Source organism: Armigeres subalbatus, chromosome 2, assembly GCF_024139115.2.
Source record: "Armigeres subalbatus isolate Guangzhou_Male chromosome 2, GZ_Asu_2, whole genome shotgun sequence".
In the NCBI taxonomy this organism is placed as follows: Eukaryota; Metazoa; Arthropoda; class Insecta; order Diptera; family Culicidae; genus Armigeres; species Armigeres subalbatus.
This window is the reverse complement of record NC_085140.1, coordinates 430,804,704-430,855,824: the sequence shown is the minus strand read 5'-3', so window position 1 is coordinate 430,855,824 and position 51,121 is coordinate 430,804,704. Positions and strand designations below refer to the sequence as shown.

The following is a 51,121-nucleotide window of genomic DNA, read 5'->3' as shown; positions in this document are numbered from 1 at the left end:
CCCACGAACTCCCTTGCAATTGGTGCTAGTCGACGGCATACAATTTGGGAGAGTACCTTGTATGCGGCGTTCAGCAATGTGATTGCGCGGTAGTTGCTACAATCCAGCTTATCGCCCTTTTTGTAGATGGGACACACGACACCTTCCATCCACTCCTGCGGCAAAACTTCCTCCTCCCAAATCTTGGTAATGACCCAGTGCAGCGCTCTAGCCAGTGCCTCACCACCGTGTTTAAATAGCTCTCCTGGTAGTTGGTCAACCGCAGGGGCTTTGTTGTTCTTCAGCCGGCCAATCTCCTCCTGGATTTCCTGGAGATCCGGAGCCGGTAGAATTATGTCCTGCGCGCGTTCTCCCAGGTCCATCACCATACCGCCATCTTCGTCTGCCACATCGCCATTCAGGTGTTCTTCGTAGTGCTGCCGCCACCTTTGGATCACCTCACGCTCGTTCGTAAGAAGGTTCCCGTTTATGTCCTTACACATATCGGGCTGTGGCACGTGGCCCTTACGTGAACGGTTTAACTTCTCATATAACTTTCGTGTGTTATTAGCGCGGTACAGTTGCTCCGTTTCTTCACGGTCTCGATCTTCCTGCTGGCGCTTTTTCCTCCGGAAAATCGAGTTTTGTCTGTTCCGAGCCTGTTTATATCGTGCCTCGTTCGCCCTCGTGCGGTGTTGCAGCAATCTCGCCCATGCTGCATTCTTCTCTTCCACTAACTGCTCACATTCGCCGTCATACCAGTCGTTTCTCGGATCCGGGGCACCGTGCCAAGTGCAGCGGTTGCGGTGCTACCAATGGCGGATCGAATATCTCTCCAGCCATCTTCAAGAGATGCTGCGCCTAGCTGCTCTTCCGTTGGAAGTGCCACTTCCAGCTGCTGCGCGTATTCTTCGGCTAGTCTACCGTCTTGTAGCCGCCCAATGTTAAGCCGCGGCGTCCGACTTCGACGCGTGTTGTACACCGTCGAGAGTTTTGAGCGCAGGCATACTGCAACGAGGTAGTGGTCGGATTCAATATTCGCACTGCGGTAAGTGCGGACGTTCGTGATGTCGGAGAAGAATTTACCGTCGGTTAGAACGTGGTCGATTTGGTTTTCCGTTTCTTGGTTAGGTGATCTCCATGTGGCCTTGTGGATATTTTTGCGGGGAAAGAAGGTGCTTCGGACTACCATTCCGCGGGAGGCTGCGAAGTTTATGCATCGTTGGCCGTTGTCATTCGATACGGTGTGCAGACTATCCGGTCCGATGACCGGTCTATACATTTCCTCCCTTCCTACCTGTGCGTTCATGTCACCGATGACGATTTTAACGTCCCGCAGTGGGCATCCATCGTATGTCTGCTCCAGCTGTGCGTAGAACGCTTCTTTCTCGTCGTCGGGTCTCCCTTCGTGTGGGCAGTGCACGTTGATGATGCTATAGTTGAAGAAACGGCCTTTAATCCTCAGCTTGCACATCCTTGCGTTGATTGGCTGCCACCCAATCACGCGTTGGCGCATCTTACCCAGCACTATGAAGCCGGTTCCCAGCTCGTTGGTGGTGCCACAGCTTTGGTAGAAGGTAGCCGCTCGATGCCCGCTTTTCCACACTTTCTGTCCTGTCCAGCAAATCTCCTGCAGCGCCACGACGTCGAAGTTGCGGGGATGTAATTCATCGTAGATCATCCTGTCGCAACCTGCGAAACCTAGCGACTTGCAATTCCATGTTCCAAGCTTCCAATCGTGATCCTGTATTCGTCGCCTAGGTCTTTGCCGATTATATCGAGTCGCATTATCTCTTATATTGTTCGTAATTATTAGTTTTCCAGGCGGCTTATTGGGCCTGCGCAAACCTCCTGTCTCGTCGGAGGGCCGTCGTGTCAGGGCTGTTTAGCGTCCCACCTAACACCAGGACTTGGGCTTGTGCGCTTTGAGCGGCACACGGTCGCTTTTGTGGAGCCTACTTGCGGATACATGCAGTTTTTTATAGAGGTTTAACAGGGCCCACTGTCAAACCCCACCACATCCTAGGCAAGCCCCACAACTCGCAGATGGCCTGGGGAGGGATCGTCAAGCCCTTGGACATAGTCCCTGCTGCCCGCGAAGAAGCAAAATATTCCACGTTAAAAAATATTTTCTGGGTTACTACGATGGTCCCTTCAAACAGCATCACAAAGTTTGTATATTCCACATCTCGATATTTCCTTGATTCGATGGTCCCTTCAATATCGACTCATGGAGGTATGTATACTGTCGCATATTATTGTATTGTATGTAACTAATCAATCTGTTTTAATTCTTTTCTAGTTAAAAAGTATAAAGAAATTTAAGTTCTCTTAAATTTTGTCAATCAGACGATACACGCGCAATTTGAATCTCTTAATAGCCTTATTTAATTAACCAGAACATTTGTAGTGTACAAGTGTCGTTGAACATACTTAGTTTTGATTAGTTTTATTAAATCCATTTTACCATTATTTTCAAAGAAAAAGAGTGTAAATTAAGTTTTGAAAATACTCCACAAATCACAGGGATAAAAATCAGTATTGTTCAATCTGGTATTAATTTTTTTTTCCGTTTAAATTAGGAGAAGTTTGCTTACAATCACGATTTATTTGTAAATCTTCTTAAAGAATTTTTAATAAAAGGCTCATTCAACAACTTTTGGTCAGTCGTTTAAGAGAAATCGCATTTGTGTAACAATAACACGCACTACAAAAATGATGATGTGTGACAGTACCATATTGATATATGAAGTCACCATCCTGGTATGGTCACGGTTGTGGTATTGGTAGTAGTTTGGCGATCTCGAAGTAGCGTCGTCGGGGGTGACAATGGGTCAAATAGGGATGAGAATGGGTCACTGTTTCAGCTACTTAGAATGCTTGTATAATATATTGAATGCATCTGAGGGCAAGAAGACCAAAATATGAGAGACCTTTTTGAACGATTTTGCTCTACTAGCTCCAGACTGCCGGTCCATTGTCTCCCCCGATGGCGGTATCACTTTGTTTTTTTATTGGTCCCAAAACAGGTACCCAGGGATATTTACCATTTGGTCATGGCATTTGCAGTGTGCCAAATTTTCAGAGATTTAATATAATAATTAGATTCTAAAATTAAAAAGATGTATTTATGTATCGATCAACCATTTTTGGTATCAAAACTGTATCAATCACAAACAGAGATCCTCTTGGGAACATCATGGTTGTCGTGATATGACCAATGTCTTTTAGTGAAGTGAATGGTTTGCAGATAAATCATCATCACCATGCCAATTTTGTTGCTATAGCAGACAGATAGAAATCTGTCACTATTACTCTATTCGAGAACCAAAATACTTGCCTTGCTTAATACCATCAATATTTGATTTTCGCACGACTGATATTACGAAAGACTATGGAGAATTGTGAGGATTTGAAGCTAGACAAATTCAACCTTTCATTAGACTTGGAAGAACCTAACCATGTTCAGTCTATAAAGGGATCAATTTCCCCCTATATGGGGATCAAGTCTCCCGCAAGTTTTGAAAATGCCAAATTTTCTATCTTTCGGCAAAATCGATTTTTTTTGTAACTTTCATTAACAAATAATTGCTTCCAATCACGTTTTTTGAACAGCTAATTAAATTCATTATCAAGTTCATCAAAAAGCGTGCGAATCTGTGTATGTTACATCGAGAAACATCCTAAACAAAAAGTGGGGATCATGTGTGTCCAGTTTCTCCTAGTCGGTAAAAACAAAGAATGATGCAGGATCGAGGCGCTATTTCTTCACAAGTACCGCTCATTTGCTCTGTGGGTCGAGGCCAATCAGCTTCCGCCAGGCGCAAAAGTCAGAACCTTAAAACCACTTGCTGTTGGAATCGAAGTATGGTCCGCTGCCCCATTTGGTAGCGTCATCTGCTGGGTTTAACTTTCGGTTGATGGACTCCAAAGCATTCCTAGAACGCGATCCGTCTTCCCACTGACGAAAAGATCTAGCTGCTTGTTTGCTTTGGCTTGTTTTCTTTTACACGGTTTGGTTTTGGTCGTATAAGACCTTCAGCGTCAATGAAGCGATGAGTTAACCCCACGAAAAAATTCACAAAAAATCTAAAGAAAATTCAGGGGGTATTTAAAAAACTGTGAAAGTTCAGGTTCGATCTGTTCGATCTCCAATTATGCAGTTTGAACCTTCCGTTGCCGTGTACTTGACGTACATCGCACGCCACTTTTGTTGCTTCTTCTGCGGAACTGAAATTCGCCAAATAGTCATCAACGTAATGGTCGTTTACAATTGTTTTCGCCGCTTCAGGGTACAGCTCGCGATGTTGTTCGGCATTTCGATTTTTTACAAATTGCGCCGAGACCGGTAAGCATGTGCTGCCGAATGTAGCGACGTCCATTGAATAGATGACAGGCCTCTTTGACGGGTGGTCACGCCACAGGAAGCGCTGAGCGTTTTACGTAGAACTACGTCTGTCTTTTCTATATAGGGTAGAATAATATCTCAGCCGTTTCTCGATGGATTTTCAATGTAGGTACTTGGACCATTCGATCGAAAAAGAGTCAACGCTTCATACCCGATGTACACTGAAGTCGTTTTTTACGCGTTGTTTTACACGAATCGCTTTTTATGCGACTTTTTTTCACTCGAATTTCGGAATTCCGCGGTTCATACAGACATATTTTGGGATTTACGCGGTTTTTACGTTGTTTTAATATACGCGGCCCATAACCTTCGCGTAAAATCAGACTCCAGTGTTTTACAATATTTATGTATGATAATATTTACTATTAAAAACATGATTTAGCAATCGGTTTCAGTGAATCAGTCAATCTCGTAAGAGCATTGCAAGCTTCTTCTTCCATAGCACTACATTCCAACTGGAACTTGGCATGCTTTGCAACTTAGTAATCTATAAACATTTCTTTAGTTAATAATTGAAAGCTTTCTATGCCCGCCATAGCATTAGTATGTTTCTTGTGTGACAAGTACAATGGATACATTATTCTCAAGGTGTCGAGAATGTTTCTCACCCGAAAGCATCCTAGATCGGATTGAGAATCGATCTCGCCATCTCCGGATTCTGCGTCTGCGTTTGTAAGGCTAATTGGAGACCTCAAGCCAGCATAGACGTCTTATTAACGCAACTTTCAGGGCTTTTAGCTGGTTAAGTTCGTTTTTGCTAACTTACACGCTCGTTTTCTTTCGAACAATTGGGGTCGTTTGACGGCAGCTTCTCGTTTACGTCTATTGATGCCAGTAAAGGGGCTCGGAATTTTCTTCGCTGCTACAGTGGATGCGTTTTGGAAAACTTTCTTCGGCTCGTTTTTGCTGATTCCTAGGTGTCAGCCGGAGTAAACGCAAAGTCCGACGCAATTCAAGTGAAAGAATAATATTTATTATCAATAAACTGTCAAACTTCTTTGTCGCGCCTACTCTGACTTCATCCATAGGATGACCACCAACCGCCGTTGACAGCCCAGCTTTCACAATGGGCTTTTATGTAATGAGCCACACTATAAGCCTGGATTATGCTGAATCATTATTAGGGTAAAAGACCCAATAGTGGAGGAACTAAGCCCGATCCACCACTATTCGTTCGTTTACACCACGCCTATACTTTATTTCGCTTACCTTAAGTACGCATTCAGAAGCTCATCAAATATATTTTAAACGAAGAGTTATCCGATCGCTGCATAATTTATCTTTCTTACCTAAAATGATACCTCCAATTATTGGTGCAGTGTTCCAATAGTTGCGGTATTTTTTAATTCGTGTTCCTATAGTTGCGAATCCCATTGTTTCCCTATAGGACTCGCAACTATAGGAACACTACCACAACTATTGGTGCAAAGCAGAGAGAAAGATAAGGTATTTTAATGATACTTTACCGATTTTGATGCAATTCTCAAACTGTTTTCTTCTACTTCGTGTAATGACAGATCAACAAATTGATAGAATGCATGGTTTGCTGCGTTTAATACATAGATTGGGTAAAAACAGCACTACCGCAACTATAGGAACACCCACGACTATCGGAACTATTACCCTATACAGTATTTATTGGAATTATCATTTGATAACTTCTCAGGTGCGAAATGTAGGCGAGTTGTAGTCGGCGATAACTATTCAAATTTTGGAAATTATTGATTATAAACACAAAATTATCATTTGAATGTAAACTTAACTTATATCAATTCAATGTTAACAAAGAAGTTCAATCGGATGTTTGGCGTTTGTAGAAAAATAAGTTCAAAAGTAGCATTCACCCATACTTCAAATCAAGATACAATTATCGAACGATTCACAGTATTAATTGATAAATTAAAAAAAACTCGCCAGAGAGTAAGAATTGTTCAATTTTACTCATTCACTGAGTAGGTGAAAGTTAGCGTGTATCTTTCAAATGGCGTAACAAGATTTTATCATAATAGGGTAACCGTACCCTTAGTGGAGGTAGCATCAGTAGTGGAGGTAGTGGGGTTTTAATGAGATTTATCATATTTAGATAGTTTACGATGGTTTCAGTTGATGCGTCGTGCTTTAAATATCCTGTTAAATGCAACTTATCTTAAAATTTCGCTTGAAAAACTATTGAAAACAATGATTTTCCTTAACAAAATTGACTTCCTTGCACCTATAGTGGTGCAACTGTACCAATAGTGGCGAGCCTCATAAGAAACCAATGCATAGCACCACTATAGGAACCAAAATTAATTTTTATCGCCACTAAAGGAACAGTGTACCCATAGTGGTGCAAGCAATATTTGATAATTGTTGATGTTAAATGACATCTATCTCATTTTTGTTAGCAAATTTATTAGTTTATCTATTGACTAAGATATTAAAGCAGTGCATTTCCCATAATTATCAATTTAAAAAAAATATTTTCTTTTGTGGATCTACTAATACCTCCACTATTGGTACCGTTACCCTATGATTTCAAAAATGCTTCACACCGAATTTCCCAAAAATAGTCAATAAAAAGAATATGTAGCAAGGCCTTCCAGCCATTACAATACACTGATATAACTTGAAAAGATTGCTTGATATGCAATCGGCAATCGTGTCCTTGAAAAAGAATCTTGTTCAAACTTTAAAAAAAAATCTTATTGTTGGTCACAATCTGAAGACCTATTACGACCTGTAAAAAATTCCAACTGCACAGTTAACAATATATTTTGTGTCTGATTCTGTTATAAACTTCTAACAAAATATGTTATTTTTGTGATAAAATTGTAACAAAATTTGAATGTTCAATCAAAGGTAATTGCCTATTTCCGGGGATTAAACCACCCGACTTGGACGTTAATTTACAATGTTATGAAAACTCATATGGGAATATGTACGTTATGTGGAAGATACTGATTTGGAAAATGTATTGGAGGTAACCACTTTCCCTTCGATGGGACTCGAACCCATGACCCTACAGTACGCTAGACTGGTGCTTTAACCAACTAAGCTACGAAGGACCTTCGTCGGCCTTCGTAACCTAGCGGCTACTGAAAGAGCTCGAGATTCCCAAATTGGCCGCATAGTCAAATTACTCGCAATCCATTTCTCAAGCCAATACTTCCACATGTGTATTGTACACGTCCACATTAGAGGAGCGTGAGTATTTATTTTTGAATGGTTTTTGTTTCAAGTAATGTAATTTTTGCCTTTCTCGTATACAAAGTATACGTATAGGCTATATGTATACGAACTTTTGATAGGAGTCCCGGAGACCCATAGTGTTATATACCGATCGACTCAGCTCGACGAATTGAGGTGATGTCTGTGTGTGTATGTGTGTGCGCAAAATAATCTCACTCATTTTTCAGGCACTTATCCTTTACCGATTTGCTCGCAACAAGTTCCATTCGAAGTAGAATCTTGTCCCATTGTTTCGTATTGAAAATTGGCCCAATCGGACTGTGGGCTTCGGAATTATGGCCAAAATATATTTATGTATAAAAAAAAATCTCACTCACTTTTTAGACACTTACTTTTAGCTGATTTACTCGCAACAAGTTTCATTCGACGTAGAATCTTGCCCAATTGTTTCGTATTGAAAATTGGCCCAATTGGACTATGGGTTTCGAAGTTATGGCCAAAATTCATTTTTTATATAAGAACACGTACAAAATTCTCACTCATTTTTCAGGTACTTATCTTTAACGGATTTTCTCGCAACAAGTTGCATTCGACGCGGAATCTTGTCCCATTGTTTCGTATTGAAAATTGGCGGCATCAGACCATGGGATTCGGAGTTATGACCAAAATATATGTTTATATAAGAAAAATTCTCACTCACTTTTTAGGCACTTACTCTTAGCTGATTTACTCGCAACAAGTTGCATTCGACGCGGAATCTTGTCTCATTGTTTCGTATTGAAAATTGGCGAAATCGGACTATGGAGTTAAGGCCAAAATACATTTTTCAAAATCTCACTCATTTTAGTCACATATGTACCCTCAGCCGATTTGCTCGCAAGAAGTTGCATTCGATGCAGAATCCGGTTCCATTGCACAATGGTCCCAGAGTCGAATCTAGCAAGACAAAAATGTTTGCGCCAAAACTATTAGTTGTAGATATATAGCGTCTTTGGGACAAAAATTTCATATTTATTGACGATTTTTTTCCATGTAGTGAAATTAGGGTGATACCTATATTTCAGAAGTTCATAATATCAACTTTTTAATTTTTCGGTAAAGACTTGTGCAATGTTCCACAAAGTTGTAGAGCAATTCATTTTGAGCAACTTTGCCGAAGAAACCATTTTTCTATCACTTATGGTTCACAAGTTATGAGATTTTTAATAAATACGTTAGGGCGGTCCCTAAAAATCGGTATTCTTCACATAACTTTTTATACATTCATTTCTCGCATAAGCTTTGTTCCGAGCACTTTTAGGACTTTTGAAGGCGCACATTTTTGTTAAAGAACCATGGATCTATCTCTTATAACAAAAAAGTTATTCGAGTTTTTGTATGAAAAACATGTTTTTTTCATATGCGTATATTTCAAAATGGAGCCAACCGATTTCCAATCTATTGGTTCTATTCGAAAGCTCACACTTTTCTGCGTTTATGGTGGGAAAACTGAAAGGGCGTTTTTTGTTTAAAGCATTTTATTTCATTTTGAAAAAAATATGTTTTTAATCGAAAAACGGCTATAACTTGATAAATAAACGAGATAGGTCCATGGGTCTTCAACAAAAAGATGTGTCTTTAGAAGTTCTAAATGTGGTCCATACAAAGTATCCCTCAAAAATCAATACATAAAAATATATTTAAAAAAACGGTTTTCGTAAGGAAATAAACGTTAGATCGATCAAAGTAGGCTGAACTAGAGAGCGCATTTTCTCGGTTCACCGGTTCATTCATACTGAATGTTTACATACGCGTTGAGACTGCCATGTCTTTTGTGTGCCATGCTAAACATCAAACAGAAAATCAGGCTACTATGCATATTAATGGTGGATATGTAGCGTTAAAAATACGTCACTTTTGAAGTATACCCTTTGTTACAAGCCTATCTTGTTTTGATTAGATTTTTTTCGGTATCGCCAGTGGGAGAAAGCGAAGATGACCAGTGGTTAGCTACTGAAATGTTTTTATTACTATTACGTTAAAATCAAATCTTCACATTTGGCCGCCACGTGGTGCATCCCAGCGGTGAATGCTTGGATAGCACGTGCTATTTGTACTGCGGAGAAATTTTTCACATCTATGAGAGCTTTGGAAAATTATCACGAAAGTTGTAATTTTTGTTGCAAGGCACAACAACGTCAAAAAAAAATCATACGCTCTGTCGACCAGCCTACTTTGATCTAACTAACGTTTATTTCCTTACGAAAACCGTTTTTTATAAATATATTTTTATGTATTGATTTTTGAGGGATACTTTGTATAGACCACATTTAGAACTTCTAAAGGCACATCTTTTTGTTGAAGACCCATATCTCGTTTATTTATCAAGTTATAGCCGTTTTTCGATTAAAAACATATTTTTTTTCAAAATGAAATAAAACGCTTTAAACAAAAACGCCCTCTCAGTTTTCCCACCATAAACGCAGAAAAGTGTGAGCTTTCGAATAGAACCAATAGATTGGAAATCGGTTGGCTCCATTTTGAAATATACGCATATGAAAAAAACATGTTTTTCATACAAAAACTCGAATAACTTTTTTGTTATAAGAGATAGATCCATGGTTCTTTAACAAAAATGTGCGTCTTCAAAAGTCCTAAAAGTGCTCGGAACAAAGTTTATGCGAGAAATAAATGTATAAAAAGTTATGTGAAGAATACCGATTTTTAGGGACCGCCCTAACGTATTTATTAAAAAGCTCATAACTTGCGAACCATAAGTGATAGAAAAATGGTTTCTTCGGCAAAGTTGCTCAAAATGAATTGCTCTACAACTTTGTGGAACATTGCACAAGTCTTTACCGAAAAATTAAAAAGTTGATATTATGAACTTCTGAAATATAGGTACCACCCTAATTTCACTACATGGAAAAAAATCGTCAAAAAATATGAAATTTTTTTCCCAAAGACACTATATATCTAAAACTAATAGTTTTGGCGCAAACATTTTTGTCTTGCTAGATTCGACTCTGGGACCATTGTGCATTGTTTCCTATTGAAAATTGGCCGGTTCGAACTATAGGCTCAGAAGTTATGGTCAAAATACTTTTTTTCATCAAAAGTGCGTAGAAATTACTCACTCGAAAGAAACGAGAAAGGCAATATCACCGCTAGGTGGATTAATCTGGTTTTTTATATAAATTTAGATAGTCTAGTCTAACTACATCCTGCATCAAGTTTCTAACAAATTTTGTTATAGAAATTTAGTATAAAATAATAACATATGTTGATATAATTTTGAGTTGGGGTGGCATTGCGCACCTCGACTCGAAACGAGCAAACCATGCAAACTGTCATACGAAAAGCTGTCGAAAGGAGATGCGCAGTGAGGCTTCTGTACAGTACATTACATACAGGAACGTACTTCAACGTCAACTTTGCGTACAACCTGATTGGGCTGCACCTTTGAGTTTTTTTTTCATTGAGAGAGGGTTTCTTTATCTCCAATAGATTATGGGACCAGTACGATTCCACTGCGAATCTTCCGTTTGTAGTGAGGTGTCGCACACTACCTGTTATCCCAACAGATAATGCGTTGTTTCAATGCAAACTCAGCAGCTGTCTAAATCCAATACATATATAAATAAATTCCAACAATACAAACAATCAAGCCGACTTCAACCGATAGCGAACACGTCGGGACAGTTAAAATGGCCTGGAAATGGAAACTCTATTCAGAACATGTGATCTACCCGATCAACCAAGTTCTGAACGATGTATTTGTGCATCGCTGAACATCCCAGCAGGTCCGTTGAGCCAATAGGATTGCACTCATTACTTTTACAAGCTACTATTGGCTCTTTATGGTTCTCCAAAACATCCTGGAGTTCAGAAAATGTGATCTACCTGATCAACCAAATCATGAACGATGTATCCGTGCATCGCTGAACATCCCGGCAGGTTCATTGTGCCGATAAGATTGCACTCATTACTGTTACAAGCAACTACTTCTATTCTTATACATATAAGCTATGAGACGAAAAACAGAAATAGTTACTCTACATAGAAACTTTAGAATTTCCCTTTGTACCGGTCGCCATGCCCTGCCATTATGTATGTAGCATCCATTTAACTTTTGTCAAGATAATGATATAGTTGTACCTACCTTCAGTGCAAACCAATTCATCATAGCTAAACAATACAAAGTGTCATCTAGATGAAATAGATCCATAAAATAGATGGTAGTTTATTTTCCGAATCTTGATGGGAAACTATCTTCCTACCTGCACTGGCTTACAAACTGAGGGCGGTGGTGCTTCCGGATAAGCTTCCATGCAGCATCCTTTCCAATTTTAGAGCTTTGTTTTTGTTGTGCTGTGTACATTGTGATAAATCTTCTCTAGGTGCTGCCCTGAATGAAAATTTACTGCTCGCCGAATAACGCTGCACGGGGCGCCAAAAAACGAGCCCCCCTGATTTCAAATTAATTTAACCCGTTTTTTTTTTTCCTGAACTCGGTACACGTGCAGCATCATCAGCAGCCAAAACGGGTAGGGTGTGGTTGAAAACATTCGAATTACTGACTAGTTGACTGCGAGTCATGTTTACTGATTCCAGTCTTCGTTGTGGTTCTTGCCCTTATTGCTGACCGAGTACGGTTGAACGGCCGGGAAAGCGCAACGATGCTTCTCAACGTCCTCAATCCCAACGTGGTCGGCTTCATTAAAGTCCATCTGTAGAGCAACAACATCCAGTCGTCGTCCCGCATGGAAGGGGGCGTGGGATGATCCATCGCGTATCGTTTCGTGAGAATGGGGTGGCGGCGATGCGGTGATTCCGAGGGTTGGAAAATTGTGTGCACAATTTCGGAATTGCCACGTCCCGCCCCGGGCAGTTGACAACGCGACGACAGTGCGGTTCCCGGACCAGTACGACGGCGAAAACCAGGTTCGGGTGGTTGTATCGTTGTTGGCAGCCGTCCAGGGCACGTATTTGTACACCCACGGGAAGTTGCACGAAAATGGTTGTTGACATCGGTCCAGGTTTTCCATCGGCAATGGGGAGGGTAGCACGGGATGACCAATGTTGACCGCACCACGGCAGATGGGAATTCCGAGGGTTGGTGGGTAGTTTGTAGCGATGGCGGTGATATGTACGTGTGTTTGGTGTGGGGTAGTGTAGAATGGAACAAAACAAAAGTATGTAGAACGATTTGAGAGTACGGGGTTGCTTTTTTGTATGGTTCGTGCAAACAGTGAGTATACAGAGATTATCATTATTGCCGCTGGGAGTTGGTTTTGCAACAGTGTTTTCTATTTGGATAACGTAGAAGGCACGGGAGGGATGAAAGCACATATACCTATATGCTGCGTCCGTACACCATAAATTCCTGATTGCCATAAATTCCGGCAGTTATTAAAGGCATTGTGGACTAGAATGTAGGTCACCTTATGAAAAGTTTATTTCAGAATTTTGGAAGAAAAATCTTTCATTTTCTTATTTAAGTAAAGTTTGGAAGTAAGGCTCAGTTTTTACTAATTAAATGAACCCTGATTATTCCACCTACTCACTTAATTTTTTTCACTAGGATCTCAGCAAAATGTTGAACTTTTACCGAGAATCGCACAGCCGTGCCCCAGCAAACATGTTTTTTGCCGAGATTTCTGTCAAAATTGCTGATAATCAGCAAATAATTTGCCGAAAATCAGCTAACAAACGCGATTCTTGCCGGAATATCAGTTATTTGTTTTACTGGCGCACGGCTGTGCGGATTTTTGCCGAGCTGAAATAAAAACTGAGTGTGTAGCGTTAATGGTGTCTTTCTCGTGCAATATAGAAATTGTAATACTTTGGTCATCATGTTCGAGTCTACAGTCCGATCTGGCCAAGTTTCAATGGGACAAGATTCCCAGTTGAATGCAATTTGTTGCGAGTAAATCGGTTAAGGGGAAGTACCAAAAATGAGTTAGTTATGTTAGACATACTGATACTGATGCTTTATTCCTATGCTTCGAGATGAGATGTAACAGTGAGATGGATTACGAATCGCTTCCCCTACGATCTTGTGTTTCTCTTCTCATATCATCGTCTACTAAGTATTCGTAAAAGCTCATTGATGGGCTAAGCCTAGGCGTGCGTTTGGAGTCAAGCAAAATAGATGAATGTCTTTAATTAGAAATTTTAATTCCGAGACAAAGTAGTCAGTACACTCAAATTCATTCGTTTAGAATACAGTCTACTACTTTTCCCGTTATGAGAAAACCAACTTTCGTACCAGAGTCAACCTAATGCAGACACTATCAAAGTGACATGACTATTTGCGTCACATATGATCAGCAGGAGAGTAAAAGAGACAATTAGTGGTACGAAGCGCTGATCTACGCCAGTTCAGTAAAATCTAACTCATTGCTTTACTGATACCCGGCTCACAGCAAAACCTGGTTTAAGAAAATCGTCAATCATAAATGGGAGATCTACCAGTAAATTGCTTCCAGTTCAACACTACTAAACTAAGTCCAGGATAAATCCTGGAACGATAAGCAATTGACAATTAACAGAGATGGGAAATGATCTCTGTAACGACCACACCCGCTTTTCACACAGCTTCAGCGGTGGTCAAATTCGGATCGATTGCGAAATCTGAGGGGTGTTGAACACGTCACCGGTCAGAAATGGCGTGGGTTCGAATCCCACCGCTGTCAAAGGTTGTTTTGATCACTTTTTCTAAATTACAAATAGAGATGATTTAATAATTACGCACACTCTTATAATAATAGTGTGTTAAAATAATATGAAGAAGTTTTTTTTTGTTTGAGCTTCAAGCTCTTTTTTACTACAACTATTTCACTTGTCATAAGACAAGTTAGTAGGATCCTATTTAATTCAATAATTTAAGTTACAAAGTAAGATATCCTGCTAAACAAATAGTTCGAAAAAATGATATCACAGTGCTCTGCAACTAATCATTCATTCATTTATTAAGTTTACATCTAAACAGATCCAGTATTATCAACAATTTGACGCCACAATACACGGTTCTAGGCTGCATCTCTCCATCCTCGAATGCGCCCTACGCTCGCCAAGTAGTTTTGTACCTGGTCACTGGTCAGCCACCCTCGTTCACTGCGCTCCACGCCGTCTCATACCTACCGGATCGGAAGCGAACACCATCTTTGCAGGGTTGCTGTCCGGCATTCTTGCAACATGTCCTGCTCATCGTACCCTTCCGGCTTTAGCTACCTTCTGGATACTGAGTTCGCCGTAGAGTTGGGCGAGCTCGTGATTCATTCTTTGCCGCCACACACTGTCTCTTGCACACCGCCAAAGTTGGTCCTAAGCACCCGTCTCTCGAATACTCCGAGTGCTTGCAAGTCCTCCTCGAGCATTGTTCATGTTTCATGTCCGAAGAGGACAACCGGTCTTATTAGCGTCTTGTACATGACACATTTGTTGTGGTGGCGAATCTTTTTTTTTCTTCTGGAGCCCGTAGTAGGCCGAATTCCACAGATGATGCGCCTTCGTACTTCACGACTAACATTGTTATCAGCCGTTAGCAAGGATCCAAGGTAGACGAATTCCTCGACCACCTCGAAGGTATCCCCGTCTATCGTAACACTGCTTCCCAGGCAGGCCCTGTCGTGCTCGGTTCCGCCCACAAGCATATACTTTGTTTTTGACGCATTCTCCACCAGTCCAACTTTTGTTGCTTCACGTTTCAGGCGGGTGTACAGTTCTGCCACCGTGGCAAATGTTCGGCCGACAACGTCTATGTCATCCGCAATACAAATAAATCGACTGGATCTGTAGAAAATCGTCACCGGCTGTTACACCCAGCTCTCCGCATAACACCTTCTAGCGCAATGTTGAACAACAGGCACGAAAGTCCATCACCTTGTCTTAGTCCCCGGCGCGATTCGAACGAACTAGAGTGTTCGCCCGAAATCTTCACACAGTTTTGCACACCATCCACCGTTGCTTTGATCAGTCTGGTAAGCTTCACAGGGAAGCTGTTCTCGTCCATAATTTTCCATAGCACTACGCGGTCTATACTGTCGTATGCCGCCTTGAAATCAACGAACAGATGATGCGTTGGGACCTGGTATTCACGGCATTTTTGAAGGATTTGCCGTACAGTAAAGATCTGGTCCGTTGTCGAGCGGCCGTCAACGAAGCCGGCTTGATAACTTCCCACGAATTAATTCACTAATGATGACAGACATCGGAAGTTGATCTGGGATATCACTTTGTAGGCAGCATTAAGGCTGGCGATCGCTCGAATGTTCTCACACTCCAGCCTTTCTTGTAGATGGGGCATATAACCCCTTCCTTCCACTTCTCCGGTAACTGTTAAATTTCCCAGATTCTGACCTTGTGCAGGCAAGAGGCCAGTTTTTCCGGGCCCATCTTGATGAGCTCAGCTCCGATACCATTCTTACCAGCTGCTTTATTGGTCTTTAGCTGTAGGATGGCATCCTTAACTTCCATCAAGGTGAGGACTGATTGGCTTCCATCGTCCCTTTCCCTTGCCATAAGACGAGTTTGTACAATCCCATTGAATTCCATCACTTAATTGTATCTTGAAAGATACGTATTTCGACCTCAACAGTAAGGCCGTCTTCAGTGTCTCGTACTTGACTCGACTTGAAGAAAATGATCGCAGCTTACACTATTTATACTATGTGTAGGTATAATAATTTATTTCCATCGTCCACTGAACTGGCGTAGTAATTTACTCCGCTGCCTTGGCTTTCACTGCCTGTACTCTCAGCGCCATTCAAATGTTCCTGCTTCCACCTTTCGATCACCACACGTTCGTCCGTCAAGATGTCCCATCCTTATCCCTGCACGTGCACATTTCGGCTCGCGGGACGAAGCCTTTGCAGGGTGCGTTAATTTTCTGATAGAACTTGCGTGTTTCTTGAGAACGGCACAGCTATTCCATCTCGTCGCACTCCGCTTCTTGCAGGCGGCGTTTCTTTTCCTGAAAAAGACGGGTCTGCTGTCATAGCTTCCTTGCTGCAGCGCGACCGCCCGCGCTGCATCATTCCCCCCCGGAATCTATCTGCACTCTTCGTCGAACCAATCGTCCCGTCGACTTCGTCCCACATACCCGACGTTGTTCTCTGCTGCGTCGTTAATGGCTGCTTTGACTGTATTCCAGCAGTCTTCAAGAGGGTCCGTCTATTTTATTTCTTCAGGTACCTACGCGAAGTACCAATGGTACGCTTTTCCTTACATTTGCATTTGCCGTGCCAGACTTTTCTTATGAAGACGATTTAAGATGGATTGTAATTTCAGTTCAATGGAAATCTCAATCTGTTTCGCATTTTTCAGATCGGATAATGCCCGATCCAACTCGGGCTTCTTCACTTAGTTCTATCAATTCGGCCAGTTGTCTCCGACGTTTTTGTGGGCAGATAGAACTAGATTTGTTTTTACAGCTGCATAATCCTAGCTACCGTATCTTTATGAAGTTGTACAATATCGGCATTATTACGGTAGCTGTTGTCAGTTTTGTGATGTTCAATAATCAAATTTTGGATGCTTATCGTAATTTAAACTTTTGTGGAATAACAAATAAGTACCTTCCAATTTTGAAAACAAAACTGAAATTTTGAGTACGAAAATTTTAAGAGCACGGAATGACTGCTAAACACAATGTTTACATTTAAGAAAGTTGAAGAATACACACTAAAACTCTGAAAAATTGTGAATTTTTATGGAAAATGATAGCAAAGAATGTTTAGAAGAGCAAAAAATATGAATATTTGTAATATATTCTCTCTCTCTCTATATCCTCTCGCTTTGATCAGTCCGTGTTCTGTTAGTGCTTCAGTTATTCGTGATGTAATGCTGGTTTTTTGATCGTTAATTCCAACTAACGTGTTTCGATTGTATTACGGGTACGGGTCTGTGTAACCAATTATGTGGATCAATTGCAAGCAGATTAATTAGCATCTAATGTTTTGATATTATCCTAATCAAAAACTCGTCGTTGCCGCCATTCTAATGATCACTGCTTGACGTTCGTTACACTATACCACAAAGCAACCGAACAGCCGAATCAGCCATCCGCATAGATTATACGCAAACTCTCACCTACTCTCTGAGACTCTGTAGCCGGTCAGCCGTTCTGTTTTTGCTATTGTCGGCGTAGCACCAACTTAGAATTCGGAAGTCCGGACTTCCGAATCGAACTTTCTTCCGAAGTTTTATCTGTCAAACTAATGGATGCGTTGTTTAGCGCATCTTTAGGGGAATCCAGCGCACTACTTCCGAAGTTGGGAAAGTTGCTTGTATCTGGAGAAAAATCCAACTTCGGTATAAAAAGCGGTATAAATTTATTCCGGATACACAATATTCTTCTTTCTACCACCGCACTACTGTTTAGATCGTTAGGTACATATTGAAGAATGATGGACCATTGCAGCTCATGCGATAAGGAATTTTGCGCAGAAGATATAGTTGTGTCTTGCGATGGTTTTTGTGAAGATCGTCATCAATTTCACGCAAAATGTGTAGGTTTGAGTTATGACGAAGGATGCGCTTGCTTACATTCCAACATTTTCTGGATGTGCGATAGCTGTAGGCACATAATTGATACCGGACGCTTTAGAAAGCCTTCAACAGGAACAGATTCTATCGATGAATCGACGATAAAGGATGATGTCGTTAATTTGAAGATGGAAGTAGAACGTATAAACAAGATAGTGACTACATTGGTTTCGAATGCTTCGTGTAATACTGTACCAAATCAAACAATGCCTAATCAACCTTTATCTTCAACAAGAATAATGGACATCGATCACTCTCATGATATCAACCAGACCATCCAACTCTTTATTTCAAACATAGCGAATGATGTGACTGAGAATGAAGTTAAGCACATGGTGTGCGAATCGATAGGAGCTGAACAAGTTTTTAACATCAAATGCCTAGTATCTCCTCGAAGAAACCTTTCATCTTTGGATTATGTGTCGTTCAGAATCGTAGTCGACGCACGTCATCGAGACTCGGCGCTGGACGCATCAAACTGGCCACCTGGTGTGCGTTGTCGTGAATTCGTACATTGTCCAAATCCCGTATGGAGACCAAGCAACCGCATAATTCATTCCTTACGATAATTTTAAATGATGATCTCACAATACTATGTATTTCTATTGTTTAATCGTTTGTAAGATGTATCGAGTATATCTGTCATAAAAGTTGTCCATGCATCTGGAAATAAGTTATATTTTAAGTAGTAGTCTGTGCGACCCAGTCGAAGGCGAAAAGAGTAAATAAATAAATAAATATTTGTGCAGTAATGAACTTAGCACAAACTTTATATAATTTAAAAAAAAACTGGAACTTATTTCCGTAGAAATTTTAGTTTTTCATTTTGGGAAAGTTTTTGCAGATGGACTCTAAACTGTTGAATCCATAACACCAACATTTTTAAAGTACGGCTAGATTCATAAGCTTTTGTTTAAGATAAGGATGAAGCTCAAATTTGTTGTACTGGGGCAATATTCAGGTGTACGGAATGGTCAGGTTCGGAATTGCAGACTTCCCGGACTATACGGAATAGATAGGTGAAGTTTGAAGTAGAATCGGTGAAGCACGTCATATCAGCTCTTCATATCATGCTGACGTTCCTAAAATTATTGAAATGACATGCTACTTGTTAGCGGCATAGATACGGCCTCGGATCAACCAGTAGAGAGGATGCAATGGATGTTGAACTTACTCATGCAAGAAGTATGCGTGGATCAGCTGCGGAGGTTTCTGTAAAATCGTAAGGAGGCTATTTCGGCTCAGGCACGGCGATTGTCGTCTAGGAGCTTCCCAATCCTTACACGATCTGAGATGTCTTATCAGGTGTCTGGTTGCAGATTTTAGTTTATCTTACTCCAAGGTACGATACACTGAAAACAACCCTGCTTTTAGAGAGTTACAGCTCCACTTGTTTTATAAAAACTAAAACATTCTTCCAAACAAGTTCGAAAATAAATCTATTACTTAGCTTAGCTCTATTACTTAGCTAATCAAAGTTACACAATTCATAGGTTATACGGCACTAGAATTGTTTTTTTTTCTCAGCACCCATGTACATGTGGCATTCATTAAGTGGGATCCAATTCCCACACACCCACTCTTGTGTTCTGAGTACCTTCTAGGGTACATAGGGCCAACGTTAAGGATCTCCATTCTTGGCTTGAGCCCAAGTCTGATTCCCATCAACTTTGTTTATTTCTCTGTTAGGGTTTTGTCGCCAGGTGATCCTGGGTCTGCCTCTGCTGTGATATCCTGCCGGATTCCAGCGCTTGCTTTCAGATTTCGCCTTTGCCCTTACGTTGTCTGTGGCCGGCCTACGTCCATTCACACAGTGGAGTTGCCGTTGATATTGGATCGTCGATGGAGTCAGTATTCGGTATCCAGTTTTGAGCCGCCTGGTGGGCGAGCAGTAAAACATAGACATCGGGTGATGAATACTTGCAAATATATGTGATCCCTGTCAATACGCACCAAGTCTCACCGGTGTAGAACATCGCAGATTTCATGTAAGAGTTGAGTGTTTGAGGTTTGGTGCATTGTCTGGACAGATTGGATCACCATGTTCTATGTTGATCTTGGTCCGCCGTCCGACGTTGGCTGGCTTTGGATTTGTCCTTCTCCAATGTTTGCCCGGCTACCGTGGAGTTCGAGTTTGTTGAGTGAGAGCATACGACCAGGTCATTCAGTTTACTTTACTTGGTAGGGCGTTGAGGCGTTAGAAGACCGGAGCTTATCACTTGTCACATACAGGTTTATGTGACTTATGATCAACCAAATCGAGTCACATTAGAGTTGCAGCAACTAAATCATAACTGTGCTACTAGCAGTATCATCATCTCGTTCGATTGCTCTATGGAGGTAGACTGCTGAAGAGATCCATGATTTCGTCGACTACAATGAGAAATAGCAACAGAGGTATAATACATGCACCCTTGCCTCACTCACGATTCCGTGATCATTCAATACCAAATGGAGGGACTCTTGAAATTAAATGACCTGCTCCAGCATGATGCAAGGCGGACAGAATGGTTCTCACATGATCGTCCTAGGCGGAATTCTGCCTGCTGCCGTCGGAGGATTATCAACCTTTCCCTATATAAGAATTAGGAGAGGTAATCAAAACTTGAAGAAGAAGTTGATCAGCTGGATCGATGAGTGACTGACATGTCGCGTCTTTATCTATCATCATCATATTTGTTCTTGCTCCATTCAGGCATCATGAAATATCGAAGAGGAATTGAATATCGTCGGAATTATCGTCGGCCGGGGAGTCCTCCTGCGCCCGCTTCTCATGTCTGCAGTCAGCAGCACTTGACTTACCTCCCAGACCCGCTTTTAGTTGGTAGGACAAGTATTTAGCTTCTCTGGAAATGTATTAGCTGAAAACGGAGACAATGCTTTCTTGAGACCGTAATAAACGCAGCGCTGACATCGCGTTTGACTATCATCTTCTAATTAGCGACAACGCATTGCTCGGATTCAGCGGTGTCATGAGAGGCTCGGGTGCCGAATCAAAATAGACCGTCGAGAAGAACCAGCTGTGAAGAAATCGTTCGTTGAAGTTCTTAGTACTCGGGTAGTTGATGTTCTGGAAGGTGGCAGCATAGAAGATAGTTGGGCAGTGCAGAATGCTTTTATCGAAATCTGCGAGAAAAACTTGGATGAGCTGCTTCAGCAAAATAATGGATTACAGATGTAACCCGACGGAAGATTGAGGAGCGTAGCGTAGGAGCAAACGGTGAGGGGAGTGAAGAATCAGAGAAATAAAGTAGAGTCCGCCAACGGTATGTATTCCTGTAAGTGGGAGTCGGGTGCTGCTGCAGACAGAACAGGAGAGCATGGGTGGACCTCCTGACCGATGAAGAAAGGATGGCTGCAGCAACCGGAGGTTATTGCCTCGTTTGCTCTTTGACTTGGACAGCTGAAGTGTTGGTTCGAGAACTTCGAACAGCGTCTTCAAGTCTCAGCCAGTGTTTTTCAAAAACCAGCCATCCGAGGCATACAATTTGAAGTATTGGCTAATGATCACGAAACGCTATATTAAAGCCTGTCCACGTTAAATTTCGGATTCTTATGTACTGTCCAATTGATTTGTCGCCATTTTTATTAATTTGGGCGTGTTCAAAATATCTGAAAGCAGCACATAAAGCAGTAAATTTCATCTAAATTGATCGTTTCAGTGGTTTGCGAAAATTTTCAAAAATTGCCTGATGTAATAGGTGTCTGGAATTTAACGTGGACAGGCTTTAGTACTGCGACGCTCATTTATGTTGAGTGAGCTCAAAGGGCTGACCGTTTGCTTTTTTTGTGGCGTCTCACCATCAAAGTCAGCAGGACCATGTGGTTGAGTGTCAATGGGAACAGCCCCCCAAACTTTGCATTAGCCGGATAATCTGAAGATTTAAACATCTTGACAATCTGATATCAGCAGATAGCGAAATCTGGATCGACACGAAATCAGCTGGGGATAACTTTGCGAGTTATCGACATATTTGGAAACCATACCGATCTTGAAACTTGTTGAGTATATAGGCAAAGATAACGCAGATGATGTTTAAAATTTTCAATTCGGACGACTATTCAGCTGGATAGCGTGTTCCGGGCAACATAAAAGCCATCAATACCGATAACAGTATGTAGAAGATGTTCGAGAACATTAGTGGAAATGGGTAGGCCACATATTGCAACGGAGCTTAGACGGTATCTGTAAGCAGGAGTCCCCGTAATATGCGTGATCTGATAGGATATAGAATATTTATACAGATAGATATGTATGCTGTTATTTTCATTTGAAATACTCTTGGTGACAAATGTATGGTCTATAAATGACTATTTTGTACCAAGATAAAAACAGTGATGCACATGTTCTAATTTAAAAAAAATCGACGATAAAAAATTTTTTTCGCCCCTCAATATTTTTGGAAAGTTGAAGGGGGGGGGGGGGTGACATAAAATACTAATATTTGTATCGGCCTTATTTGAGATTGCAAAATGTCTGAACGTTGATATAAGCTACTTTTTTCTACGTGATATAGCTCGAAGTATGAGCAACCCTACGTTGTTAACAAGCAACAAGTTTTTATTAATTTCAAAATTTTATAGTATTAATTAGTATGAAAAATAAACGAAACGTATTAATTGCTTTCCGACCGGTAACTAGTTTCGTTCATGAATGCATATTATGTATCTAATGTCCTACATCAGAGTTCTGTAATACCCACATTAAAAAACAAACTTTTAACTGCATACTTTTCTAAAAGCCATCCCAATCTTCGCAATGAACTTCTATATTAAGTAAAAGTTTGCCAAGAATGCTTCCCGCACAAGATTAAATAAAACAATTAGTCAGGCTCAAGGGAGGCTGCGTTAATTAAATGCGACGAACAGACGGCGATAGTGGATGTATAAATCCTAACACGTCCCGCTAGTTTATGGATCCCGGTTGGCATTAAACGGTTGACCAAGTAATGTGCAGCCTCAGACAGCTGAGCTAGGGCAGTCAGTGGCATTCCGACGGCCAGCCGCCAGTCTGTTGTCTGTGTGTACTAGGCATGTACCGCTGCTGGGTTGTCCCACAAATCTTCCCGGTAATCATGGCACGTTGCAAATATCCTCCGCCGGAGCTATGGCCCCTGTACTAAAAGAGGAATGTTTTATGCAACTGTGAACATTTAGGGAGCTGTTTTGTGTTGAAATATGTGACTACAACTGGAACGATTTGGTATACTGATTACAGCATCCCACTTTTGATATGGCGATGGGGTATTATTTGGGTACAGCTTTGGACTGTACAGAGAACTGGATAAATTTGGTAGGTTGGATTTAATTATTGGACGGGTATTTTGGAAGAGCTATTGAACTGGTGTTGAGAAAATCTTACAGAAAACGCATTTTTCCAAAACCTCGAACAATAAATTTATTTTTTGATTAAAATTGAATTCTTTTGGCGATAGCAGTATTTAGTATATTTTAGAACTTCAACACTCGATGACGCAGGTTGTTGTAGTTTGCACAGAACAGTCGAAAAAAAATTGGTGATTTGTGCCTACATATAATATATACGAAGAAGCATAATGAGTTTGAGACTCAGAATTGCGCGCGTGCTGAATGCTCAACTGCGCGTCGCTGCTTTTGATAATTGAACATAACAGATAGACATAATCCAATCCGTTATCTCATAGATCCCATATTGGGAAATGGAACAATTTATGTTATGGAAAAACTTTGAACGTTAGAAAAGTCTCTTGTCATATGGCAAGTTAGTACTCTCCCAAGCTTCGAAAGTCGAGTTTGATATGAGATAATAAAGACGACCTCATTGCTGAAGGTGTTATACGTAAATGTGAAGCTGTCACCAAGTAGTGGAGTTAAATCGAATAGTACTAACTCGCCCTATGACAAGTGAAGACATTCCAATAAAAAGCTCTCAATGAATTGCTGTTTAAAAGTGATAAATGATTTCTTACAACCACTAGGTAGACACAATGAATAAAAAGTTCACAACAAAATCTCAGACGTTGTCTGTATCGGTTGGTTTATAAGCAAGATTCCACTAGAAAAGAAACACATTTTTGTTTTTATTGCCACATGATTCGCCGATGCAGAATCGTTAGCAGATCACGTTTCTTACAAATTATATATGAATTGCTCAAATGGCAGTGCCATGGATCTAACAAAAACATAACATGTGGGCTGATAAGTGGCGTGTTGAGAGTAAAACAAATCGATTTCAGCACGCACCTGAGATGCAAAATGAGCGTTGTGTAGCAGAGAAAGAGATGTGTTGGATAACTTCCGCGATTAGTGGATCGTGTCTCAGCACTAGCTGATATAAAACGATACTGATCCTTCCGACTCCCATCCACCGTTCAGCCCGATCCAGTATGGCTAGTTGTAAGCTCGTCTCACTGGTTGTTCTGCTGGTTGTGATAGCGCACAGCTGTCTTGGAGAAGAGGAATCCTGTTTAGAGAACAAATTCTTTAAAGGCTGCATCGAGGACAAATTCAAGGCAACCTTCGAGGAAATTATTGACTTGAAGTTCAAATTCAACATACTGCTTATTGACGTTCGGCAACCGGAGGAGCTAAATTGCACTGGATGGATTCCCAACAGCATTAATATTCCTCGTGAGTTTTTAGCCAATGAGATTTGGTTAACTTTAACGATACTGTTTGTGTTTTCTTCCTTTCAGTTGCTTCGATTAGCTTTGATTTGCAGCTTACGGCTAACAAGTTTTTATGCATATATGGTCGGAAGAAACCCACTTTTGACGATTTGGTAATATTCTACTGTAATTCCGGGAATCGATCGGCGAAGGCTGCCCTTCTTGCCCTTCAATTAGGATTTAAGAAGTAAAATCTACCATCCCACGGAATGAACATGCAATTTATCGAAGTTTTGTTTTCAGTGTGAAAAATTATGTTGGATCTTGGATAGAATATGCGAAGCATTTTGGATTACCTTTGGGGTGCACTGGCTGGACACCCGCACCAGGTAAGATCCTCTTATAGCATTTTAAAGAAAAACTTTGTAAAAGGATATATGTTGATTATTCTAGCGGGGCTTGCAGTTACCTACAATTAATTTGGTTGGAAAATTTAAAATTCATAAAATCACAACTAATTGACCACGATGAAATAGCTTCTTCTTATTGGCTGTACATCCCCCACTGGGACATCGCCGCCTCGCTGCTTGGTGTTCATTCAGCCCTTCCACAGTTATTAACCGTGAGGTTTCTATGCCAAGCTACCATTTTTGCATTCGTATATCATGAGGCTAACACGGTGATACTTTTATACCCAGGGAAATCGAGACACTTTACAAACCTTAAATTTCCCAGACCGGCACCCGGAATCGAACCCAGCCACCATCAGCATGGTCTTGCTTTATAGCCGTGCATCTTACCGCTAGGCTAAGGAGGGCCCCTGATGAAATAGCGGGGCTGAATAATAATCCAGAAAATTTATTGCTATTTTTTTGGGTATCCAGAGAATTAACTTCGATGTAGTTTATCTGCCATAACTTTTAAACGTCTTGGCCAATTCAACCCATTCTCAATTTCAATCAAAGAGACCATCGAATGCAACCCGTTGCGAACAACTTTACATAGGTTTAGCATTAGCCTCTTAAAAGTGAGTTGACACTGACCTAGCCAATCTCGTTTTTTTAGCGAAAATTATGTAGAGCTTTTAAGTGGAATGTCATAAGACAAGTTGGTACTATCCTATTGAATTGCACCACTGGATAGATAAGTATCTCGAAATCAGCAGTAAGGCTGTTTTTAGTGTCTTGTACTTGTCTCGACTTAGTCTTTGGTTGTTTCTGACTAGACTAGAGGTTCTCAAACTTTTGGATATGCGACCCACCTAGCAGAATCCCATATTGCTTGCGACCCACCAGCACCAGGTACCAAATCCATTGATTTTGTGAAATTGAATAAAAATGAGTTCGCGTTAGATTGGACAAATTATAATAAATTGCTTTATATCCCATCATAGTATTTGTCAAAAATCCGCCAATTTTTTGGATTGGATGTAAATTGGATTTGAATAGAATTTAAATTGAATTTGGATTGGATTTGAAATTTATTCAAATTGAATTTGAATTGGATTTCGATTTGATGAGGATTGGATTTGAATTAGATTTGGATTGGATTTGAATTAGATTTGGATTGGATTTTAAATAGATTTGGATTTGATTTAGATCGGATTCGAATTGGATTAGGATTAGTTTTGGATTGGGTTCGGGGCTTATATTTGGATTGTATAAGACTTCTTTCTACTTGCCCAAATATCGTATAACAAAAAAAGGCCGTTGACCTCGTCAGGTTTGTTGTTCATCCAATCATTAGTTAGATCCTAATTCAAAATATGGAATAGATTTGTGGGACAAAATATTAACAAAATTATGATTTAAGATTTGTCTTTCGCGACCCACCACTGAACAGCCCATGACCCCCCTGGGGGTCGCGACCCACAGTTTGGGAACCTCTGAACTAGACTATGTTAATTGGTATTAACGTTTCAGTTAGTTTAAACTGAACCAAACGGTGTGTTCAACAACACATGTTTTATAAACAGTATTTTTCTTTTAGCAACAACAACTACCACTCAACGTGTAACTTCAACCACCACCTCACAAACGAATACTCCAAGGTCTTCGACTACAACTACTCATAGAACAACATCTACAACACCCTCTACATCTACATCTACGACAAGTTCTACAACTAGACCTGCCACAACTACTACCTCTAGAACAACATCCACAACCCCAACGACCACACCAGCAACTACCCATAGACACACGTCTACAACACCCGCAACGACCACACCAGCAACTACCCGCACAATAACATCAACACCTATACCTACGACTAGAACCACAAGTGGCCCACCACCTCGCCCACCGCCTCATGGAAAGCTCATCAAGCTTCCTTTCCTTAAAAAATTACCCCCATGTAAAATCCTTGAACTATTCAAATCGTTAGATATGAATTGAATAGCGAAATTTGTTACAAATAAATTATAATAAAAGCATCAGTTCTATATTACGTTTAGGGTTGTTCTCGAAGCTGCATCAAAGATTTTGTACGACACGGACGTGCTTTTTGCTCGCGCATTTTTTCAAGTGTTTTTTCTCGTTCGTTCGCTGTGTTCACGTTTTCGGTGGCCGATTCGGTCGCGGGGAAGGTGCCTAAGCGCACTGCTCTTGGGGGCGCGGGTAACCCCTCCATGTAGCTTTTGCAGAGCAACGTGTTCTCACCTTTGCCGCTTGATAACGCCGGCAATCCGCCGAAAAAAGAAATAAGCTGCAATCGCAGCTGCCGCAGGTGCAACCGAAGCGGAAGGAGAAGTGCTCGCCCGTATTTGTGAAGTGTGATCCGGCGGATTTGCGCACAAAAATTCACCAGCTGATCGCTAAGGGGCTGAAACGTACTTTTCGGCTCTGCAGCGAGGGCGTGAACCCAAGTAACATTTTTAATTTTATGATTTACTACAAGAGTATTTGAATCCTACAACAATAAAACCATAGCCAAGGCTTTTTCTTCTTCATCGCTTACATCAAAACCTTTTGAAGTGTAGTATCTGCCTAGTTGGCCCACTCTTGCAATGGTTTTGAAGGGCAAATGTAAGACGGACTCCAAGATCGAAATATAACAAACCATGAACATTAACTCGGCACCTAAAACCTTTCGAAACACATTTGTAAACCACTATAAAAGAAAGTTGGCATCATTTAAAACCTTTTCTAATCCACTTGATCTCGATGCCTGCGGAATTCTCTAGATCTAACTTTATTCAAGCAATCACATGAATTAATAAAATACGTACAGTCTCAACAAAATATTTTTTTTGTATGTGGAAACTTAAAATGCCATAAACAAACAATTCAAATGAAATATTTTTTATCATCGAATAAAATAATTAAAGCATAGTTGATGTATGGTGCATCATTTTATGATGCCGAATGAGATTTATTGTGTCATATGGTGCAAAACTCTGATAGAACTCATGGGCTCTCAGAAATCCACTTTTCAAAAATTATATAAAATTTTTTTTTCTGGGTTTGCATTTTTTTTTTGCTAAATTGTTATTATTTATTTTTTTAATTATTCGTAGCTGATTTTTTAAATATAATATCGTATATAAACATGAATGTTATGCAGTATAAATACATATTTCGATATAAAACCGCTGAAGTTGTATAGTGAAAAAAATATGGCGATGGCATCCGAGATGATTTTACGAAATTCTTTTGCTCAAATTGTTTTGCTTCAATAAAATCCGGTATAAAATGATTATCATGCTGAATTGCCTCTTTACCAGATCGACTGGCTGTCACAAATGCCGTTTGATCATTTTTCAACATATATGATGACCATAATAAAAGAATATTTGACAGTTCTAGTTTATCAAAAAAAAAACAAACGGCATGGATGGAAGTAAGAATTAAAACTTTGAATTGATCATTTGAAACACGTAAGTAAAAAATGAAGTACTCCACTAGTGATTGATTGTGACGGTACTAAATCAAATAAACAAAAATGCATATTTCCATGCCACCGTCAATGGAAAAGTGAAAAGTTTAAAGTGACTGGGGCGGGACTACGCCCCGTGTTATTTCTTCTATATTTTCTCTTTCCCTTTTATCACCTCGCGATTTCGGAAATGCATATTTCGTCTTCAAGATGATTGATGTAGCTGAAAATGTGTAAGCATACATATTGTGAGTAAGCAAGCAGCATGTTAATATTTCAAAGCTATGTATTTTGGTGGAACAAAGTTTTTAGCTCTTACTACTCGTCTGCACTTTCCAAATATTTGTTGTTTTTTTCCATACATACAATCAGAAATGCAGAGTTTGTGTTTTATAAGACTCTTTATGTAGCAATCACAAATGCCAATTGATCTCATGTGAATCCGAAGTAACTTTTATAGCTACAAAACGATTTTAACAAGTATTTTATCATGTCAAACGAAACAAGCATCGAAGAGCTTTAATGTTATCTTCCATATGGGTTCAACCAAGGCATGAACTGCCATAATAAATTAATATTTAAAATTTTGTATTATTCGGAATTATCACCTTCTTTAAAAGGTTTTGACAACAGCCAGAAGATTGATCATAATTTAAGTGTGATAAATGCTTTTCGTAAGCTGAAGAGCATGACCATTGTCGCAATAAAACCACAATAAATAACATCGAATGCCAAAGAGCTGTTTGAATGTTACTTGTCACTTAAGTGATTCCGGCAAACAAGGACCATCATCAATCCACCGTGGAGTTCCTCGAGGTTTACCAGAATGAGTACTATACTCATCACCATCCCGGCATGAAGCCGCTCAAGATTCAAGTTCTAATTCCGGAACTCAAGATCTGCGGCCTGAAGTCTGTGGCCGTGCACAAGATCGCTCGTTATGACAAGACGAGGAGATATCTCGACTAGCTTTACCTGGTCTATCTGGAGCACGGCTCCACCACGTGGAAGGACTTGAAGCGGGTTGGCGTTATAAATTACACCGCCGTGTCGGCCATATACCGCAACGTCACTGCTTCAACTTCGGGAACGGCACCAGGAACTGCCGCATAAAGCCGCGCTGCAACAAATGTGGCGAACCCCATCCCATCGAAAAGTATGACAAGGAGGTGGCTGATCCTAAATGCGCCAACTGCGGCGACAAACATCGAGCTACAACCGCAACCGGACTGTCCAAAGCGGGCGGCATTTTTGGAAATTCGGTAGAAGGCCTTCACCAGGACCCTGCTGAAGAAGAACCGTGTTCCTGCTCTCAACGAGGTGAACTTTCCAGGCATCCCGGCTCCCGTCGTGCGATTCCAATCCTCCCACCTTTGCAACCTCACAAACGGCTGGCAACCGCTGCACCATCGATTTAAGCTCCAACACCACACGCTCCATCCACCAGCGAATGCCCCCCACTTCCTCCCACTGGATTCCGTCGTCAGGACAATGAGCCCCTTCCGGCTGAGGGCGAGCCACCGCTCTACACATCTAGTTCAAATTTTCATTCAACTGGCAGCGCGACTACGCGGGTGCAAAACACGCTTCGATCAGATCTACAGCCTGGGCATGTTCGTCATTGAAAATGACTGCTAGGGTGGGTCTGGTCAATTAGAACGCTGACAAGTCAGACAAAAATGGTTGCAGCAACTTGATTGTGACTAAATCTGGTCACATATTGGTTGCAGTAACCTATGTGGTACATGTGTGCTGCTAGGGGGTTGGTATCCTCGACGAGAGAGAGATCGACGTGGCCTTCATCACGGAAACGTACCTGAAGCCTCATCGATGCCATTGGGGTAGAAGTTACTACTTCCGACAGCGTAATCATCTCATCGTGGCATACTGACCAAAGCAAGCGAAGGAGATCGATGGGACATCGGCCGCCCTTCATAGAGACATCGTGGAGCTTACACGGCGCCAAGGACAATACATAATTCCCGGCGATCCGAATGCAAGACATCAAGCCAGGGGAAACTCAAAAAGCAATCATAACGGCACAATATAGAAGAAAGCCATTACACCATCCTGAGCTCGAATTCACCCACCCGCCTGACCAGAGCCGGGGTTCATTCGACGTTCGACCTGTTCATCACGAACATAGACAACCACTTATCGCAGCCGATCGTCTATCAGGAGCTCAACCCGGATCACTATCCGGTGGTAGCCAAAATCGGTTCGTCGATCAACCGTCACCAACTCTCCAGAAGGAAATACCATCGAGTGAACTGGCAACGGTTCCAGCAGTGCGTTGACACAATCCTCAACTACGAGGTGCGTCCGGAGACGCCAAAAAGTATCGACCGCCAGCTGTGTGTCATCGAAGAGGCAATCTCGGTTGCCAGGGAGCAGCATGTTCCAACGGATCGTCAGGTAAACAACACCCTAACCATTGACACCCTCATCAAAGATCTCATTCGTCTTTGCAACATGGGTCGAGTACCAACGTACTGGGCTGCCTACACTCAAAACCCGTTGCAATCGCTTGACAAAAGTAATCCAGGCCAGAATGGTTGACCTCAGAAATAATGATTTTCCCAATAAGATCCGCGCTCAACCAGAATGTGCTAAGCCGTTCTGGAAGTTGACCAAGAATCTTAAATCCAAGCCTCGACGCATTTCATCTTCGATGCCATTGGACAGCAATGATTCTAAGGATCGCTTGATAACTCCTGCAGAGAAGGTCGTCACTTTGTCAGGTCATCACTTTGTCAGCTCGCACAATCTTGGACAGAAAAACATCTGCCCATACGAAGCAGCCGTTAACGAGCATGCTAACAACATCCATCTTATTTACAACGACTTTCCGGAGGAGTTGGAGATTTCAGCTGGCGAATTGATGGCCTATATCAATCATCGAGAAACATAAAGGCCCCAGGCTGCAACAGCGTCCTGAATCTCGAACTCAAACACATGATTGCTCCATTTTCCGAGCACTTTCCTCTTTAATCAGTGTCTCCGTCTCTGCTATTTTCCATCGTCCTGGAAGTCAGTCAAAGTCATCTCCATCCGGAAACCTGGGAAGGATCTTTCTCTCTGAAAAGTTATTGCCCCATCAGTATTCTCTCAAGGTTATCCAAGCTGTTTGAAAAGGCGTTTCACAGCCGGTTACTTGAGTCTGCCGAACACCATAACATCTTGCTCGAGGAACAGTTTGGTTTCCGATGCGGTCGATCAACCGTACACCAACTTACCCGAGTTACCAACGTCCTCAGATGGAACAAGTTTGTCTCACAAACATTCGACAATGTATGGTATGATGGCCTGGTGTTCAAACTACATCGCTACAATCTTCCCAGTTATAGGGTGCAGCAGAAAATAATGCGAAAATATTAAAACTTGAATATTGGGTTATTTCGAGTAGCTAGTTACTAATTTCTGTTGAAAGTATATTTGTTTATGTCTACTTTCAAATGCTGCACCAAGAGATTGTAATTGTTTTATTGTAAATTTCTAAAAATGTATGCAAAAGAAGTGGTTACTAGTTTGTTGCTCGCCCAGAGGACGCCGAATGAGATTACTATGGTGGAAGTATGTCTTTTGGCCTCAATTTATCGCCTTAAAACGTCTCTGCAGGATGCGTCTAAGCAGCGGAAGCCGGGAAGTGGACATCCATGCTTTGCACATATGCCAAATGTGATCAAATCGGCTCGTAGATTGCTCGCAACCTGGTACGTTCCATAAACAAATGCCAAAGAAGTCAAAATATCTGAGAAATACATGCGAGATCCATCAAAATAGACTTGCATGTACGTTCCAGAGCTTGAGTGAAACGCCACTTGATTACGGACGGAAACTATGAGTATAGGAAACTACGAGTGACTCGTTCAAAAAAATTGCTTTCTTTTTGAAGAAGGAAAAAATATAATTCTGTCCTCGCTTTTCAGCATCGATGCTGACACCAACGACTGAACGGACCGATTCATTCCACCGAGGAAATTGTGGATGTTCTGGAGAAAATGATGTTCAAATTCCAAACCAATCCGGCTGATGTCATGAGGTTTGGCTTGGTGGCCGCAACGGTTTGAAACTGCCGGCTGTTTTCATTTATGTTGGGTTTGAAATCAATACCGAATTATTTATCAGTATTTCAAAGGGCCAAGTGCTTCTCTGGGTGAAGGACGTATCCGATGATCATAACGTTGTCCTACAGCATGATGGAGCGCCATGTCACACGTCCAATCGACCCAACAATGGTTGAAGAACAAAATGAAATTTTGGTCGAAAGGTTTGTGGCCCCCTAGCAGTCCATTGGGGCGTATGTTGAAGCACGAGCCTGCAAACCATCGCACCCTTGTGTGAAGACCCTAACGTCAGCCCTAACATGCACATGGCAGTCGATGTAGGAGGACTAGGCTCGAAAGGGGTGTTTTAACTCCGGCGTTGTTTTGAAGATATTATTAATAAAAATAGAGCACACATTCCGTAAAATTGTTTGAAAGGGTCTTATAATGACAACCGAATTCGAAAATGTTAATATTATTGCTTGGAGCAGTTCAAATGGGATTTGAAAGAAATAAAACCAATTTTCGCATTATTTTCTGCCGCATACTGTACCTGGTGAAAATCGTCAACAATTATCTGTCGGCAAGGACATTCCGGGTCTCAATCACCGGAACGAGTTCCAATGCGCATGACATTGTCGCGGGCGTCCCCCAGGGTAGCATCCTCGGGCCCCTGCTGTTTAATCTGTTCACCTCCGACATGCCAGAACCTCCCGAAGGCGGTATTCTGTCTCTGTTCGCAGATGACACCTCCATCGTCTACAACGGTAGAGTGATCAGAGCGCTAGTGGCAAAATTCCAACGAAGCCTGGATGACCTGACAGAGTACCTCACCAGCTGGAAGATTTGTATCAAACCCAGGTCATCATTTTCCACCACTCTGAATCCCCCAAACATGTTCCGCCTGGGGACTGTAAAATCATCCTCAATTGCACAACTGTGGAATGGGCCAATGAGGCTTGATCAACCGCCGGTCGTCATTGTCCCTGAAAAATAAGCTTGCTGTTTACAAGCAAATCATCCTCCCCGTGATCGTATACGGCATGCCGGTCAGGGCGAGCTGCACAAAAGCTCATCACCTCAAACTTCGACGGGTTCAAAACAAATTCCTGAAGATAATCTTCAGGACAAGAACATCCGAGGCCCACCGTCTGGCTGGGATAAAAACATTACATGAACGCTTTGGTGAGAGTAAAGAAAGGTTTAGGGTCCGTTGGTTATCCGCGGACCAAGCTGCTATTAGGGCACTTTTTCCAATCTAGGTTATCAAATTTTCTGTAGTGTAAATAGAGTAGTTAGGTTATCAAATTCATAGCTATAAGTTTTTAAACAAAATAGAGCCTTATAAAGGTCATTCTGTAGGATTATTCTTAGGAAAAACTTTGTAATAAATAATACAAAACACATGCAAAGCTAAGGGCTAACAAGGCCAAACACATATACTTTAAAAAATAATGTAAAAACACAGACAAATGAAAATAAGAATTAATTGATATCAAAAATACATTCAGTTTTAAGGACTGTATCGAAAATAAGTTATCCACTTTCAAAGTGTTACTCCTCAAAAGCTCATGAAGGTATTGGTTTGTTTTATCCTGCATTCGATGTATTCATATGTTAATTTTCAAATCAGAATTTTTTGTTTGTTGAAAATTGTTTCGAAAATTGAAAATGTTATTGAAATTCGAGTTTTGGACGCATGGCTCCGTAAGAAATGGGTCGAGGTGGATAATTTGACCAAGCGTTTCGCTATACACCTTGCAAAGGTCAGGAAAGATCCATAACGGCTAATTTATTATATGCATGCAATTAACATTCAATAATACACCAGCAAACTACGATACATAGCTAAATACAAACTACGAAGTTCCCGTTTTTGTTCCTCACACGTCCAACTTGATATTGAATTTCATATCAACTATTGGAAGCACTCTCGCATTCTATCCGTACTCAGTGCGGGGAAATTTGAATGAATTCGAGTGGCCGTTGAAGTGAATTAGCGAAATTAGGAAAACTTTGAAAGCTGAAGAAGTGTGTGGAGCGTGTGGCGGTGTATGTGGAAGCGCCAACTGGACTGAATTGCCATTCGCCTATGATTGCTATAGGTGCCGAAATGGGAAAACGAAAACTTTCCCATTAAATTGGTTTGCCATTCGACCGGTGAAGCCATTAAGTACAGAAGGTTTAGCTAATGAGGTTCCAGCTGATGGTGGTGTGCTGTGCTACCGATTTTATCTTCTAGATTTTTGGGACACAGATCAGTGCACAGAATAAAATGAAGCATTCGATCCCCGGTCAAATTGTGTGTTAATGTTGTCCTATTTCAAATAAGATGCATTTTGCTGCAGATGCAGAATAGACTGGCCCAGCCTTCTATGGGGAGAAAAAAAAGTCGAATAATACGGGGCAGGATTGTACCTTTGGGCGAGAAAATCCATCTCTGAAAATTTCTGACGCATTTGATTTGAAGTTTGTTTGGTGGTTTCAGCCAAAATGCATAGGAAATTAAACTTCCGTCACTCTTTCGTTCAAGAAGTTGGTTCGGTATGCCCGATTGAGCTCATAATTGCAACAAAGGCAGTTAATATGTTAAGGATCAATTCTACAGAACATTATACGAAGATTGAAAGAAATTTAATATACCTAGATTTCGACTGATTTTTTAGGAGTTGGGTTATGCACTTCGGAATTCAGTGATTGTCATGAAAAACGTGCTTTTCAGTGCATTACATTGATATTAATGCAAACCATTTACATTTAAGCTGGAAAATTCATGAAAAAAAGTGCGTAATAAAAATAGCACCACTTCAGTTTTTCATCAATGATTGGTAATATTTTAGCAAAAACCATCTTAAAATACATGATAAATTTATCAATGTTACGCCGCTGATCAATGTTCCCCCGAATTACGGTACCACTCTTTTTGAACTATTTTAAAGATTTATCCATTTTCACAAAAATTCAATGCACAGTAACATCCGCACAGCCAGATACGACATAATTGATTTTGTCAACAATGATGAATCAACAGCAATTATGTTGTGTTGAACAACATTTGATAGAACATCACTATAAATAAATAAGTAAGTTATTTTAACAGTTATCATACAGTAAATATATTTCACAACTAATCAGCATGTTTGGTTCAAAGGCTTCCAATCTAATATAAGACACATTACTTCATTGAATTGCACATTTTCGGCAGCGCTGTTGAATAACAAATTCTAACAAATGTTATTAAGCATCACATAAACATGTTATTCAATATCAACTTGATTACACAAAATAGTATTTATTTTGGTGGAATAAAGTATATTTACAGTGGATTAATCAACTGTATTTCACCCTACCAGGGAAATTTTAGGGCAACATTTGTTAAACTTTTATTCGATGCTTTATTCAAATAACAACAAAACAGGGAACTAATGCGGTGATTTCAATCAGTATAACATTTTTTAAACAACTTCTTAAACATGCTTTATTGTTCAACTACCATCGCTTCTATACAACAATTCTCGCTTAACTTTTCAAAAGGACCTAAGTAACATTTTTTTTCATGAATTAATTTGAATAGCGCAATCAACAGAACAACATGAAAGCTTTTGATTGTAGTACTCAAATTAATTCATGAAAAAAATGTTACTTAGGTCCTTTTGAAAAGTTCAGCAAAAATTGATCAACAAGCTTGTTGATTTGTGGCTCTGAATTGTTTCTTGGAAAGTACTTCAGCTTAAATGTAAATTATCCCCATCAATATTAAAGTAATGTATTGAAAAGTTGCGAAACAGAATGTGAAATTCTGAACTCAAACGACCATCATCTATTCATTATTTCACAAAATATTGTACGTGGAACGAATTCAGTATCGTTGTTTGCGTATTGCCCTTGGCTGCATGCATTCAACGCATAACATGAGCCTGAAGGTGCTTGCTGGAGTCACTCCTTTAAAGCACCGTTACTGGGAGCTCTCGCTTAGAATACTCATCAAATGTGGAACAAGTAACACACTTGTTCTAGATAACTTCGATAATATGCTTGAACTAACTTGTCGTTCAAGATTCCTGAGAGTTTATCTCAACTACATATCATCAGATCTTTGTCTTCCGTGTTATAATCCCCTCGAGTTCACTTCACCAACGACAGTTCCTCAATTGTATACGATCTGTCCATGAAACATGCTATTCAAGGAATACCAGATCATCTTCGACAAATATCTATTCCCTCACTTTTTTCTGAAAAATATGAACATGTCAATTGCAACAACAGATATTTCACTGATGGTTCTCGCATCAACGGAACCACTGGCTTCGGTGTTTTCAATGTAACTTCAACCACCTTCCAAAAACTTCAGGAACCGTGTTCGGTTTATGTTGCTGAGCTGGCAGCAATTAACTTCGCTTTGGGGATAATTTCCAATCAGCCCGTAGACCATTATTTCATCTTCTCGGATAGTCTTAGTTCTATCGAGGCACTTCGGTCGATGAAACCTGTTAAGCACGCATCTTACTTTCTTACAAACATAAGAGAGCAGATGCGTGTTTTGGTCGAAAGATCATTCAAGATTACCTTTGTTTGGGTCCCATCTCACTGCTCAATCTACGGCAATGAGAAGGCAGACTCGCTGGCAAAGGTGGGCGCACAGGAAGGTGAGGTTTATGATAGACAATTATCGAGTAACGAGTTTTTCCCATTAGTCCGTCAGAGAACTCTTCAAAGTTGGCAAAGGAATTGGACACACAATGAACTCGGACGGTGGCTATTTTCCATAGTTCCAAAAGTTTCTGGGCGAGCGTGGTTCAGAGGTGAGGACTTAAGTCGAGGCTTCATTCGCGTGATGTCGAGACTTATGTCCAATCACTATTCACTAAACGCACATCTGTACAGAATAAACCTTGTCGATAGCAACTTATGTAGGTGCGGAGCCGGTTATGATGACATCGATCACGTAGTTTGGTATTGCTCGGAAAATGACGCCTCCAGAGAGCGACTATTGGATACCCTAGTGGCCCGAGGTAAACAACCCTTCAGGGAAATTCGAGGTGTTTTGGGGGATCGTGATGCGGTCTATATGCAGGCCATTTATAGTTTCATTTGTGATTCTGACATCAAAATCTAATTTTTTTTTCTTCTGTCAAAGTTTTTTTGTACTGTCTCTGTCTCTATGTTCCGTAGATCTCCGTTACTCAGGCCATCCGGAAGACGCTCCCAGTAGAACCAATCCTCGAGCACGACGACACGCCACGTCGTCCCTTACGGCAAATGCCCAGATGAGCAGACAAAATTCCTTGATTCCGAATCCTAAGCCTCGTCCATCCTTTAATATTGTAAACTAACCTCGAGTCACCACGAGTACGCTGGCTCCTATCCCTCTCTTACTAACTAAAAAAAATGACATTGATTGTATATATCACAAAGAAATATGGCTCCGTAAAGTGTTATACACGCCTGAGCCTACCAAATAAACGAACTTGGAAAAAAAAATATATTGTACGTGGATTTCCCTATTGGACCCGACCGTTCGAAATAGTCGCTCCTTGAACGGTCGTTGGAATCGCCGTTTTCACCTTCACACCGGTTTTCATAGTAAAATCTGTCAAAACTGACAAGTCTGCCACGTGATTTTTGCTGTTTCCCTCGGACTTCTCTTTCTTTTTCCGATGTTTTGACATCTGTTTTGATAGACAAGGAGCAAAAAAACAAGGTAATCTACCAAACATTTATTGAGTTTGGCAAACCTTGCTGCAAAAGGGAACGTTTGAAATAGGCAAGTGAACCGACCTTCGAATCCATTGGTCAAGTAAATCCACAATATTAGAAAAAGAACATGGTACACAAACACACTTACGCTGTTAGACACAAACAATGATGTTATCGATCATTTAATAATTTGCGTTTGATCATTTAGTAGTTTGTCAATAACACATTCCAAAAGCTGAATTTCAAAATTTGTGTATGGTGGACTTCTAGTGCAAAGGTATTTCTACAACTCTGCGTAATGGTTTGTTGTTAGAATTCAACTAATAACGGAGTTATAGCGCTAGTAGCAGTAGCTTAACACCACGTAGCTTAATGATTGGAATTTTGTTATCATTTAGTCTAAGTTACTGATACTATAGCTATAACTCCGTTACTAGTGGAATTCAAACAAACAATTCAGCTTCTGGAATGAGTTATTGACAAACTACTAAATGATCGAACGCAAATTACTAAATGATCGATAACATCCTTGGACACAAATACTTAAACATGTACATACACATACACGCACATCACATATACATACAGATATCACCTCGCTGAGCTGAATATATTTGTATGTGACAAACGTTCTTAAGCCCACTCTGCCTTGGATCGTTGTTATATTATTTAAACGTTGAACTACTTCCTGCATCACGATCCCAAAAAAACTTTATTTCTCCTCTCGTATTTATTCCTGGCGAAAAGTGGGAAAACATTATTAGCAATAATTAAATTTGGAGAAAAGTTTCGGATAAACTTCCCATCGCGTTTTCACGTTTTGCTTTGCTGAAGCGAGCGTTTTATGCTCTTAACATAAACGATAGAAAACACACAAAAAAACATATACGACGCTGTTTTCCGGAAACGATTATGATGACAACATCGACTCAAGACCGACAACTCTTGCTGTCGCTGGGAAAACAACTTTATTTAGCCTTTTTTTTATCTGGCTCTGACCAAGTCACACGGACGGAGAACAAACAAAGCTGGGCAGTTTTGAAAGTGCACGAAAAACGTTTTAAACCCTGTAATGCAATCGATTTTGTTTGGATTACTGTTTGGAAGCTAACGTGTAGTTATTTCATTTCAATCTCCAAGGGTCTCCAGCCAGGCTTGCGAACAAAGGCGTTGGATTGCCAATCCGAAGATGGCGAGGAACAAATATTATATAGGAACATGTTATTAATAATGGGACAAATACTCTATTAACAAATAATTGATGCTTAATGAATTCGGATCTCTCTAAATCTGCAGTAGCACTAAAAGACAAAGTAAAAATAATTAATAGATTTACAGTGGTATTGATTGCAATGTGTATCTAAAAACGCATATTACTCCGGTGTCTATTGCAGGGTTAGAAGCCGTCGAAGTTACTCTACTCTAAATTCTAGGAGCAGAACGAATCAGAAACTATAGCAGGCAAGACACGATGCGGGCTGTGAAAAGGGATTACACAAAGAAAAAAAAATGCAAGCAGGGATAAAGTTTTATCTTAAATTTAAATAAATAACATTAACAGAATCGAAACATACGAAACAACATTAATATTAAACAGCGAGGAAGCCCGTTCAAACTCTGGCACGATACGGCACACATCGAAAGCCACTAACGTCCTATTTAACATCCACTTGGTTAGTAGGTGTAGGATGGACGGAAGATGATGGCTTCGTTAACTTATCGTTGGGGTATATTGCCGTTGGCCAGACGGGTGACTTGGCGGAAATAGGAATCCTTGCGAGGTGACTGACATAGGAGATGTAGTGGACGGCACCAGCACCGTCTCGCCCTGGTTGTTTATACTCACGTGCTGAGCCAGCCGCCATTTCTCGCTCTGATGCTCGGAGTGCCGCAATATCAGCTGAATTAGTTTGAATGCACCGAAAACGATGAATACTCCGAACATCAGCCACAGAATGGTTGATTTGGTGTCAAAGTTGTCCTGTATGGGCCGGGTATCCACGTTTTCCTGGTGCAACGTCTGGATTCGTTGATATTCCTAGATTGAAAATGCGTTTTAAAAATACATTTTAGATTTCTCTTGGGCCCGATGCCCACGTAGCGACTTTAAAACGCTGCACTGTGTGGTCGCAGCTTCACGCAACTACGTGTGCACGATTACATCTGACGCATTAGGGTTCTTTCTACCCTAATTGCGTTGATACGGCTCGCACGCAAGTGCAATCACACTACGTGGACATTGAGTCTAGCAGTGCATTATGAATTCTTACCGTTGAACTGTAATTTGGTTGGATGAAGTTTTCGACCACAATAATATCCCGAGGCTTGCCTCTCTCGTCCATACATTCGATCCCTTGTGTATTCATAATACTATCCGCAGACACCACTGCGTAATTCTTTCCGTACTCAACGTTCTTACTGTGCTTCATTAGTTCCAAGATCAAAAACTGGCAAGTCCAAGGGTTTCCATTCAATCGAACGTGACCCAAGCCCTGCAGTGTGGACACATTCAACTGTTGAAACAGGTTGTGACTCATGTTCAAATGGTCCAGATAAGTAACTGGCCACAGGAAGGCATCCAGTGACAATTGATTGTGCGACAAGTCCAGCGTGCGCAACCTCTTGGAGTCTTCGAAAATGTTAGCTTCGATGTCGGAAAGGGCATTGCCCGACAGGTTTAGTACCTCCAGCCGTGAGCTGTACTCGAACAGCTTGTTATCAATGTAGGCCAGCCGGTTTGCTGATAGGTCCAAAATGCGAACCAATGAGTAGTCTTTGAATATGTATTTGTTCAATTGTGTGATGTGGTTGTGGCTGGCGTTGAACACCTGAAACGAGAGAAAATAAATAAGATTTAGTTTATAACGAATTTCTGGGTGCTATGATGTGAAAAAAGAGAAATATCATTGCATCGGAAGCCTCCTTTCAAGAGGCTCGGAAGCCTCCTTTCAAGAGGCTCGGAAGCCTCCTTTCAAGAGGCTCGGAAGCCTCCTTTCAAGAGGCTCGGAAGCCTCCTTTCAAGAGGCTCGGAAGCCTCCTTTCAAGAGGCTCGGAAGCCTCCTTTCAAGAGGCTCAGAGCCTCCTTTCAAGAGGCCTGGAAGCCTCCTTTCAAGAGGCTCAGAAGCCTCCTTTCAAGAGGCCTGAAGCCTCCTTTCAAGAGGCTCAGAAGCCTCCTTTCAAGAGGCCTGGAAGCCTCCTTTCAAGAGGCCCAGCCTCCTTCAAGAGGCCTCGGAAGCCTCCTTTCAAGAGGCCTCAGCCTCCTTTCAAGAGGCTCAGAAGCCTCCTTTCAAGAGGCCCAGCCTCCTTTCAAGAGGCTCAGAAGCCTCCTTTCAAGAGGCTCAGAGCCTCCTTTCAAGAGGCTCAGAAGCCTCCTTTCAAGAGGCCCGGAAGCCTCCTTTCAAGAGGCTCAAGCCTCCTTTCAAGAGGCTCAGAGCCTCCTTTCAAGAGGCCTCAGAAGCCTCCTTTCAAGAGGCCTGGAAGCCTCCTTTCAAGAGGCTCAGGCCTCCTTTCAAGAGGCTTGGAAGCCTCCTTTCAAGAGGCTTGGAAGCCTCCTTTCAAGAGGCCTGGAAGCCTCCTTTCAAGAGGCCAGGAAGCCTCCTTTCAAGAGGCCTCAGGCCTCCTTTCAAGAGGCCTGGAAGCCTCCTTTCAAGAGGCTCAGAAGCCTCCTTTCAAGAGGCTCAGAAGCCTCCTTTCAAGAGGCTCAGAGCCTCCTTTCAAGAGGCTCAGAAGCCTCCTTTCAAGAGGCTCGGAAGCCTCCTTTCAAGAGGCTCAGAAGCCTCCTTTCAAGAGGCCTGGAAGCCTCCTTTCAAGAGGCTCGGAAGCCTCCTTTCAAGAGGCCTCAGAAGCCTCCTTTCAAGAGGCTCAGAAGCCTCCCTTTCAAGAGGCTCAGGCCTCCTTTCAAGAGGCTCAGAAGCCTCCTTTCAAGAGGCCTGGAAACTCCTTTCAAGAGGCCTCCAGCCTCCTTTCAAGAGGCCTCAGCCTCCTTCAAGAGGCTCAGAGCCTCCTTTCAAGAGGCCTCGAAGCCTCCTTTCAAGAGGCCTCAGAGCCTCCTTTCAAGAGGCCTGGAAGCCTCCTTTCAAGAGGCCCAGCCTCCTTTCAAGAGGCTCAGAAGCCTCCTTTCAAGAGGCTCAGAGCCTCCTTTCAAGAGGCCTGGAAGCCTCCTTTCAAGAGGCTCAGCCCTCCTTTCAAGAGGCTCAGCCTCCTTTCAAGAGGCTCGGAAGCCTCCTTTCAAGAGGCTCAGGCCTCCTTTCAAGAGGCCTGGAAGCCTCCTTCAAGAGGCTCCAGCCTCCTTTCAAGAGGCCTCAGAAGCCTCCTTTCAAGAGGCCTGGAAGCCTCCTTTCAAGAGGCTCAGAAGCCTCCTTTCAAGAGGCCTCAGAGCCTCTTTCAAGAGGCTCAGCCTCCCTTTCAAGAGGCTCAGGAAGCCTCCTTTCAAGAGGCTCAGAAGCCTCCTTTCAAGAGGCCTCAAGCCTCCTTTCAAGAGGCCTGGAAGCCCTCCTTTCAAGAGGCCTCAGAGCCTCCTTTCAAGAGGCCCGGAAGCCTCCTTTCAAGAGGCCTCAAGCCTCCTTTCAAGAGGCCTCAAGCCTCCTTTCAAGAGGCCTGGAAGCCTCCTTCAAGAGGCTCGGAAGCCTCCTTTCAAGAGGCCTCAAGCCTCCTTTCAAGAGGCCCGGAAGCCTCCTTTCAAGAGGCTCAGAGCCTCCTTTCAAGAGGCTCAGAGCCTCCTTTCAAGAGGCTCAGAAGCCTCCTTTCAAGAGGCTCAGAAGCCTCCTTTCAAGAGGCTCAGAAGCCTCCTTTCAAGAGGCTCGGAAGCCTCCTTTCAAGAGAGGCTCAGAGCCTCCTTTCAAGAGGCCTCAGAAGCCTCCTTCAAGAGGCCTGGAAGCCTCCTTCAAGAGGCTCAGAAGCCTCCTTTCAAGAGGCTCAGAAGCCTCCTTTCAAGAGGCCTGGAAGCCTCCTTTCAAGAGGCTCAGAGCCTCCTTTCAAGAGGCCTGAAAGCCTCCTTTCAAGAGGCCTCAAGCCTCCTTTCAAGAGGCTCAAGCCTCCTTTCAAGAGGCTCGGAAGCCTCCTTTCAAGAGGCTCGGAAGCCTCCTTTCAAGAGGCTCGGAAGCCTCCTTTCAAGAGGCTCGGAAGCCTCCTTTCAAGAGGCTCGGAAGCCTCCTTTCTCGAATTCGTCCCACCAAGAGGCTTGGAATTCTTCTTTCAAGAGGCTCAGAAGCGTCATTTCAAGATGTGCCGAATCTCCTTTTAAGAGGCTTGGAAGCCTCCGTCGTTCAAGAGACTTGAAAACCTGCTTTAAAGAGGCTCGGAAGCCTCCTTCCAACAGGCTTGTAAGCCTTTTTTCAAGAAGCTTGAAAGCTTCGTTTCAAGAGACTCGGTTCTGATTCTAATTTAAAGAGGCTTGGAAGCTTTTTTCTGGACATTCGGAATAGGAAGTCTCCAAATGTCAACAGGTCATTAGCTGTACAGGAACAAGTCATTTGCTGATTAAGCCCTATAGCAAAAATGTCGACCAGTGGACCAAAATGACCATTTCGGCCATACAAACTATGCGGCCAAATGACCTTGTGGTCATTTTTCGGCCAAAGGCCGAATTTTCCAATTCTTTCTATGGGCCATTTTATTCCATTCAATTTGATGCCCGCATTTTTTGGACAAAATTCCAGCCAAATCGGTCAATGTTTGGGCGGTGCTGAACTTATTAAAAGAAACAAGAAGCACTCATTCGGGTGTTGATGTAATAAAAAATCAACATCAGAACAGTAGTTACATGACTACACATTGCTTAATAAGCTTGGGTAAGTGTTCAAATAGTGTATTCTCTATGTCGCGTAATAAAAATAAGTGACAAAGTTTGATGGAAAGAATTTTCCAAAGGCAAGTTCTCTTCATGACTGTGGTGCAATAACATGGAATCTAATTGTTCTCTGCAGCGACATAAGTTATTGGCAAGTATGACCATGTGAAGTAAATTAGACGCACAATTTTGGTGAAGATTTATCATTTTATAGCACATTTTTCGTCATTGCAAAAATAGCGTACAACTCGTGCTGAAAAAATCATCTTTTTGCAACTAGTTGCACAAACTACTATTTACTGCTTTATTACAAACTACAAAGTATTTGTCTTGACAAAAATTGTAACAAAAGTTTCCCTAAAAAACTTCGTCGATGACGCCAAGTTCATAATTATTTCCATTTTATAGAATTAGGAGAATTAGAGACGGAAGTATAGATTTGATAGTTCCGTTAGGATATGACACGCATTAAGATTGTTTTCGATAGAGGTGTCTTTTTTAACCCTTAAATGCGCAATGTCGTTTTAAAACAACGAACCAAAGATACATTTAATGTTTATTTACTTAATTGGTTATTTACGTAAAAAATATTCTCGACGATTTAAAACAAATCGCTTTGCGCCTTTAAGGGTTGCGGGCAGATGGCGTTTTTTGTGAACTTCAAACAAGCGCATTAGCTTACTGATAAAATGTCTAGAAGACGATAAATCACATAACAAAACTATTCATATAAACGCGTTAGAATACGATTTTAGCCACTGCCTAGCGGGGTGTTTATACGCCGCTAATAGTGAGCACTCAAGTGATTTACTGCTATTGGGATTATGATAGTAAACAGCCTCAACTTACCTCCAAGCTAACCAACCCCTTGAAGCTATCTTCGCGAAAGTTCTCGATGCGATTGTAGCTCAGATCCAACACGCGCAGATCGGCATTCTTCCTGAAGGTTTGGTCAGCGACGTCCTCCAGCTGGTTGCAGCTGATGTTGAACATCATCAGTCGGGGCAGATTTGACAGGAGATCCGCTTCGAAGACGCTGATTTGATTTTCCTGCAGCTGGAGCGTTTTCAGGTGACTGTTTCCGATGAAAGCAAAATAGTCGACGAACGTGATAAGGTTGTGATGGAAGGACACGTGGGTCAGTTTGCTGAGGCCTTTCAGGGTGTGCTCCTCGATGGATGTTAGTAGGTTTCGACCAAGGTTTAGGAACTTGAGATTAGGAGTGACTTTAAAGGTTCCTTCCGGTATGGTGTGGATCAGGTTACCGGCGAGGTTTAGTTTGCTTAGGTTGGGATACCGGTAGAAAGATTGGGCATTGATACCTTTCAGAAGATTCTTCCGTAGATCTAGTGTTTGAAGGTGTTCGAGATCGTATTCACTCCAAGACTTTATGGATGTCAGATTGTTTCTAGATAAATTGAGCACCTCTAGGTTCCGGAGGCCATTGAGAGCAAAGTCATGCAGATTGCTAAGACGGCTGTCGCAAATCTCCAGAGTGTGAAGATCTGCGAAACGAATGAAGATGGCATTCGGAAGCTCTTGCAGATAACAGTGATTTATGATGATCGTTGAAGGATTTGGATTATTCTCCCGAATGTTGCGCAAATCTTCCACATAGCATGCTGTCATCGTGATGGCGTCATTTTCATCATCCAGTTCGATATCGGCCGTGTTCCGTCGTTGGTCAGCTGTTGCAGCCAAGTGGAGGCCAAAGTTTGCCGCCAGCAGTGTGAGAAACCACATTCGACCTAACATTGCGGCTCCGATAGTGTTACAACGGCGATTTCTTGACCGAAACTTTTTATCTCAATCACACCAGCACTCCAACGACGAAAATTTTCAGGTTAATTTGAATAATTGAAAAGCAACAACAATTTTGCTTACTGGAGGAAAAGCTTCAAATCAATCAAATCATTTTCCGCTTTTTGCTATTTTAGTTTTGAACAATTTTCCATAACGTTTTTCAATGTGCTAATGATAATTTCCTTTTTTGTTCCCGTAATAATTCTTACGGCTGTAACATTTTCTTGATTGTTCACCAATGGCCGGTATAATACGCAATTGAAAAATCATTAACCCATTAACTTTCACTTGTTCGGTTTTTCCTTTCGCTTGATGGTCCAATAATGACGACTTGGTCCGGCTGGTCGTCGCTGCGCCAAAGAACGATAATTACACTTGAGTCTAAAGGTTTCGCCGCACACATTGGTCGTTCGTTATCGACTGGCCCGAGATTTGCGCGCATGGATTCTCGTCACCCACCACGGACGACCTGAGTACCTACCGGGAACCGCCAAGTGGTTGACAATCATAAAGAAGCTAGTCAGTGCTATATAATTCACATCAACGTGCGAAAATATTGAAATGTGCCGCGGGATTAATTTTCGATGGTAAATTCTGATCTAGAAGGACCTATCGTTCTGGCTATGTTTTTCTCAGTGTCGCAAAAAAAAAAAATACGAATGAATTAGGCGAATATTGAATATGCATTTCGTTTTCATAATTATGCGGATGAAGGTTATTATTAGACAAAGCTATAAACGTCGGAGACAGAGAATTTACAACAAATTTGTTGTAAATATTGTTGTTTGTAACACATATTGATATATTTGTGATATGAATCTGTTATGACTAACTGGCCGGGTAGAAATAAACGTGGTGAGTTTAAAATTTACCACGGGCATAATTATATAATACAATGTAGTGATATAAATGTTTAACATGATTATTTTGCTAGGTACGAAAAAACTTCACAACAAAAACTAACATAAAGTGTAGTTTATGGCTGTTTAAAGGTAAACTTTAAACAGGAAGTTTGCTATTCAGTTGTAATCAAAACTTGAAAATTTTTCGTTGCTTCTTTGAGAATGGTGTCTCTAAAAATGCGAGATGTTTGTTGTTATTACTATTTTGTGTTCTAGGCTGTTCCATATTTACTTTCATACACTGCAATATCCGACTAATAGATGGGAATAGATTTATATTAGAACTTGTTATTATGTGACAGCATTTCTTATAATAGAGGTTGTTATAGAACATGTTCAATGTACGTACACTCTACCACATGTACCAGTAGTTACAATAACAAAAATTGTAATAAGATTTCATCTACTTTTAACAAAAACGTTACAGAATATGTTTTCAATTGAACAAAATATAATTTATTGTGTTACATGAAAAGTGATGAAAATGACTAAATTATCATAAATTATGTTATTGAAAAGACCAAAGTTATCACTGGTTGTGTTACAAGTATTCTGCCGTAATCTGGAAAAGTGACGTAACAGCCATTTTACAACATGCATGTTTTCCATTTTTCTGTTAAAGAGCTCGATGAGTAGTACTCGCTAACACCATTTTTGGAAAATGGAATACGTCACTTTTTCAGATTACGGCAGTATTGCTATTCGTATTAATTATATCACATTTTGTCCGGGACAAAGAATTTATGACAAAATTATTCCAGATATTGTTATTTATAACACATATTTATATAATTGTGATATGATTTTGTTATGACTAGCTGGTCGGGTACTCTTTGTTCCCGATCATCTTGCAACTCTGTATAAGAAGATTACAAAAAATGTTCATACAATATTGCAGGAATCTTAATAAAAAATTAACGTTTTTTCCACAAGTTTGAATAAAAACCCTTACTGAACGCTTTCAAAGCAACATTTCTAGAGAAATCTAAAAATTTAGTAAATGCTATGATAGGGGTTGTTGTTTTTTTTATCAAACTATGGAAAAATCTGGCACCCACTGGTTGTGCATACTGTTGACCAAGTATTGAAAGTGACAATTTGTTATCGCTATATTTGAATTACGGTTGGCCTTTGATTTGCAGCGAGAATGTGTGATCGCGTAGGTTCTAATGATAAACGAAACTACATGATCGCAATCACGCATAATTGTTATCAACAATCATTCACTCTTTATTATATCACCAGTAATAAGTGTTCCCGTACATACGAGCTGCCGTGTAGGTGTGACTATTTATATTGTGTTTTTGTCTGCTTTAAGATTTTGTTTTGTTGACTCTTTAGTAAAGGCAACCAGCGTTCAGACGGTGTGGATGAGCATCAGAGGTACCACTGAAGAAAATGGCACGGTGGGCTGATAGCGAAAGAAATTAAACAAAATTCAGTTCAAAGTTTTTAAACCTTTGATCTCGGTCCATTGGGCAAGGTTAAATAGGATAGTTCAGAGAACGCTCTCATCGCTGTACATCATTTTGTGATTAAACACAAATGTTATCCAATGAGCGGTGCCGCAACAACTTTTACTGAAGCTCTACCACCTTGTACCAAAATATGTAGAAGACACTTGTTTAGTATCGTTGAGTGGAATTTAATTGATTTTCATCGCCATCAAGGATTTTACTCGAGGGGCCTGCTCTTTCTTCAGACCTGAACACAAATGAAAATGTATGAAGATTTGAGATATGAATGACAACGCGATGTTGTATGCTATCGTTGCTGAACTCAAGGAAGCAATCGTAAATGCTTTCAAACCAATTAACATGATTATTTTTTTCCTATTAATGATTGAAAATAAATCGTACAGACTGAATTAAACTTATAAACTGTTCTATGCTATACTGGTGACCAATTTGATTGCTAGAGCGGGTAAAGGATATGATTTTGCATTTTGATCTGTTCACTTGCATCCCATTGTTGTTGCACCAGTTAACAAGGCCTTCTGTAATAGTTCGCAATCAGATGAAGAATAAATGATGCGGTAGAATTTTAGGTCATCGGCGAAAGATAATTTGCGCGATGAAATAAGCGAACATAGATCGTTAACCAAAATATTGAATATAAGCGGACCCAGTACACTGCCTTGGGGTACACCCGATATGATGTTGAAAGAGCGGGATCTAGCTGAGTTGAGCACCACGTATGAGGTTCGATCAGACAAGTACGAAGCAATCCATTTCGTTACCCAGCCCGGGAAGCCAATGTGTATGAGTTTTTGACGTAGGAGAACGTCTGTCTTTTCTATATTGGGGTACACTTTACGATTGCGAAAATTGGGGACCGTCACGAAAATATGATAGACTTTAAACTTTAATATCTCAGCCGTTTCTAGATGGATTTTAAATTTTTTTGGACCATTCGATCAAGGATGAGTCTATCGCTATCGAATTCGCTATTTATGATTGAGTTTTGTACTTTGAAGAAAGATTATTTCGGATAGTTGAATCAACCTTCTTTTGTATAAAATGGTGGCTTTTGTATAAAATCAATGAAGACGCTGCCTCAGTGGAAACTTTCTACAGCAAACACCCATCGGTGAACGTCGCTCGGACAGACTGATACCAAGAGATAATGTTTGGTAATATATAATATCATATGAAGAAACTTCATCTTAAGTCAAATTTCTGTATTGATTAGGGTGTCCCAAAATTGGACCAACTCTGGGATTTTGGGGGCTCAACCTTCAAATGAAAGCTTAGGGTATAGCAAAAGAAAAATTGTTCTACGACAACTCTGGGAAATGACGTTTAGGGGTGGCCCCGACGCGTTTTATGAAAAAAGTGCATTTTTTATAGGTAACATCGAAAATACCGGTATATCGGAAAGAAATTCGATGAAACCCATCCATTTTATATTTTTTGCATTTAACTTAGGGTCTATTCTTTATGGTAAAACTTTGATACCGCATGTTTTAGCTCTATATATTTTTCACTGATGCTTTAAATGCCCAAAAATGATGAATTTTTCTTAATATTTTTTTATTAATGCATCCAAAACGGGTATCCATCATAGTGCTTTCGAAACTAGATATACATAGAAAGATGGGGAATTTTATAACGAATATTTTTCTAAAAATAGCAACCTCCTATCTCTATCCGTTTAAAAGTTATTCACCATATACTGCAGCTTGGAAAAAACTTTTTGAAATTTCGGTTCATAATACCTGGATCATGTTTAAGTAAAGAAACGCCTACTTTTCCATACCAATCAAATGAGTGCTAAGACCAATATAGCATTCATATGAGTTGCATAAAATTGATTTTAATACTTATTTGAGTGTTATAATGGAAACCCAACGATGGACCAGCAGTAACATGACTGACTACAAATTGTTCAGTTAGTCTGGGTGAGTAGGTACTCAAATAGATTGATGAATATGGTTTCAAAACTACCAATAGGTAGGTTCAGCTATCGTTTCATGGTTTGGTGAGCTGTGCAATGTTTCACGATAACATGGAAATTAATTGTTTTCTGACCAACTTGATTTTTTAACCAGCACGATCATGTGAAGTTAATCCGGCTGTATCATTCTGGTCCCGATTTATCGATGCAATCAATTTATCATTGTATTCAGTATTGGTAGGCAAAATAGTTCGTAATTAGTGTAGATTGTTCTTATTTCCAGAGATTCCGTAGATGGTAGATACCAAATATTTCAATATGCATTATAAAATAATAATGATAATAGTAATTTGTGTAACTAGTTGCAAAAAGATGATTTAATCAGCATGGTTGTACGTTTATCCAACGAGGCTTGCCGAATGAGATAAATACTACGAGTGCTGATAAAATCGAGTTTTGCAATTAGTTGCACACACTATTTTTTGCAATGGCGTAAAATGAGCTTCAATATGGCGTAAAATATGACAAATCGATATCAAAAGTTGGATTTGCTTCACATGATCGTTCTTGCAAAAAATCAAGATGGTCACAAAACAACTAATTTCCATGTTATCGAGAAACATTGCACAGCTCGACAAACCATGACATGAAAACTGAACCTACCTATGGGTAGTTTTGAAACCATATTCATCAATCTATTTGAGCACTCACCCAGACTAACTGAACAATTTGTAGTCAGTCATGTTACTGCTGGTCCATCGTTGGGTTTCCATTATAATACTCAAATAAGTATTAAAATCAATTTTATGCAACTCATATGAATACTATATTGGTTATTAAAGCGCTCATTTGGTTGGTATGGAAAAGTAGGCGTTTTTTTACTTAAACATGATCCAGGTATTATGATCCGAAATTTCAAAAAGTCTTTTTCCAAGCTG

The 51,121-nt window shown here is 40.9% G+C and overlaps 2 protein-coding genes across 3 annotated transcripts; one reads left to right on the top strand and one right to left on the bottom strand.

Moving 5' to 3' along the window:
- Positions 1-12,042: 12,042 nt before the first annotated feature.
- Positions 12,043-46,330, bottom strand: LOC134213560 (insulin-like growth factor-binding protein complex acid labile subunit). Of its 2 annotated transcripts, XM_062692713.1 has the most exons (4): positions 44,932-46,330; positions 40,565-41,122; positions 40,141-40,332; positions 12,043-12,267 (listed from the first exon to the last, which is right to left on the bottom strand). In XM_062692713.1, exons 1-4 carry the CDS (start codon positions 45,835-45,837, stop codon positions 12,139-12,141), a joined length of 1,785 nt encoding a protein of 594 aa, XP_062548697.1. In that variant the 5' UTR covers positions 45,838-46,330; the 3' UTR covers positions 12,043-12,138. The 2 variants fall into 2 exon arrangements, with proteins under 2 accessions (XP_062548697.1, XP_062548696.1); XM_062692712.1 differs by lacking the exon at positions 12,043-12,267 and having other exon boundaries at positions 39,817-40,332.
- Positions 24,117-39,945, top strand: LOC134216752 (rhodanese domain-containing protein CG4456-like). The gene is made up of 5 exons (XM_062695568.1): positions 24,117-24,697; positions 24,763-24,922; positions 24,979-25,064; positions 37,770-37,852; positions 39,856-39,945. The coding sequence occupies exons 1-5, from the start codon at positions 24,454-24,456 to the stop codon at positions 39,943-39,945; spliced, it is 663 nt and encodes a 220-aa protein (XP_062551552.1). The 5' UTR covers positions 24,117-24,453.
- Positions 46,331-51,121: the final 4,791 nt, after the last annotated feature.

Excerpts from the sequence above, each read along its gene's own strand:
- LOC134216752 (XM_062695568.1), top strand. The coding sequence starts at position 24,454 with ATGGCTAGTTGTAAGCTCGTCTCACTGGTTGTTCTGCTGGTTGTGATA. Across the intron at positions 24,698-24,762 it reads CAACAGCATTAATATTCCTC|TTGCTTCGATTAGCTTTGAT; the intron begins GTGAGTTTTTAG and ends TCTTCCTTTCAG. Across the intron at positions 25,065-37,769 it reads TGGCTGGACACCCGCACCAG|ATCTCCGTTACTCAGGCCAT; the intron begins GTAAGATCCTCT and ends TATGTTCCGTAG.
- LOC134213560 (XM_062692712.1), bottom strand. The coding sequence starts at position 45,837 with ATGTTAGGTCGAATGTGGTTTCTCACACTGCTGGCGGCAAACTTTGGC. Across the intron at positions 41,123-44,931 it reads AGGGGTTGGTTAGCTTGGAG|GTGTTCAACGCCAGCCACAA; the intron begins GTAAGTTGAGGC and ends CTCTCGTTTCAG. Across the intron at positions 40,333-40,564 it reads AACCAAATTACAGTTCAACG|GAATATCAACGAATCCAGAC; the intron begins GTAAGAATTCAT and ends TTTTCAATCTAG.